This window comes from Triturus cristatus, chromosome 2_1, assembly GCF_964204655.1.
Source record: "Triturus cristatus chromosome 2_1, aTriCri1.1, whole genome shotgun sequence".
Classification (NCBI taxonomy): domain Eukaryota; kingdom Metazoa; phylum Chordata; class Amphibia; order Caudata; family Salamandridae; genus Triturus; species Triturus cristatus.
This window is the reverse complement of record NC_140581.1, coordinates 779,257,008-779,329,096: the sequence shown is the minus strand read 5'-3', so window position 1 is coordinate 779,329,096 and position 72,089 is coordinate 779,257,008.

Genomic DNA, 72,089 nt, shown 5'->3' with positions numbered 1-72,089 from the left:
AGCTTTCAGATGTATATCTCACTCTACAACAGTGATTACACCTTTTGAATTATTTAAAAAAAAGCTAACTGTGTACTATGGTGTGTGCACCATGGGTTAGAGAGGAAAAGGATAATCAGGATTGTGATTCAGTGAATATTGAGCATGTCCTAAGGAAAAAGTTAAATAAACAAAACTCTATGAAATATGATTTAAGAAAAGCAGTTAAAGCAGTTGCTGAACGGTGTATAAAAGGTGCAGATATTGTTGTGGTGAAATTCCCTTAGCAGAAACATTGGATATCCAAGGTCAGCTAATCTCTTAAAGTGGTAAAGTTGTTTAAGGGGGGTTAGTTACACTTGAGGATGGTTGTATTTGGAATTTGAACCATATTGCAATTGTTGAAACATATTAATTTCTTGTGTTAGATTTTGTTCTATGTTCTTGTGTGTGTTATCTGGTCTGTATTTGTGTACGATGTGATAGCTCCTTATTTGTTTTGTTATTTTTTAAAGGGGATAAGATGTGAGGTATCCTTAGTTAGTTACCCACATTATAGGTATCACTCTAGGTGTTCTTTTAGGAATGTGTCAAATAGTACTGAGAACATTCACAGATGAGGGGACTGGGAATTCCGGATGGGATTGTTACAGCAAGGCTGCTGGATGGAGTCCTTTTTTGTATTGAGAATCAACATATTTGCATCTCCTTTCCTATGATCTCTTTTGTGGTGGACATCTACTACATCGGTTCTAATCCTTGTAGTTTATCAAGTCCTCCAAGCAATGGTGCTCCTGGTGCCTTTATTCCTAATCCCCGGATTTTTCTAGTCCCTGTCCTGTTTTTTACGGTCTCCTGATTCTTCAGGCCACTTTCCTCTCCTCCTGGTCCTGAAATGTATAGACCTCCTCAATCTGATTCCGATACTCCTGGCCCTAGTTATCATATTCCACCTACTCCTTGTCCTCATTGATTTGCAATAACGTGTCCTTACCCACCACTGATCACTGTAGCTTTTCCTAGCTCTGCTGTCCAGGACCTCCTGTTCATGCCAGCCATATTCCTTCCTGGTCCTGGACTTTTCTTCTTCCTCACCCTAATTATGGTTCCCTGGTCCTGCTCTACTGGTTTACTTAGCCCTCCTGGTTTGCCTGTTACTAATCCTTTTTCTCCAGCTCCCCCTTGGTTCATGCAGTCGTGGCCGTCTTAGTTTTGGTAACCCTTTGTTTGGACATCCTTGATTTGGTCTTCTGATGCTGTTCCCAATGACTCTGGTTTTCCTAGCCCTCCTAGCCTCCCTGATCTTCCTATATCATCCTAGACCTACTAGTTCACTTGGTACCATGGTTTGCTTGTTTTGTTACATCTTGTTCTTAACCCTCTGACCCTCACCACTCTGTCCCAGCTCTCTTAATAATGGTCCTTCTGGGTCTGGTCTTTCTTGTCCTTGCACTCCAGGGACTGGTCCTCCCAGTTCCCTATGGCATAGGTCATCCTGGTCTATGTAGTCCATGTCATCCTGGTTTAGGGTACTCCTTGTTTCGACTCTGATGGACCTTCAAATCCTGGCCTTACCTGGCCTTGGCTTCCTGACCCTTTTTGTATTACTGGTCCTACTGATCTACGGCCTCTTGTCCCTACTAGCCCTGTTCCTTCCTAGTAGTGGTCTTCCCGGCCTGGTCCTTCTGCTCCTGGTCCTCTAATTCTCATTTTTGTAATTTCTGTGATCCTAATCCTCCTGCTTCTTTCGGTCATCTCCTTATTCCCCTGGTACTGGTCCTCTTACGTCTGTCCAACCTGGAACTGCTAGCTCTAGCCTTCAACCTCCTCATCGCCCTGGTCCTGGTCGCTGTTCACAGGCTCTCCTAGCACTCTTCATGTTGCTGGTCCAGGGCATCCTGGTCCACCTGTTTGTTCCTGGTCCCCTCTAGTCTTGATCACCCTGTTAGTAGTGGATTTTCTTCTGTGGTCCAGTTCCTTCCTATCCTGGACCTTGTAGCTCTGGTCCTCCAAGCCCTCCTAATGGTTCACGCCCTTGTTTTTATTTTGCTTTTGGTTGGTCATCAGCCTCCTCTTAACAGTCCTACTGCTTCCTTCCCTAGATGCCCTCTATAATTACTTTAGTCGTGTACACTCTCAAAGACTGTCAATTTCCAATCTCCAAGAATTTCTTTTTCTGAGACAGTGCTGTCAATAACAGAAATTAAGGCCTACTCAAGACAGTACCAAGCCCACTTAAACCCCTGCTTAGCAGGGTAAAAATGAAAAGAAAATTCCCAAGAATACACTGAGAAGGGGCCACTCATGACATAGGGCCATTAAACATATATGCTTGAAATGTCTCTTCTGGGTAAATAGTGTGAAAAGTGTAGCACTGAATGAATAGTCTGAAGTTTATTTTATTTGCAGAGTTACTTAAAACCAATGCAATACATACAAAATTAAAAACCATATGTCTAATATAATATACGACCACCGTAAAATATCATCACTCTGTTAATAAAAGCGCTTCTATTGACTTTACAAGTTAAAATACAAATTTAAACGTACAGTGGCCACCTTTACAAGTGTCCCAGATGCCTACATCAATTAGATCACCCCCAACAAAAAGCTAATGGGCCTAAGGCTGTGGTGCCCAAAGATCTTGATGTCAGTTTGTTATTTTTGCCCGGGCTGCTTCAAGAAATTTGACTAGTCTGATGTTCAATTGTGGGGATGCTGGGTCAAAGCAGGCCAATACTGCCTGCCTCCTTGACTGAATCCCCCTTTGATTAAAGGGAATTTTTAACAGTTGCCTCCTTTCTTGAAGTGTTTCCGTGCAAGAACAAATGGTATGGGTAATGTCCCCCTGTCCTTTTTTACATAAACTGCATACTGTGAAGGTCGGGTCCCTTTTCCATGGTGGGAGATGCTGTGTGCATGGCATCACTCCAAGTCATAGCATTAAAAATTTTAGTTTCAGTGCTTTTGAATAGCCCAAGTTAAAATATTGTTGCGGGGCTAAAGTCCTGTACGAATTCAAAGTCATCCATGCATGCGCTCTGGCAGAAAAGGCAGCTTTGCCCTCCACCAATGACTGTATTTTCAATGCCTTCCACACTAATTTTTTGAAAATTGAGTGGTGACTGTGTGTGTCCCATAGCGGCAGTAAACCAGTATTGGCCAGAGCCTCCTGCAAGTAACGTCTAGCTAGCTTCTCCCTCTGTTGTAATTCTTGCCACAGCAGGTGGTTTAAGGTTTTAGGGTTAGATGTTCCAACAGTTAATATATACTCTGTAACTGGCCCAAGTTTGCTTTATAAGGCCGAACTCCAATCGAATTTGTGCCAGGGAGGTATAAGTCGGGAGGCTGAACATAGATCTATAGGTTTTTACAAGCGTTTTGTCCAAAAGGTTGGTGACTCTCCCGCGCAATGCTTCACTACCATAGGTAATGATGGGAAGGATGTTTGCCCACGCTACCACCAAGAGAGGACTCAGCGTAGGGCCCAGGAGTTTGGCTGATAGGCCTTTCATGGTTAGAGCAAGAATCATCCCTTTCCTTTTAATCTCTTCCTGTTGACGCCTGAATGATCCTTCTTTGTCAAAGTAGACTCCCAAGTACTTATAAACCTCCGCTGATTCAATGTGATTGTCACCCAGGTACCATAGATCGTTCTTTTTTCGTTTACTGTTGAATGTCATGGTCCTGGTTTTGTTTAGGTTTATTGAGAGGCTGTTCTCTTCTGCGTAGACCTGCCGACCATTAAGAAGATTTTGCAAGCCAACTGCCGTATGGCTAAGTAAGACTACATCATCCGCGTAGAGTAGATTGCACAAAGCATAGCCCCCTATTCTAGGCGCATGAGAATTGCAATTGTTCAGTGTCTGTGTTAAATCTGACATGAATAAATTGAAGAAGATGGGGGCCAGCACGCAGCCCTGTTTCAGTCCTTTCGTTGTCTTGACTTTACTTGAGAGGTGGGAACCTGAGCCTAATTTAACCTGTACCCAAGTGTCGGTGTGTAAAAGCATTATCATTGATAAGAGGGTGTTTGGAATCCCCCATCTGGCTAGCTTTAACCACAATTTGGACCTCTCCACGTTGTCAAATGCGGCGCTGAAATCGATGAAACAGATGTGCAGCTTTGTTTACCTTAGTTTTATTGCATCCATTATCAGTGATAATGCCATAATGTTAGATGTTGTACCAGCATTTTTTCGGAAACCTGTCTGGTTCAGCGGAATTATTTCATTCTTTGCAGCCCAAATTGTCAGTTCCACCAACAATGTTACCGCAAAGTATTTGGCCTCATTGTCGATCAGTGCAACCAACCGATAATTGACTGGCAGGAGCTTACTGCCGCTTTTATGAATTGGAATGATCGTTTACCCTTTCCACGAGTCTGGGATTATGCCCAGTCGTCTTACTTCCAGGAAATGTGGATGGAGTATATCTGCCCAATCTTCTGGCCTTTCTTTAAACACTGCTGGTGGGATGCCATTCGGGCCTGGTGCTCCTTCCCTTCTTCCCCTCCTGATCTGTTTCCTAATTGTTAGTTGATCGGTGGCGGTTGGCCTTTCCTCCTTATCATGACTTGAATCAAGAGAATTCAGATTAACATTTGCCTTGGAGCTTCTATCGGCAGCGATGCTGACAGGGAAATGGTTGTTACCTCTTTCCCTTCTTCCTGTGTTGTTATTTTGTACAAGCGTAGCTGCTCTACTCTGCTCCTGTGTTGGCTGATGGATGCTTTGGCTATTAAAGTGGGAGTTTAGATGGCTTGCCCAAGTCTCCTCAAGTATATAGGAAGTGAGACCCCCCCGATGCGGGTGTATAATGGTGTTTACTGTTTTCCAAAAACGATTACTAGCATTGTGCTTTATATTATGGAAGAGTTTTGCCCAAAAAACCTGTTTGTTGTTGTTGTTAATGTTCTATTTCAGCCTCTTTAGTTGGGTTCTTTGTAGCCGCAGAGAGCAAAAGAGCAGCGTGTTGCCTGGTTCATGGCGTAGAGAACGTATGGAGCCATTTATCAGTCTCTTAATTACCTTTATTTGTGTTCTTTGGTCCTTAGTTAGCTTTTTCTCTTGTGTCTGCGCCGGATCGCTTCCTATTTTTGTGGCTGTTGCCTTCAAGTTACTGAGGTTGGTTGTGAAGTGTTCCCAGGTTTGTGAATAGTCATTTCCACTGTAAATTACCCAAAGCTTTGCTTACCTGTCCCCCTTCTTTCTCATCTTATGTTCCATGAAAGCCCCATTACGGTGTCTCCACCAAAGTTACCTCCTGAAAGTGTCCCAAAGCATTGTGTTCCTAGCAATAATTACCTTTTGCAAGTGCCCCTCCCACTGTCACCCAAATACCACTGGAAACTCTGCATCCCCTGTATGCTGCTTTTTTAAACTGCTACTATGTTGCCAGATTCGAAATACTAAGCAAGCACAACCCCCTTAAAAGAAGCAAAGAAGTGCAAAGCCCAAAATGACCCCTCCCCACGCCCAAAATCATCCAAAGGACAATCATGAACATATAAAGAACATTAGTGCACAAAACATGTATGTACCATGCTTAAAAACAGAAATGTTTCTTTGTAGACTTCACTTTAAAGAGTCATATTCACGCAGCTAAATGCTCACAGACATCAGCATAAAACATATGTTTGCCATAGCCCTAAGCTCCTGAAGGAAAAGCTGAATTTCTAAAATGGTTTACATTTTATACCACACTTAGCTTAATCCATGCCCTTATTGCACACACTATTTGACATGTGCATTTACTTATAAATGCTTCACACACTTTCCTGCACACCATTATAAAATGGTCACCATCCTGCCATTACTGGCAGTCTCTTTTCTTTCATGTTTGGCTAATTAAAGACCTCCTCCACACTATTGAACCGGTCACCGATCAAATAGTACATTCTCTCTGCTATAGCCCGAGTCTAGAAAAAAGTGAAGTTTCAGATAGCCAGCCAGCCAGCCAGCCATATATAGCAGAGATTAGGTGCTATTTCACATGCAGTGCAATAGATAGCCACAAAATATTCTTGACCATATCTTGCCTAGTCACTGACCATAGATCCCTAGAGTGCACTATTTGGCTAGTCTGAAAAATCTACTTATTGCCCAGCGAAGTTGAGATCAAAAATGGTATCCTACAATAGTCTCATCAGGATATCCGGGTAAACACAAGGTCAGTTTTAAACTCAAGTGTATAATCTAGCAAAATATCTGGCTTGTTATGTATGGGATACTGGCTGTATTGAGTGAATCACAATGTCTTAAAAGTTTAGAAAGCCTTAGACTAGTACATAAACTACTAATCAAATGTTGAAATCACGTTCTATTTACATCATCTTATTATATTTTATGCAGGTGGTTATGAGAGTTGAGTGTTCTGATCTCGAATGTGCGTAAAGAGAGATATAAAGGTAAGAATATGAAATTATTAAAGAATAAAGCAAGGAGAACGGGTAGACTATCGACCTGCCACTTCAAGTCTCAGAAAAAGTAAAAAAGAAAGACGGAATATTACTTATTTATGAGTGGCTGATATTGTAAACAGTAACATGGACGCAGTCTGATATTTCGAGCGATAATTGAAGGTATCCTAATTTAAGATGTTTACCAAATTTCTGCTAAGATTAAAGGTAAAGGGTTTAGAAGGGAAAGAAAGGTTTCTGCCAAAGGTAGAGTAACAAAGAGAGGTAGAAAACATACCATTGAGGAACAAAAAATGTGTGATCTACACTACTTGAAGAGTAAACGATCATGCCTTCTTGGGTGCTTAAAGTAGAGACTGATTGGCAGTTCTGTCAATTAATATACCGTTAATCGATTTCTTCACACTATTTGTTAAAAATTGTTTTCTGAGAACTAAACAGAATATTTGTGTTGGCAACAGCTTGTGGTTTCTTTTCATTGAAAGAAAAGAATCTTGATGACTATCTAGCCCTTACCTGCAGTCTACGAAGTATCCGTCAGAGGGCAGAAAAGGACTACAGTTACATGAATTTCAGTTAATTATTTCAATTCGCACTTGAGGTGCTTCAGTAATATTCACTTTGAGCTTGCTGTCTTTCTTCATGAATTTGTAATTTGTAACGTTGCACATGCTTTATTTAATTGTCAGGGCATTTCCTTTTTCTTATACATGTTACTCCCACAAAGAACAGGTATTCTCGACAATTAATTCTTGAGGGCTGATTTACCCCAGTCACGAGTTCACGGACAGAGAAATAGCTCAGAATGTCATTTTCCGTCATCCATTCTTGTCCTTGAGGCATTTGTAGAGCTGGCATAAACACTGCTGAGCCTTGAGTGGGCGGTGCGTTCTCACAGGCCGAATTGTCGACAGATCTATTCGTAGTAGATGTTAAATGTGCATATAAAGATCTCCTGTTTTAAACAGTCGTTCAACGTGGATTGGCTGGTTGCAAAATATTGCAGTTTGATAATAAAAAAGTAGATAGATCCAAATATGAAGTATAAGAATTTGGGTTAGTAATTGAGAGGGCGAAAACCCCACACAAGCAACAACCATATACCTTGTCAAGGTGAACCACTAAATTAACTATTTCAGTGGCGGCTGGTGCTTTTTAAAAGTGGTGAGCAGAAAGGTTTGAGTTGAGTATAAAGTGCATGCGACCTTCATCAAAAACTGGGGGTGGTTAAAAAAAAAAAGTTACAAATAGACTCGCAAAACCTAACTCATGCAGACACATCACTCACCCTGCACTCACACAGATACATTGCTTCACTCACCTTCAATCACAGGCGCACACTGCTTCGCTCATCCTACACTCACATAAAAAGAATCCTGCTCATCCTGTACTCACGAGGACATACCACTTATCCAGTGCATTCACACAGTCACACAACTCACTCTGCGCTCACATAAGCACACAATTCACTCATACAATCTTACTACTCACCCAATGGGCTCTCATAACTCACCCTGCGCACTGCTCACCCTGCACTCATAAACGCATGCAACACACTCTGCAATCGCACACAGTCACAGCATTCGCTATCATCATCCACCCTATACGCACACAGACCCCAGGCTGCAGCATAACTAAATGCTCCCTGCATCCACACTCTCAAGCAGACTCCTGCAGTGTGTGGGTGAGGGAGGTGGGTAGGAGGCCCAGCAGAGGAACAACAAGGCTGCAGTCATTTCAGGAGTCCGCACTGATGATGACCCCAGGGCCGGACTGGCCATAAAGGGCACCGGGAGTTTTCAAGGTACGCTGCTAGGGTGGTGTCCGGTTTTGGGCCCCTGGGGAGTCGTTTTTGTTACCGGGGGTCGGCAATATCGGCCCCCTGTAACAAAATCGGCCGAAACCGGCCCACGCAAACTGCTCAGCTTCACTCCCCCTTAAGGGGGAGTGAAGCCCCTTAAGGGGGAGTGGGGGGGTGGTGAGCAGTTTGCCAGGGCCGGTTTCTGTTCCCAGCCCTCCCTGATGACCCCCTCGGAATTCCGAACCGGTAGAAACATTGGGAAAACCTCTGAAAGCTGGTATTTTCCCCAGTACATACTTCAAATATCAAAAGAAGAGAGCACTTTAAAACCTGCTCTATAGCTGCCATAATGATTTCCTACGGGGTAATGCATGACCACAGATTACTTTACATTACAAATCCGGAAAGGGGACATGGTTGACGTAGTGAAATCGTTAGGTGGCCCAGCTTACACCTGGCAAAAGTTTGAATCCTGCAATTTTTATTTCATCCTTCCGAGGTCGATAATTTGTATTCTGTTAGTTTTAGTAATACACATCTGTTAGAAACGGGGTCCCTAGTTGGCAGGGGTATGTACCCTAGTCCAAGTAGGGACCACCGGTTCCGCATAGGTAGGTCCAAAAGCACCCTGGACCACTCTCTGGTAGCTTGGCGCAGAGCGGGGCGGCCTAACTCATGAGGCAATGTGTAAAGTATTTGTGTAACACCCACCCACCATAACCCAGTGAAACACCACAAATGGACACCACACCAGTTCTACATAAAAATATAAATATCTTTATCCAATTTGTAGGCAAGGTCAAGACAACATGGGTACCACATACAGAAGTAGTTCTCTCCTCAGGATCTGTCTCTGATAATGTTCATGGGGTAGAAAAAGGGGGATATGCTTGCGACTATTATAGAAATGGCTCCTGTCCCAGATGTGGGGAAAGTCACATAGAAAACGAGTTGTGGGATCGGAATAATTGAGCCCCTATACTAGTTGTGCTGGTCTCTAGAGCGCAGGACCCTTCATTCCGTGTAGGCTTCCAACCGGTGTCTACAGGGACGAAAGTGGATGCAATGTGCGCAGCCAAATCCATAAAGCAGTTGGACAGAAATAATGACTTGATACTCTCTGGTCATTTCGCGGTGGATCTCACGCATGAACTGCAGCTTCACCTCCTTTAATGGGCTGGGCAGGGAACCAACAGCAGCCCTGGCAAATATGTTGAAAGCAACCCTGCCCCCTTCCTCCTTGCTCTCTCGTCTCTCTTCTCTCTCTCACCTGAACCCACCTCCTGTGCTGCTGTAATTACTGGGGAAGCTGGAGAAAGTGACAGAGTTACGAGCAGACAGAGGGCACTTGTCTTAAAAACCAGCCCCCAAAGGCTCCAGCCCCCCGGGCTAATAGAAGGGCAGTCGAGGCCAGGCATCAGATGGGTTGTGAATCACAACGCAGAGGCAACCCCGGACTTATCACAACCACCGCGGTTAGTATGGAAGGTCGTACAACCCAGCGACCCCACAGAGAGCTATGGCGGGGACAATTTATAAGCTCCAAATCATACCATGTACCTACATGGGACACAGTTGCGGCCGGCAAGACGGTCGGGTGGGGGGTGTGTGTGGAAACGAGACAGTAATGAAAATTAAATAAAACTCACCGCGCGGCCTCAGCGCCTGCCCGGTCCCGACTCCCGCAGTCCTGCGTTTTCCTGCTGCTCCCGACTCTCCTCAGGAAAGCCACCCACAGGCAGCCTCCCTCCCCTCCGCCAATCACAACGCTGCAAATGGCAGCATTGTGATTGGTGCAGTGCAGGCGCACAACGCCCGAGCCGGGCGCCTAATGGGAGGCTGTTTTCTCTATATAGGCTGCTTGCAGCCTACATAGAGAAAAGGGAGAGTGCGCAAACTGTGCATGACTGCTTTGGTATGCCCCAGGCCGACCAAAGCAGTCAGGGCCCACAACAGTGGGCAAGCCACTTTACCATTTTATGTTTCTGCTTCTCACACTGCTAGAAAGCAGTGGGGCAATGCCCCCACGCCCCTATGGAGGAGCCACCACTGCTGTTCTTAACCCTCTGGTAGCTTGGCACAAAGGCATTCAGGTGTAACCTAGAGGCACTATGTAAAGTATTTATGTAGCACACAAATAGTAACAAAGTGGAAACACAATACAAGGAAAATCCCAAACCAATTTAGATAAAAATAGAGTACATTTTAATAATTGAAATGAGACCAAAAGGACAAAAACCCAATGAATGAATGAAGTGCACAGATAATTAACTAAGTGTTCTAGTGCTAAATACTACTGGTACACCCGACAACAAAGACCTGAGCAAAAATGTTCCATATAAGACAGAGGCAAGGATCCAAGTATTCAGTTTCCTATGAAAAGCTTTATCCTCAAGAAGATGCCACCATTCAAAGGGAAGGTGGTTCCAGGCCTTGGCAGCTAAGAAAGAGAATGACTTTCCTCCCCTCCTCATACATTTAGGGCCATATTTATGGCCAAGTCACGCAGTGCTGCACAGCATGTTACCTTGCTGTGCTGCACTGCATGACAGAGACACATTTGTGTCATGGTGAAAGGTTGCCTGCAGTGTAAGGAGTATTGTTTTTGTGCAGGAAGGGCCACTTTATTGCACAAAAACAATACCCTTAGGCTTTTTTCCTCTTTATGTGTGTGCAAAAGAATGCAGCACCCATGGAAAGAGAAAAAAGCAAAGAGAAATAAAGATATTTCTCCTCGTTATGCTGCACCTTGGTAGGCATGGGCTTTTGGCACATTCCCCGGTCTACCACTTCTGGTAAATCTGGGAATGTGTCAAATTCCATAGATGTTGCATGGGAATACCCACGCAACACCCATGGAAACGCCTCCATATTGCAGAGTATTGCAACGCAGCAATTGTGCTACGTTGCATTATTTATATTTATGATGCCAATTAGGACTATGCAAGGTGGCCTTGTGTTGCTTCAAAAATCTAATTTTTAAGTTGCGTCTCTCCTGCAGAACGTTGCGTGGTGCAAGAGCGACTCAAAGAGGCTCATAAATATGCCCCTTAATTGCTACCACCAAGGCTGCCAATGCAGATTGCAAAGATCTGGCAGGGCAACAGGGAGAAAATCTACCTGCACAATAGTCAGGGCTGGCCTGGAACAGTGCCCACTGAACCAAAGAGTGTGATTTAAAAGGCACTTTTGGTGATGGGCAGCCAACGGAGAGATCTTAAGAAAGGTGATATCAAAGTCCTACAAGGGAGACTCAAGACAGGGCGGGCAGCAATATTTTGCACATCCTGGAGCCCGCGTTGCAGACTTTCTGGTGCCCTCAGTAGAGAGCGTTGGCATAGTCTAACTGAGAGGCTACCAGATCATGGACAACCGTCATCTTACACTGTGGAGGTAGAAAATTCAGAAATTTCTTGAGGGACCGAAACAGGTGGCAATCACTACTGAAATCAATTGCCAAGTGGTAAGATTATCAAATTTAGCTCCCAGATTTCATTTTACCACAGATTATGGAGTGGGGTGCTGGGGGGGTTAGCAAAGCAGAACGCGAGGTTGCTCAGCATCAATTGGTGGTACGGGAGACAAACAGAAGAACTTCTATTTTATCAGACTTGCATTTCAGCTGGCTACTATGCATCCAGTAGAAAAAAAACGCCTGAATGAAATCTTTGAAAGTCTTCCCTGCCGAGAAGGTGTCCCCTTCATAGGCAAAGAGCAGCTTGGTGTCATCAGCATAAGAAATAATTTTGCATCCAAAGAATTCCACCAACGATACCAATGGGGCCATAAAGACTTTAAATAGCGTGGGGCTCAAAGAAAAACCCTGTGGCACCCCCAATTTAACAGCTGTAACAGTACAAGTAAAAGGCACCATCCAGACCGACTGCCTTCTGGAGACAAGGAACAGTTTTACCCAGTCCCACATTGCACCCCAAAACACCATGTTGGTGAGTCATAGTAAGAGAATCACATGTGGGACAGTATCATATGGTGCTGAAAGATCAAGTAAAATCAGTGCTACATTTTTAACATGATCCAGAGACAACTTAATCTGGTCAGGTATTTCTAATATCACTGCCTCCGTACTGTGGCAGAGTCCAAACCCTGATTCACTGGAATGCACAGCTTGCCTTGCACTTGCAATTCCAATAGTTGTATATTGAACAATTTCCCCAAGATTTTGGTGAAGGACTGCAGCAAGGAGATCGGCCTATGGTTACTGAAGCTCTTAGGGTCTAAAGTGAGCTTCCTGAGCAAAGGAACCACTTTGCCAACTTCCACACAGCTGGCACAGTGCCAAAAAACAAAGAGAGGTTGAATACTCTGTTAATCACTGGGCAATCACCTCAACTGCTAAAAAACGAACTTTGCATGAGGGCAAGAATCCAGGGAGAACCAGATTTGCAGTTCAAGATTGCAGCTGTGGATTGCTCAAGAGAAATTACCCTGGACCGAAAGAAATTATATACTTTGTCAGCCGGCCTGACCAAAGGGGGTTCTTCTATTGGAGAGTGGAAATTCCTTTGGATATCCGTGATCTTAGCCTCAAGGAACTCAGTAAGCCCATTACAAAAATGATGAGATAGGCCAACTACCCTCTTTCAGGCCATCGGGGAAAGGAACGTTTTTGCAATCTTAAAGATAATACAAGAGTTGCTTAATGCCGAACTGATTTTACCCTCAAAATAGAATGTCTGAGCCCATTTAATGGAAGCATGGTAAAACCTAAGCGCATTTTAATATCTGACTTTGTAATCCAGAGAATAGTTCTTACGCCACTCTCTCTCTCATTTTTTGCACGCTCTCCTCTTGAAAGCCAAGGAGGGGAACAAACAGGGGCAAAGGCCACACCCGACCGCTCCTTCTTCCACTGACACAGGGCTAAAGCCTCAGTACCCCCCTCACCCAAACAAATTGGTTACAGCCTCCACACTTGAATTTATATCATTGGGTTAAGAATGAGCCGTCCTGGTTAAAAAGTTCGACCAGTCATTAGCCTTAACTTTATTCCATGCTTGATAGACTTCCGGGCTACAAGTCTGGCTTGTTGGATAGTAACATAAAATCTCTATCTAAAAGGGATTTGGAAACGATCGGACCAGAGTACCTCCTGCGGGGGCCTAACCACTACAGGACCATTTGAAAAAAACATGGGGCATATTCTCAAGAACGTATGATAACCATCGCAAATTTAGATTAACACAACTTTGCATATCGCAGTCTATTGCAGGAAAACAAAGCCGTGTTAACGTAGTATTCTCAACCTGGTGGCACCATGCGATAGTCCCACAATAACGCGTCAAATGACCGTGTTAAAATCAACGCGACGCCGCAAAAATGCGAAACACGAACGCCAATAAAGTTCAGATGAGGCCAACCGCGATACAAAAATCATCGATAACCAGCGACAGGCCTGCAATTCCCAAGCGTCATGCGGGAAAATGCACTATAAAAGCTGAACAGGAAGAGCACACCATAAACAAAATAATCTGCGTAGCAACATGGATGCACCTGGAACGAGTGCCCAGGTAAACGCAAACCCCACAAGTCCCACAGACCACCAGCAAAGAACCTCGGGGTTGAGAAGGGCAAGCAGAAGAGGAAGAGGAAGACTGGGTACAGTCCGCATGACAACCAGATCATCGTCACGGAGGTGACAGAACACTAACAACAACTGTCCGTCACCTCCACCATGTCATTGGCAACACAGACGGAAAAATGGCATTCCATTGTGAATGCAGTTGGAGTGTCGAGGTGGCCAAAATGCGCTGGCACGATGTGAAAAGCCAAACCAAGCAGAAACCCGCTGCCAACAGGAAGGCAGCAATGGAGGTGGGAGTCCTGAGACACAGGAGGAGCTGGAGCAAATGGTGGCCACAGTCATCAGTGTGGAGACGGTGCAAGGAGTCGGGAGTCCGGACACTGCTCGACATGACCTGACACAACATCAACAGGGTGAGTAACGAACAGGGACTGGGGAGGATGGGGGGTGACGGGCACAATGGCACACATGCACAACGACGTGTAGCACACCACACACCCACAATGACCCTGGGTCATGCCCCTGATCCCCGTGGCACACTGCAGCACACATACAAACATCAAGTAGTCCCACGTCCACCATGTGCCCAAAGGGGTCACACCCCACACATCACCAATTCCACAACACACACATGCACCTGTGCGAAACACAGCAAAGATGTGTATGTGAGAGCCTTACTGGCAATGCAAGTGACACCACATGACTAGCAGCATGGCTGGAGTACAATCACCATGACAAATCTGCACGCCACAACACTGAGGTGGCTGAGTGTGGACCACATCTGGAAAGTAGCAGGTCACACTCTGACACATCCATGTGCACAAACAACCACTGACGTCAACAATACATCTGCAGACAAACAATGCACAAGAGTACAAAAACCATCCAAGAGCACAAATGACCCAAGTCACCGACATCACAGCACCTTAAAAGCACAAAAGCCAAAGGCACACCGCCTCCAAGGGATAAGGGGCAGCAAAATTACAGCTGCAGGGGTTACTCCCCCACAATGCAGCACACACACATAGCAATGACAGCAAATCCACATGGATGACAATGTGGTACACAGTGCAACACTTACACTGCAGAACAGAGGACACAACTGGGTCCGCTTGTGTGTAGAAAAGGGCCAATCACATCTGACATAGCAGGAAACTGTGAGATGAAAATGTACGTGTACTGCTGGAGTGGGGTTTTCTTAAAAATTATATACCCTCTCCATTTTGCATGTTTGGATTAATAAGATTAATTAATAGTAATTATATTAATAGTTTGCTGTGTGTATTGATCAACATTACTAATATAAGAAATACACATGGTAATTGCATCTGCATGGCCTAATTAATGACGTAAACTAATTTTCGTATGCATATTAATAATAGATAATTACAACAGCTGACCCCTGCGGGCTTGAGTAAATTCTTTGCCGTTGAGCGGGCTCATCGAGTTCCGGGCGGGCGGCCACGGCCGGGGGCCCCCCCGAGGCCTATCGTGGCCAAACTGTTTTACTACAGAGACCGGGATGCGATTCTGCAGGCCTCACGAGTCCATGGCCCGGTTCGACATGAGAACTCATCCATTAACTTTTATCCGGACTTTACTCAACTTGTCCAGAAACAGCGGATGGGATTCCAGGGGGTGAAACGTCGTCTTCGTGAGCTGGGCCTAAAGTACTCTATGCTCTACCCTGCCAAACTCCGAGTGGAACATGAGGATCGGACTGCCTTCTTTGACTCTCCTGTGGCCGTGAGTGACTGGCTGGACTCGCTACCGGACAGAGGTGGCCGTCCCGGGCCCTCTGCAGGTGCCAATGGTGACGGGTCCCCTTTGGAGTGACTCTTGGTCCTTGATTTTGCCATTTTGCACTGCTCAGCTGGGTTGTACTTCTTTGGTTCAGTGTGTTTTGCTAGGACCTGTACGGGGGGCGGGCGGGGACGGGTCCCTTTCCTCCTCCGGGGTCTTTTTGTAGACTGGGGTTAGTTGGGCGACAGGCACACTGCAAGTTGGGGGGGTTTTTTGGCCCGCAGGGGTGCAGGGTGGGGGGAGTTGGGTGTTGGGGGGGGTGGGGGGGAAGGAGGGGTTGTTTTGTCGTGTGTTTTTTGTTTGCAGGGCGAGGTATTGATTTTCTTCCACTTTTGGGACTTGTGCTACTTGCGGGGGGACCTTTGATCTATTGGAGGGGATGGGGGGGGACGGGTTGAAGCTGATGTCATGGAACGTCAATGGGTTGGGGGACCGTATCAAACGGGGTGTAGTACTGCAGTATCTGCGTCGTCTGACTCCTGATGTGGTGTTTATCCAGGAGACGCATCTGGTTGGTAATGTCTGCCATGCAATGAACAGGGGGGGATACCGCCTCGTGGCTCACTCTGGGTTCACAACTGGCTCCAGGGGGGTGGGCATTCTCCTGCGATCCTCACTTCCGTTGGAGATCACCAGGGTAGTCTCAGATGACAGAGGGCGTTATGTTTCTCTGACTGGGAGGTGGGAGGGGCATCCCCTTGCCCTGGTCTCAGTTTACGTCCCCCCGGGCCTCCAGAACTCCACCTTCGCGGACTTGGGTCGAATGCTGCTTGAACTTCCGGACAGTCTTTTGCTTATGGGCGGGGACTTTAACTCGGTGGTCTCGGGTGACCTGGATCGTCACCCACCCAGGGCCCTCCCCGCTGCCCAGGCTTGGCTAGGTGGTCTGTTGGAGACCTTCGGCCTGGTGGATAGTTGGCGATTAATGCATCCGACCCAATGTCAATACACCTTTCACTCTGGGGCACATGGGAGTCTTTCTAGGTTAGACTATTTCCTTATGCCCGCGGCGCAGACGGGTCGAATTCGAGAGGTCAGGCACCTGGCGAGGGGTATCTCTGATCATTCCCCGCTGTGGCTTCTCTTTGACACTGAGTCGCGGTCTGCAGGGCGGATCGCTCCCATTAACCCGTGGTACCTGCGAGACCCTACGACTCGCGATAGTCTGGTTAAGGCTATGGACCAATACTTTCTTGAAAACGAGGGGTCGGTGTTGTCTGCAATGTCCCTGTGGGAAGCCTTTAAAACCGTAATCCGCGGCCACGCCCTCTCCCAGATAGTGGTGGCTAAGAAGCTCAGGAGTGAGGCGGTGGTGAAGCTGGAGACTGACATCTCGGGGCTGGAGTCGGCCTTGGAGGCGGGTGTCACTCCGGACGGGCTCCACGCCCTCAGCGTGAAACAGTTTGAATACAGATCTCTTGTCACTGACGCCGCCAAAACTATGTATAGGGAGCAGCAGGGTCGATTGTATGATGCCGGGGACAAGGCGGGAAAGCTGATTGCGTGGCTGGACAAGAAGGAGAGAGTGAATCGTGTGGTCCCGGAGTTGCGTGTCTCGGATGGAGTGTGTGTGACTGAGCCTGGTGAGATTGTGGAATGTTTTGCCGACCACCTCCGGACCGTGTACTCCCCGGTGACTGATAGGGATGAGGAAGACTCTTGCCTTCTACTGAGGGACATTGCTTTGCCCGGCCTGTCCGCCGAGGACCGTGAGCGGCTGGACGCTCCCTTGTCGGTAGATGAAATAGCGACTGCGATTCGATCCCTTCGCTCGGGCAAGGCCATGGGTCCCAACGGTCTCCCTATCGAATTATATAAGTTGCGCCCGGATAAACTAGCGCCCTTCCTCCGTCGTATGTTTCAGGAGTCCCTTGAGGCCGGTTCCCTTCCGCTCGACCAGCGACTGGCCACGATAGTCGTGATCCCCAAGGAAGGTAAGCCGCGGGACCGCTGTGCCTCCTACAGGCCTATCTCACTGCTAAATGCAGAGCCTAAAATCCTGGCTAAAGTCCTTGCCAATCGTTTGTTGGGCGTCATCTGCGATCTGATTCATCCTGATCAATGCGGCTTCATCCCGCATCGCAACACCGCCCTCAACTTGCGGCGTCTCCATGGCGCCCTCGCCAGGGCAGAATACCTCTCCGAACCGGCCGTGCTGGTTTCTTTAGATGCCACGATGGCCTTCGACACCATCGAGTGGCCATTCCTCTGGGCTGCCTTGACCAAATTCGGCTTTGGGGAGGGATTTCTTGGCTGGGTGAAGCTTCTCTACACGGGACCCATGGCTCAGGTGGTGGTTAATGGGCGGGTCTCTCGGCCCTTCGCTCTCGGTAGGGGTACGAGGCAGGGGTGCCCGTTGTCCCCTCTGCTCTTTGCTCTCGCCCTGGAGCCACTCGCTGCTTGGCTCCGCTGGGAGCCCTCGATCAGGGGGATCCGGTGGGCCCCGGGCTTTGAGGATCGGGTCTCGTTATATGCTGACGATATTCTCCTGTATCTTACCCCGCCGCGGCAGTCGCTTAACGTTCTCTTCGATGTTCTGACTTCCTACGGGAGAAATTCGGGTCTCACGATTAACTGGTCTAAATCCTGTGTCTATCCTATCTCCGGTGACCCCCCTCTCCTGCCGCCTCGGCTTCCGATTCAAATATCTCTGTCCGGCTTTAAATACCTGGGGATACACGTCTCGTTGGACCCGGTGGCTCGCTATGAGCACAATCTCCTGCTTCCACTTCGGCGTTTGAGGGAAGACACGGCGCGGTGGTGTAGGCTGCCCTTGTCCCCACTGGGTCGGGCAGCATTGTTTAAAATGATGTCCCTTCCCAGATTCCTCTATGCACTTCAGAACTCCTTCGACATCATTCCAGTGGCCTACTTTCGGGAGGTGGAGAGCCTGCAGAGGAGACTGGTGTGGGACGGACGGGCGCGTATCGCCCTGGCCAAGCTTACTCTCCCCTGGTACGATGGGGGCATCGCGCTTCCCGACATTCGCAGGTATTATTGGGCCTCGCAGTTATCGGCCATTAACCATGCCACGTATGCGCCTGGCTTGAATCCGGCGTATGAGATGGATAAATTCTTGCTCCCCGGTGGGAACTATAACAGGGCGCTTTACTCCCGCTCGGCTGGACGGACCCTGACGGGCCCTACTAAGATCGCGGTACGGATCTGGAAGGCGGCCAATGTAGCCATGGGCTGGAGTGAGCGACTAACATGTGCTACTCCTTTATTTGCCTCCGACCGACTGGGAAGCCTCTGGACAACGAAGGGGTTTGACCGTTGGGACACGATTGGCATCAGTAGAGTGGGAGACTTATGGATGAAGGGCGCGGTTAAGACCTTCGCGGCGCTCCAGAGCGAATACGAACTCACGGAAAAGGAGTTTTTCCGATACGCCCAGGTTCGGCACGCCCTGCTCTCTGTCTTTGGGGAGGGGACCAAGATCCCTGCCTCTTCGCCCCTCGAGGACCGCATACTCGATGGTCATGTCCCCGACAGTACTATCTCTTTAATCTATAAAAAACTTATTAATAATCGGGCTGACCTCTTGGTGCGCCTTCGGGAGACGTGGACGGGGGACGGGGTGGAATTAGACGACGAGGACTGGCAGTCCGCACTATCGTCCCCCAAGGAAGTAGCCATTCCAGCCCGTCTCCGCCTAGTCCAGCTAAAGATTCTCCACCGGGTGTATGTGACGGGCCCCCGTCTGGTTTCGATGGGATTCTCGGAAGATGGGCTCTGTAAGCGGGGGTGTGGGCTCAGTGCCACCTTTCTCCATATCCTTTGGGAGTGCCGGGAGGTGGCGGAATACTGGCGTCGGGTTCATGGGGTCATGGGACAAGTCACCGGGGTTGCGCTGCTGCCGGAGGTGCGTCGCTGTGTCTTGAATGTGTGGGAGCCCAATGATTATAACGCGGCTCAGACTCGATGGGCGGCCCTGGGATACATGATTGCCAAGAGGGATATTGCGCAGCTTTGGGGCTCCCAGCGGCCACCCACCGTGTCAGTATGGAAGGAGAACATGGACTGGTGTATGTTCAGGGAGAAGACTGTGTATGTGGCCCGCGGTAAACCCGGGGCATGGGGTAGAATTTGGGGGCAATGGAACGCGTATCGTGGGGGTATCTGTACGCCCCCCCTAGTGGACACCGATATTGCCTTGTCCCCCTGACCCTTGATGGTTCCTTGCAACTGGTTGTCATAATCGAATATAGATGTTCCTCTCCCGCTACCCCCCCCGATCTTTCAGTACTCCCTCCTGTTGATAGCTAATTGAAGGTTTGGAGTAAAGTCCCCCGGATGTAGCCTGACCCACGCTTTTTGCCCTTATGCCTCGCCTTTTGTTTTTAGTTGTTATTTATGTTAAATGTATGTCTCCTGCTTCTTTCGAGCTATCCTGAGCCATTTACGGGGCTGGGCCCCAGGAGTCGCCTACTGCCTTAACTAATGTATGATCCTTTCTGAATCTAGCGGCCGGCCCTGGTGGTTGTAGGCCCATGCTTGTAACTGACTTATTGTTTCAATAAAAAACTTAAAATAGAAAAAAAAAAAAAAATAATAGATAATTAGAAATTGCATGATTATATGTTGCTTGCGTGATGTATTTGTGATGTGTGCTTTATTAATGTGAATATAACCTGCATTAAGTGTTGCCTCTGCTAGATAAATACATAAACATATGGGTATTAGTAAGGGGATAACAGAATAATAGTCATTTTTATGTATTAATTACATTTTTGTGTTTCTTTGCTTAAGTTGACCATTTGGTGGCCACGAAATGGCTGACGTCCCTGTTAGACGAGAACAATTCCATTGTAAGCATCTCTGGGTGAAGTGCGCATGCATCGCCAATCAGCTGCCGCAACCCTTCTACGACCCCAACTCAACTGGGCCAGCCAAGGTCGCTCTGGGCTGTCGGCCAGTAGCACTGAAAGAAACAATGAAAAGATACTATTGCGTGGATTGGAACTATATCTAAAGACACATTATCAATCAATCAATCAATTTCTTCTTTATTCGGATACAATCTGATCCATAAAAGTACAACATCACTATCGATATACATATAATACTCATTCCTCACTCGAGCAAAAACAGTAAAAAGATAAAAACATAAGATGAATTTAAAAACAATTTAAAAAATGGGAGTGGGTTAGACTGATAATTCGTGCAAAGATCGACATTCTTTAGTGTGCAAAAATACAAAATGTAAACTTTAGAGCACTGTGCAAAATTGGCAGCTAATAGACTTTTTTTACATATGGTGGCATTTTTTTTCACGGGGTAAACATGGAGGCTCGTGATTTGACAGCTGCTGATAAAAAGGAGCCAACACGATAAATCATATCCTCACTGCCCAGTTGGAGTATTTCATCGTATGCAGGGATGTGATTGATTATCCCATTTGCCTTGAAGTAGGGGATGAGATATTGTTTAGTATGCTTTACATAAAATCTGCAGGAAAACAGAAAGTGTGGTAGGGTTTGTTTACAGCCATCACCACATGGACAAACTGTCTCCTCCAGATTTTTATTAAAGCCGATGGGGAAACATAGCAAGTATTTTACACTGTTGTCCCTAAGGCGAAAGAGCAAGCGCCTATTCCATCTCCCAATGTTTTTTCTTAGGTACTCTTGTGGTTTGGAATGGTTGGTACCTACTATCCTCGGGATGGACAAGTATCTGATAATAGATGGTTTGCTAGACTCAGCCTTTGCTCTGTCTGTACGATATAAATCGTAAAGTGCATCCCTGGCTGATCTTAGGCTAATGTTTTCGGCAGCAGCGGGAAAAGAAAAGCTGTGTTCTAAATGTATACTGGCTAAACTTTTATAAACAGCATTGAGCCAAGGTATGTTTTTACCCCTATCACATCTCAGGCAATCTGTTATAATCCGTTGAGTTAAAATGGCAGCAGGATTGCGCCATATCTTCAGCCAGAATAATGCAGGGCGAGATTTAATAAAATCTTCGACATAATGTAGGTTCAATTTTTGTGGCATAAGAAAGTTGGCGATGAAATTTGTGCCCCAATTAACCTTCTGCAGAATCTGTTTTCTTCGAATTGTATCCCACTACAGTCCACGAACCCCCAAACCTCGGAACCATAGGTCGCGGTAGGCAAGCACTGGGTTCTGTAGATCTGCAGTAGTGGAGTAACTATGTCTGCCTTTTTAGGTTGTCGCAGACTGATTATAGAATTAATTGTCATGCCTAGTTTATTTCTGCCTCTTGTAACGTGTGATTTCCATGAACCTGTGTCGGAGAAGACTAGGCCAAGGTAGGGGAAAGTGCTCGTGCTTTTTAAAAGATCAGTTCCGATCCTTATGTTCTTTGTGTTGTATTTTTTGGGTCCACATGACATTATAAATGATTTGCTAAAATTAGTGCGTAGTCCCAACTCTTCCATAAAAGAGACGAAACCACATATATGTATAGGAAAGAAGTCGAACTTTCCCCAACGGACCAATCAAAATTGTTCAAAATATAAATTGTTACACTTTGGAATGTAAATTCCCTATAAAAATGGTAGACTAGAGAGGATAGATCAGATCTCATCTCCCTATGCTCGAGTGCGAGACCCTTCAGAAGATTTGCGATTTCCTGACGTTATGCTGACGGAGAGGACGGTGACACTGCAGGACAGCTGTTTCCAAAGACTCTGACAGTATGAACCGATGACCAAGATTCTGACTTAGAGGGCGACTTTTAGACAGAATAGGTAAATATGATGATCTATTTTGCTTGATTAAACCCAGAGACTCGAATTTTCAATTATTTAGATAAAATTTATTGATCATTACAAGAATTGTGTTGGGTCATTATTATTGAGCAAATGTGTTTATGTAAATAATGTTATAGTTTTCGTTATCATTTCAAACCAGCAGCTAAGTAGATCCATGGCCTATACATGGGAGGAGAACTAAAAGTGAAGCTTGTTATGTTATGTTATGTTAAAATGGGACTTTTATAGCGCAACGGCTACTCCAAAGGAGTGTCCCGGCGCTTTGTACTCCAGACCTAAAGAAAGAACTGGAAAACATAACAGTAAAAAGACAGGAGCCTAAAAGAGAAAGCGGACTAACCAGAGAACAGCCAAGTTTTTAAGTCCTTCCTGAAGGCAAGCAAGTCCGAGGTAGTCCGCAAGGACACCGGTAGAGAATTCCATAGCTGGGGGGCAAGGAATCTAAAGGACCGGCCGCCTAAACGAGCCCTTTTGATACGTGGTACCCGAGCCAAAGCTAATGTTTCCGACCTGAGGGATCGTGTAGTTCGGTAGAAGTCCAGCCTCTTCTGGAGATATTTTGCACCATTACCATGCAGGTCCTTATGGGCTAGGGTCATGGCCTTGAACAGTATCCTCTTCCGTACAGGAAGATTAGAGGCACTAGTGCGACGATGCAGACCAAAAATCGCTCGCGCAGCAGCGTTCTGGGTCACCTGTAGACGCTGAAGGAGATATTCTGGCAGACCCAGATATAGAACATTAGCATAGTCCAATCTGGATCCTATAAGTGCCTGGACAGTTATCCTCCGATGTTCCTCAGATAGAAGGGGAAGGAACTTACGCAACATTCTGAGGATCCCGAAACATGTTCCCGTAAGAGTAGAAACCTGGGATTTGAGCGAAAGCTCATTGTCAATTTTTACTCCCAGGTTCTTAGCCCACTTAGATGACTGAGTTGGAGGGAACATGTCAGCAGGCCACCACCCATGCCAATCTGGTTCCGATGGGCATCCGAAGAATAGTATTTCGGATTTATCCGAGTTGCACTTGAGGCTGTGGAGTTGGAACCAATTAAAAACAGCCCCAAGGCACTCACGGATCCTTACTCCATCGAACTCTTCGCTCTTACGGCAGGTAAACAGAAGCTGGGTGTCGTCAGCATAAGAGACGATCCGGGCCCCATAGGACACTGCCAATGTCGCCAGAGGGGTCATAAGGATGTTAAATAGAGTGGGGCTCAATACAGAGCCCTGGGGCACTCCGACTCCCAATGGCGGCATTTCGGCAGATCCAGGTGGGACCCAGACCGTCTGCCGGCGGTTGGCAAGCTTATGAATAGGGTTATGTGAGTACTCTCTTCCATTACAGCGAGTGGAACAATCACCTCTTTGAAACAGGTTATTAGATGAGTGTATGTTGGTGTAATGGGCCCCACCAGCGAATGTAGTGAATGAGTGTGATCTATGATCGGTGACGAAAGGAGGGAATATGCATTCCGCGCTGCATCAGTACAACCTCACCTACGTCATGTAGTCCAAATGTCCACTGTCCCGCATCAAACAGTCCGCTCCTTCCAAACAGTCACAATGTACATTGTCATGCAGTCTGTATGTAAACTTGAACAATGCGTCAACATACATGCCAACACAATGTCAACCAGACTCTCCCCTTCACATTGCAGAGGGACAAATAACACCTCCAGCTGAGCAGACCAGACAGTGATGTTGAAGCGGACCTCCACACTTTCGACACCGACGCCCTACGTTCATGGACATCTTAGGCAATCGACCTCCAGGAGCAGGGCAGCCCAGCTGCATCGAGGATACCCCACCCCCTGCACAGACAACACAGCTGGACGCACCCACCACACCGGCTGGCTCCCAGCAGCCCACCAAAGCACGCATCGCATTACAAGGCCAGGTGTCAGACTGCCAGAAGGGTGAGGCCGAACAGGTGTGGGTGGGGTACTACCTCATGGAAGCCGAACTAGACCACATACATGGATGTCTAAGTCCCATCAGGGACCACCTACACTCTCCAACGGATACCCACACTGCGACAGAGACACATGCCTTTTCACATTTCTAGTACTGAACCACACCCAGAGCCACGGGATAATCATCCACACCCCCATGCTGGACTGGCGCACGCCGGCCCAGTTCACTCCTCTTACGTATTGAGTGGGGGACGACAAAGCTACATGTGCAAGGTCTCACCCGCTGCCGGCGGTGACATGGCTGCATCCGCTGTACACAGCACAATGTAATGTAGTAGGGCCCGGGGCCCTAATGCATACATAATGAGCACACAGACACACTCCGATAGTTTGTTGAACTGCCTACGGGCACGTGCGCCTGACACCTTTATTGCCATGGTCACATGTACAGTGATGCATGTGCTGGATGCGTGTGGGGTGAGTGTAAGCCAGCCCTCATGGAGTCGTTGGTGCTGGCAACAACTTGTACAGTGATCACAATTAAAGCGGAAACAGAAAACACCAGCATAACATAAACAACTATGAAGCGTCATGGTGGTAGCCGGAGAAAGTACAGTGTTCACCCAACATGCAAGCAGAATGGTCCATGATTTGTGGTGCACTGAGTTAGTGGCACCTGAAGAGCTGAGCAGGGTATCAAGCTGATGATGGCACCCACGACAGGTGTGAGCAACTCTGATAGTCTGGCAATAAGACACTTCCGACTCTGGCACCTGTTGTTTGGAGTTGGTCCTGGCAGTGGTGGGGTGTGCATCCTGCGGTGATGTGACGTCCGGGCAGGACTCAATTCGATGTGTGAGCCCAGGTGGACCGCAGTTGAGGCTGGAGGCAGCAGACAGTGCAGGGCCACAGACACATGGCCTTGAAGACCCCCAGTCCATCGACCCAGAGGCCATCCAATATGCTACCAGACAGGGCCCATGACTTGAGCTGCACAGAGTTAGTGGCCCCGGATGCACTGCGGCTGGCACAGGCATACCGCCACGGGATGGTGACTTGCGGTGCAGTGAGATAGGGCCAACACCAGTTGAGTGGTCCTCGTCGATGTCGAAGGTGAATGTACCAGAGGGTTGCGGGGGACAGTGAAAGGTGTCCTCCAGGGCATGATGCAGAGGGCAGAAGCCGGCCTGAAGCAGCAAATGGAGGAGTGGAATGCTACAGCCTCATTTTTGCCACAAAGTCCGTATCACCGACATGATGATGAAGACAACCCCCAGTCCATAGACTCAGTCGCCACCAAAGTTCTACCAGAAAGTGTCCATGGATGTCGGGGAACAGACTTAGTGGCACCGGAACTGAAAGGGTATGCAGTCTGCGATGAGGCCAGTACAATGATATCAAATCTGCCAATAAATAAATCAAAATTGAGTTCCCAATGTGTGACCTACTTGACCACAGTGTAGGCCCGAGGCAGTAGTCAGCAAGGGATCACAGACGGGTGTTGTTCGAATGCTATTCACAGAGTTGCTGGCACCAGATCGAAGGGAGTGCAGTGAAATAAAGGCTGCCATAAATATATGGCCTCGGACATCATGAAATCAAGACTCAATTCCCTATGTGTAACTACTCGACCACAGTGTAGGCCGGAGGCAATGGTCAGCCAGGGCCCACACCCAATTGTTGTTGGCCCATGATGCACAGAGTTAGTGACACCAGAGCAGTTGTTGGCAGTGTTCGATCACCTCCGTAACGATGATCCATTTCTCTTCCAGACTGAACCGCGTCTTCCTCTTACTCGTCTCCTTGCATACAATGATGTGAACTCCGCCATGCTAAAATCAAGACTCAGTTCCAAATGTGTGACCTACTTGACTGCAGTGTAGGCCAGAGGCAGCGGTAGAGTACGTCAACGAGAAAGGAGTAAAGCGGGCCTGTGTCGCGGAGGCTGTGATCGTCTGAGTAGGCTACCAAGGTCACGGGCCTCTGGCTTGGAGCTAGCGCCGGCATGAGGTGGACCCTCTTTGACACACGCCGGTGTCGGCAGGTGAGCAGTGAGGCCTGGCTGTCCAGGGGCGGCCATGACAGGTTCGGGGACCAGTGACCAGGGATGCAGCAGGCGCACAGGATCGAAGGCCACACCGCTCACGGCAACAGCGACGGCGTTGGCCTCATAGCGGGGTGGGAGGCACCGCCCTGGCAGACACGTTGGGCATTCCGGAAGAGAACCACGTCCAGATCTACATGCTTTTTATTCACACCCCTACGCTGCCCTGGCATACGCCGGGACAGCCCACTCTGCACACGCTTACAGGGGAGGATGTCACAAGCTACATTTCAGCCATCTTCCCCACTGGCTGGGGTGACATGGTTGCATCCACTGTCCACTACACTCCAAACACCCGCAGTGCATGTAGACATGGATATGTCTGTGGTCTGCATACTGCAGTCTGTCCAGCACATCTCCGCCACACTTAGCATTGTGTACATTCTCATTCATGGGTCACTTGCCTCCTTCACACATGTCTGGTTCCCGCCTCTCCCCACATTCCGCTATTGTGTGGCAGAGGTGCCATGCCATTGATGGCTCATGTACATGGCTAACAAAGGTTACCACAGTAAGTTGTGCTGTCGTGTCTATTGGGTGGGCATGTTGTTTGGCATGTTGTATGTGATTTTGTGACGTGTGCATTGCCAGAGTTGTGAGTTGCATGATTGTGGAGTTGAGGTGTGTGGTGTGTTCATTTGGTACTTGCCTACGAGCAGTGCATTCCCATAGGTGCCATCCTGGAAGCACTGGTTGATGTTGGACTGTCGGAAGATGAAGGTATCATGCACACTGCCTGGGTAGTTGGCTACGACATTGGTAAAGAGTCCCCGGTGGTCCACTATTGCCTGCACATTGATGGAATGCATGCACTTTCTATTGCGGTTATTGTGTGCAGTGTTGGCAGGGGGCACAAGTAGGACATGTGTGCAGTCGATTGCCCGCAACACGTGCGGGAATCCATCTATAGCGTATAGTCCTTGCTTGGTCTCCAGCTGTTTCTGCGCATTGTGGGGGACGTTAGGTACAGGGGTACACAGCTGATGATGGCATCCAGGACAGCTGTGAGGAATTTGGATGGGGCTGGCTGTGTGCCTCCTCCGACTCTGGCGGTTGTTGGTTGGGAGGTGCCAGAGGCAAACAGGTGCAGCACAGCCAGTAGCTTTGTCTGAGGTTGGATCTTGGTTGTCTGCTCTGTTGGTACCATCAGCCTGTGGTCAATGATGGTCAGGCTGCAGAAGATGGTTGTCCTTTTGAGCCTGTAGTGGGCATTGTCATTGTCTGGTGTTAGGTCTGCGAGGCTGGTGCATTTCCTGAAGGGCCGCTGTCTTTGTCTGCGCTGCCTCTGTGGTGGTCCGGGGGAGGGGGATCCGGGGGGGGTGGCGGTCCTGGGGGTGGTGGCGGTGGGTGTTGTTGCCCTCTCGAGGCGCTGGGATGCATGGTCAGTGGCTCCTTGGCATCTGTTGTTCTTCATGTGTGGCTCTGGGCTGGGCTCCATTTGATGGTGCAGGTTGTCGTCTGATTTTACACCAGGTCAGAGCCAGGTGTTAATTTCCTGCTGCTAACTTGCCTTATCGCCTGTTTTGGTGTCTTATCGCCAATCTGCCTGGTCGTTGAGAATGTTGAGGTGTGGTGTTGTCGCGGATTTTTGCTGGGGAATGCCTACTCTGCATCTCATTAGCGAAAGTTGCCGGGGTCATCTGTGGCGATGTTTTTTGCAGATGCTTTCACAGGTAAACTGGTTGTATCGGCTGTTAGCACCAGCTTGTGAATGGGGCGATACATTTATAGCGACTTTGGCTGCGATAAAGTGCCCATAACTCAGCGATAGATCCTTGAGAATATGCCCCCATGTCAATAATGTGTCCTGCTGAGTGAGTGGGACCAACTGAGATAAGTCAAATGAAGCCATCATATTGGCTAAAGCAGTTACCAACAGATCGTTGGGGTTGTCAAAATGAACATTAAAATCCCCTAACAGGGTAAAATTGGTTAAGTGCAGAGCAAGATGGGCCAGCATAGAAATTTAATGAAGTCACCAGCATAGCCTGGAGGGCGATAATTCAAAGCACCTGTGAGAGACAGTTGTGCCGAAACAAGAAGGCGAAACCCTAGACTCAGCATCCAGATGGGCATTGTAGTGACTGCTTAAAGGCAATCGCCACCCCCCACCCTTCTTGTGAGTTCTATCCAGATGTACCAGCAAGTAGCTTTCCTGACTCACTAAGGTAATATTAGAGCAGACTAGCCAAGTATTGGTCATGAGAATCAAATCCTATTCTGAACTGTTCAGAATGTCAAAAATATTCAATGCATGTTTATATAAGGAGCGGACATTGATTAACATAGCAGATTTCTCTCTTCCCTGAGCAAGCCTCACTCTGATTAGGACAACCCTCACCTTCGTACTAGACAGATTTCTCAAAAGGGAGGACGGAATATAAATGAGAAAAAACAACCTCACCCAAGCAACCCCCAATTCCACCTTCACGCTCATTGAAGAAGCGACCGGAATGCTTCCAGATCCTGCACCATATACCTCATACAATCTGACCCAGTCCTGCTCTCACTTGCAGGATGGCTGGCGCTGGCTGCAGGATGGATCTGGACAGGCGCAGACGGGCTTACCTTTGGTGCACCAGTGGCACGTTTTTCACCACAGTGCTCCTTAAATAAGAAGTAATCATCAGGTATCACAGATGACTATAGTGTAGCTTGCCTAAAATGGCACCTCTAGTTGGCCACAGCGAGGAAAAATGGCTGCAATTTGGGGAAATCACCAAAGGAACAACTTCTCTCAAAGATTTTCCCAGAGTCCACAAAGACAACAAAACTAAAATTAAAAAGCCCCTACCTCCCGACACCAGTAAACAATACAAGTTCAATCCAAATTCATTAAAATCATGCAACAGATCACTTTGTAACAAGAGTGTACCACTAGACTGTGCGTCCGTGCCACAATGCTCCTTAAATAATGAGTAATCATCAGGTATCCTTGGTGACAAGAGTACAGCCTGCCCCAAATGGTTCCTCTAATCCTTTAGTTGGCTGCAGCTATGAAAAAGGGCTGCTGTGCGGGGGAATCACCAAAATATTGCCCCCGAGTCGACAAACACAGTACAACTAAAATTAAAAAAGACTGTCTGCCTACCGTCACTAGTAAACAACACAAATTCAATCCAAATTCATTTAAAATGATGCAACAGATCACTTTCAAACAAGCGCACACCACTAGACAGTAGAACAGGAGGTATGTAATTTTAAAGTTTGGGGTAAATATAGTACCTACAAGCACTAAGAGCCACTCTCATTCACCTGGCCGTGCTAAACCAGGGGAAAGTCACAAGTTCAGGCAGACCAAGAGGGAGCATGGGCCGGATACAGGGACCATGTTAGTCCCACTGAAAAAATTACCTTCTTAAAGTCTGTCACAAGGAGTCCGTAATTTCAGGGTTTTTCCTTTTATTGTAGCAGAGTACACTCTGATGCCAGCCAAGTGTCCAGGACCTGAGAAGGCACCTCTTGGGGATGAGGGACTCATTCTAGTAGAGGCCAGCAGGGCTCTTGCAACTCCATTTGCAGGACCAGTGAGTTGCAGCATGTCATCTGAGAAGTTGCAGAGAGCCCTCTGGAGCTCTTTGCGTCCCTGTAGCTCAGAACAGGAGGTTAGCCAACTGACCCTTAGAGTCACTCAGGTAAGAAGGGAGCAGGTCCAGTCTTCCTTCTCAAAGAGCAGGGCAGGGCTCAATCACCAGGGTAGTCCTATGGGGGGAAAAGGCAGGCCTCAAGCAGCAGGGCAGTGCTCTGGGGAACAAGTCAACCCTCAAGCAGCAGGGTGGTCCTCTGGTAGCAGCAGGGCAGGCCTCTGAGAAACAAGGCAGGGATCAAGCAGCAGGGCTGTCCTTCTTCTGTAATGTCCACAGGTCCAAAAGTGTACTGGGTGGGTTATGAGGTCCAATATTTATACTTCGTGCCATCCTTTGAAGCGAGGGAATTTTCTAGGCTATGCTCACATCTGGTTTTGGAAAGTTCTTCCCTTGTCCTGCCAAGGCTCCAAGAGGTCTTGGGTGACAAATGACTAGTGTCAGGTTTCTTTGTGTTTGCTGGAGGCAAGCCTTTTGAAATGTAAGTGCGGCAGAGAACAGCTCCGCCACAACCATCCTGGCAAGATGACCCTTCCTGCCCACACATCTGGTCCCGCATTGTTCACTGCATGAGCCTAATACTCATTCTTAAATTGGGAGACATTAACAGGCCTCTGCAGCTAGAAACTTCTTCAAGACCTTAGAAGCTTTTGGGCAGGAAAATGACAACTTTCTAAAAGTTTCAAAATTGTAAGATTCTACTTCACCATTAAAGAGTATTTAAAATTACAACTCATTTGAGTCCAAACTTTACATTCGTATCCGTTCCCAATCAAAAATTAGTATTCATTAAATGTTATCCAATGGGAGAGATAGGCCTTGCAGTACTGAATTACGAATGTAGGAGTTTGACACTGCCAGGACATGAAAAACTTAAAACACATGTCCGACTTTTTCAATGCAATGCACCTTCTCCTGTGGGCTATGTAGGGCTTACCTTAAGGGTGATGTAAATGTTTTAAAAAAAGAAGATTTAGGCCTGACAAAATGTTTTTTTGCCAGGTTGGAATGACCTTTGTAAACTGCAGTGCAGGCTGCAATGGCAAGCCTGAGACTTGTTTTCAACGGCTACTGTAGTTGGTGGCACAATAAGTACTGCTGGCCCAATAGTAGCATTTAATTTACAGGCCCCGGATACATGTAGCACTATATAATACAGGTTAGATTTATCATTCTTTCACACCGTGCAACACAGCAAGTCACCTTGTTCTGCTAAGTGGAAGAGAAAGGGCAGGAATGCTCCACATTTACTATCATGTGGCCCATTTCTGTCCTTTCCTAATGCACATTTGGCTGCATAGCACCAGTGCAGGCAAGCTAGCGTCATGGTGCAAGGGAGCCCGCATAGAAGGCAGGATTCTTTTTGTGCTGGAAGGGGCACCTTCTTGCACAAAAAACAATCCTGAGAGGCATTTTCCCCTTTTTATGTGTGCTGCAATATGCAGCACACATAGAAAGAAGAAGAAACAAGGAGCAATACAAATGTTTCTCCTCGTTGTGCCTAACCTGAGGAGGCGTAGCATTTTGATTTCTTCCCAGGTGTACCACTAATGGTAAATCTGGGACTGAGCCTAAATCTATGGGTGGATGCGTAGGCACACACATGCTCCACCGATCGAATGCCTCCCTGCCACATAGTAACGCAAATCAGTGGTTTGCGCTGCCTTGCGTTACTCTACATTTGTCAAGCCATGCAGGGCCACACAAGGTGATGAATATCTTCTATTTATTAATATTTATTTAATTGAGATTTTATTATGTTAATTGTGTTTTTAATTTTGTTCGGTAAATGTAATGTTCATGTTGTGGGGTTTATAGGGGTAAAGGGTGGAAAGTGATTTATTTCTAATTAATTAATAATTAGATGTTAATTAATATTAATTAATTCATTGACAATTAATTCTGGTAATTGTGTAATTAATTTTAGGTGCATGGTTTGGGGTTTAGAGGGGTAAAGGGTGGGAAGTAATTGATTTTTAATTAAATAATAATTAGTTAATTATTATCAAATATTGAATTGACAATTACATATGGAAATTGTGTAATTCATTTTAGTTGTAATTAATAATTAGTTGATAATCAAAATTAATTATTTAATTGATAATTAATTAGGGTAATTGTTGTCTTATTTTTTTTGTTTGGGCTTTGGGTTTTTAGGGGTGAAGGGTGGGGAGTAAATTAATTTTACTTACTTTATAAGTTGTTAAATACTATTAGTTATTTAATTGATTTTTTTTAAATTGTGTAATTAATTTTTTTACAGTTTAATTTTAGTTGTGGGGATTATAGGTATAAAGAGTGGGAAGTTAGTTAAATATTATGTGTTTTAATTCGTTTTTCAATCAATATTTGTTTAGTTGATAGTTAATAATGTTAAATATGCAAATATATATATATATTTTCGTTTTATGTGGGTTGTGAGTTATGTGGTGTTAAAGGCTAGGAGGTAAATAGACTAAATTTATGTAATAATTAATGTTTTTGTTAATACATAATTTCTAAATAAAAATATTTATTTGTTTCAAAATTATTCTTTATTTTATTTAATATCATATTTGTAGGTATTTGTGATATGTAGTCAACATTATAATATGTTTTAATTTTTTTCATCTTTAATTTTAAATATAGTTTTATTTTTATTTTTAACATATTTATATTTTTACTGTTGATATTTTGTTTGTTTTTAATTTAGAACTGACTGGAGTGAGAATAGTAAATTTTACCCTTCCGCAATCCAACACTTTCCCATCTGATGCACTGACTGGACTGGGAATAGTAAATTTTATCTCTCCGCTATCCAACACTTTCCCTACTGTTGCACTCGCTGGAGTAGGAATAGTAAATTGTATCCCTCCGCTATCCAACACTTTCCCTACTATTGCACTCACTGGAGTGGTAATAGTAATTTTCACACTCTCCGCTATCCAACACTTTCCCTACTGTTGCACTCATTGGAGTGGGAATAGTATTTTTTACCCCTCCACTATCCAACACTTTCCCTACTGTTGCACTGACTGGAGTGGGAAATTTAAGTTCAAAGATGTTTAAATAGTTTAATGTTTCAATTTATAATAGAGTGTTTTTTTTAAATACAGTGTATGTTATTGGTATATGTACTCTGCATACTTTCGATGGATATATATATACAATTTTTTATTGATTGATTTTGCATGCTGGAGTTGGTCGTGGATATATATATATATATATATATATATATATATATATATATATATATATATATATATATATATTCACTTAAAAAACCATAGGTTTCACACATGTTATAGTTAGGTGGACATTTCACTCGTAAAAAACCAATGAAATTCCCCCGTTATAGTTAGGTCAGATAACTATAACTCGCGCGCCCGCAATCCAGTGCTCATGACGTCACATATTTCATCACTCATGACATGGTCAGTGGCATCACTCATGACATCACTGATGACATCATCCTTGTGATAGAGTGGCGGTCGCGCGAGTTATAGTTATCTGACCTAACTATAACGGGGGAATTTCATTGGTTTTTTACGAGTGAAATGTCCACCTAACTATAACATGTGTGAAACCTATGGTTTTTTAGGTGAATTTGCAAGGTTTTTTAAATGCTAATTCCTAACTATAACGTGCGTGAAACCTATGGTTTTTTAAGTGAATTTGTACGTTTTTTTAAACGCTAATTTTTAAAAAAAAAATTTTTTATGGTTTTTCACCGTGTGCGCACCCCGCGATTTAAAAAAAAAAATAATAATAATGTTTTTTCACCCTTCGGGGTCCTTTAGGGACCCCCCGACAAAGGCTAGGGGGTCAGGAACTCTCTACCCTGCCCCCTTTTCACGTTCGCTACCTCTCTTTTTCACTCTCGCACCCACAACAAACAAAATGGCGGCCGACACTTCCTGATTTCGACCGATTCGAACGTTGACTGACATGTAACCACCAATCAGAATTACGCTCGCGCACGTTAGGGTGAGCGCACGGTGCGCGCACGGTGCGCGGCTATAGATATGTATGTGCTTTTAAATGCAATTTTCTCAGGAACTACTAAACAGATTGACTCCATATATGCAAAAGGCACTTCCCTGACCTGAGGACTCCCTCTCTGCCAAATTTCAAGTAATTCTGTTCAGCTGTTCGGGCTGTACCTTCGACTAAAGGTCCTATGGGAAAATGCATGGGGAAAACGCGTTTTGGGACCCCCCTTTTTTCTCGGCCCCCGCTTGACGAATCACCCCAAGACTTTCAGGGTAGGAGCTGAGCGGAGCGCCCCATTAGTTTTGAAAACTTCGCGAGGATTCGTCAACCGGTGCCAAAGTTATTCAAAATAGAATTTCCTATGGTCCTAACTATAACTATCTACTGGCGACCGCCAGTATATAATATATATATATATATATATATATATATATATTCACTGAAAAACCCATAGGTTTCAGGGACGTTATATTTAGCTGGACTTTTCACTCGTACAAAACCATTGAAATTCCCCGTTATAGTTAGTTCAGCTAACTATAACTCGCGCGCCTGCAATGCACTGCTGATGACGTCACATATTACATCACTCATGACATGGTCAGTGACATCACTCATGACATCACTGATGACATCTCAAATGATATCACTGATGACATCACTGATGACATCATCCAGTGAATGTGTGTTTTTCTGAAAATTACATATGTTTTATATATGTATATCTCAAGGTCGATGGAAGAATACATGGATATATAAGTGTCTAAATGGATGATTTGTTTTGGAAAAATTGATTGTATAACTGACTGATTAAGTGTATCTTAGTGAATACATGCCTTAGTGAGTAATGTTTAAATATGTAAATATCTATCAGTCTCTCACTTTGTGTATAAGTGGCTGCATGGGTTCGTGAGTAGCTACATGAGTGTCTATATAGGTTATTAGTTGGTTTTTTGAGTATCAGTATGAGTGTCTGAGTGTCTGTATGGTTCGGTGGGGGGTATTACATAGTGCATAGGTGCATGAGTGACTCACTGTTTGTATGTGTTGAAGACAGCATGTGTGCAGGACTGTATGGGTGGATGAGTGTGTGCATGGGTGTGTTAGTGAGTGAATGACTGTCTCAATAGTGTCTTTATGAGTAACTACATATGTTTTAAACTAGTATATGTGACTATTGGTGTATATAAGTGAGTATATGTGAGACTGAGAGATTGGAAGAGTTCCTGTATGAATAAGTGTGTGTTTCTATAAGTGATTGGACATCTTCTTTGGGGGCACCTATCTGCCTGCAGACGGGCCGATCTCCGCTGAGGCGCAGGAGCGTTGTTCGTTCAGGCTCCAGCGCCGGCCGGGCTCCGCCTCCTGACCGGGACTACAACGTCCATCAGCCCCACACCTTCCAGCCAGGTGACGCTGCCGCCCCAGAAATCTTAGCGCGCCAGGAGGCGCTACAAAGCACAGCCCAGGGCCGAGTTCCTGGTGGGACATCTTCTTTGGGGCCACCTACCTGCCTGCAGATGGGCCGAGCTCCGCTGAGGCGCAGGAGCGTTGTTCGTTCAGGCTCCAGTGCTGGCCGGGCTCCGCCCCCTGACCGGGACTACAATGTCCAGCAGCCCGCACCTTCCAGCCTGGCGACGGTGCCGCCCCAGAAATCTTAGCACGCCAGGAGACGCTACAAAGCACAGCTCGGTCCCTCGTCCCGCGAGGACGCACGCGGGACGCGCCGGGAGCAGCCCGGGACAAGGGCGGGACCGTCTGAGGCCGTCGTGGGCTGGCAGAGGCTGGGCTGGGCCCTGTCTCTGTATCCTGTTCTACTATATCTTGCTTCTTTTGTAGTCATCATTTTCTACGGCTAGAGTCCCTCAAGGCACCAACTTTGTGAGTATCCTTCGGACTATGTTTTGCCTGTTCTAAAAGGTTTGGCTATATCTCCTTGACTACACTTCATTACAACTTCAGTATAAACTCATGCACTTAACTATGGAGAAGCGTATATGTTGCGTGGGGACTCTGGATGCATACCTCCTAAGGGCTGACTCAATAATAAATAAAGAGATTCATCTTATAGAGCGCAGACTCTCAATAGACCCTATTCAATTGTTCCCTACCAAGAGTAACTGTGCAAAGTACCCTTTCTTCCCTGAGTAAAACTCCGTCACTTAGTCCCCCCATTTCATCTGTGACTCTGACTAACCAAATCCATCCTGTCACCACTGTTAATCTTACCTCCCCTGCTTCAACTAGTGTCAAGGGCCCGCAAACTCGGGGGAATGCTAAGCTCTCATTAGATCTGGATTCAGGGATCACTCAGAAGAGTAGCAGGTCAAAGAAACAGAGTAAAAATGTCGGAAAACCGAAAATGCGTACTTTAGGCACTCAAACAGACCAAGGACAACTTCTTCTTACCCCCATGCCTACTCCCAACTTAATTATACCCGATACCATTTCACAAACTCATGTTAATTATCCAATAGAAGAAATAACAAATATCCTTGATCAAAAACTTGAGGCAATGGCTCTCACCCTCTCTACCAAGTTCAATGAATCACTTAGGTCTTTAGACCTTAAAATGAACCAAATTCTAGAAGCTAACGCTCTACTTAGAACCCGAGCATTAAGAGCTGACACTCTTTTGACTCCTGGCACTCATACTATATCCTTAACTGACCCTTCTTGCCATTCTGAGGAACGTACTCGTTCCCCCACAAATTGATATTTTAAAACACTCAAATAAACTTCCCCTTGACAGGATTACGAATGAGAAGAATTCAACCACGACATATGCTCAAGAAAAGAAAGCGCACTCAAAAAGTCTCTCCAACATCCCTACTACAAGCTCTTATCCAAACCTGGATTGCCCAAATCTGCCGCCAGCTACCTTCCCTTATATTATAGTTTTAACAGGTGTTCCCCCTTTACCCCGTGGAACGACAGAATCCTGGTCCTCACTGCGAAACAAAGCAGTGGATTGGCTTGCCAAACATAGACAGTTTAACGTGCAAAACTCCAATCAAATAATCATGGTACGGAGAGTCAGATGGATCGGCCCCTCACAAAAAACTATCCAGCGTGATTATATTATCATCAACTTTAATTCCCCACGAGTTGCCCGCTTCCTTTTAGCACAAAAGGAAGAGTCTTCTCTTCATCCAACAGCAATCCTCCCTGTCCCACTTGGTTTCTTCTACCGTCCGCTCACTTATCCAGTTAAAAAAATAAATGGCTCTATCATAACGCAAAACAGATATGACTCATTGTCACAAATAGAGGAGATAGATTGACTATCCACGTCCTCAAAGTTTCCCAACATTCCAAAATCTGAGTTAGTAATCAACAAAAAACAATCTCATTTAACCACCACTTCTGAAACTGAGTCCTCTTCATTGAGTAATTTTTTACCCTCACTCCCTCATCAACTCCTGTCATCCCCTATACAATCAGAGGTTATTTCACATACACTCCCTAACCTTACAGCAATATCAACAAACTTATTAACCACAACTCAATCAGATTCAAAACCGATTCTTACTCCTGAGAATTTTTCTTTTGATCATAATAATCAATAACTTATCCCATCAAAGAGATTAGTAAAATCCCCTGCTGGCCATCCAGTCAGTGTAATATTCTGGAACATCGCAGGCCTTCATCCAAAAATTAATCATGAAGGATGGCTAGCATTCGCAAGGTGCCACGATATCCTCTGCCTGCAGGAAACCTGGGCACTCTCCCCCATCCACTTAAATGGCTATAAAACCTTTTTCTCTCCCGCGCTCCCTTCAATATCAGGGCGGGCTAAGGGAGGTTTAGTGATATATATCTCCAATTTAACCCCAGGACAAACTGTTAGCGTACTAAAAAATGAGTCCAACTATCAGATTTTATTCATAAAATTTATCAAACTTACTTCTGTACTGATAGTAAACTTCTATAATAACCTGCAAGATCATCAACTGACAGGTACGCTGAAAGAAATCCGCCATTTTCTCCTTGAATATTACAATCAACCCCAAGTAAAAAATTCAATCCTAATTTGGGAAGGAGACTTCAATCTTTCACTATGTGAGAAAAACAACATCACTTGCGGCCTTATGGACCACAAAGAAAACATCTCCGCCCATTTTTCTCATTCTTTAAAAGGTTCTCTCATGAACTAAACTATGTCTTTGCTCCAACTGACCTTTTCCAACAAGCTATTATCACCTATTGTCAACCTAAGCCCCACATACCATGGCAGAGGAGCCTCGACCTATATAGATTTCATACTCATGGCTCTTTGCGCTGCCAATTTAATTACTAACTATACTACCCATGATTGCCTATAGCGACCACTTCCCCATTTCCATCACGTTGGAACTAACTGGCTTTACCAATTACGTAAAAAATTCCCTACAGCAAGATAATTTGATTATGAACAGACCAAATGGCTACGCCCTAAAATGGTCACGTATTGACCCAGAAAAAAACCTGGAAACGATCATAAAAGGGAACCCGGTAGCATTTTCAACCTGCCTGGCGGAGTCCTCATCACCTCACGAGATTGTAGCAAATTTAAAATCATCACTAGTGAGATAAACAAGGCCCTGACGATCTTCCCTAAATTGAAAAGGAATACGATAGATAGCTGGTTCAACTCTTCTTGTTCTAAGGCGCACCAAGCACTTAAACTAGCTTTAAAGAAAGTCCCTAGAGATAAAACAGAGGTCATTCAATGCAGAAAATGTTATAATATGACTCTAACAAACCGCAGGAAAGAACTAAAAGAAGAGCACTGGATTGCTCTCCACAAGAGCTGTAAATTAAAAGACTCCTCAGCTTCCTGGGAGGTTATAAATTCTTCATTCCTCGCAGGTCCAAAAGAACGCGGCACCATAGAAGTCACTATAACCGAGACTGAATGGACTAACTATTTTTCGCACGTGTTCAGTTTAATAGATCCATCCTTGTCACCCCCAGGTCCCATCGAACAGACCATACTACCCGCCAGTGATGCCACCAATTCTCTCCCTCTAAATTTCACCTTGGCAGAGATAAAATCAGCTCTCAAAGCTAGCCGGGGAGGGAAGGCCCCAGGCCCGGACGGGGTCCCTCTGGACTTATATAAATCCAATATCGATCTATGGGGCTCCCTCCTACATAGAGTGCTGTATGTCACCGGCGAGATTGGACTGATGGACTCCTGGTCGGAGTCCATTTTGGTCCCAATATTCAAAAAGGGGGACCGTAACAATCCGACCTGTTATCAACCCATCTCATTACTTGATTCATTAGGTAAGGTGGTGGGTCGCATCCTACTCGAACGGTTGCAATGTTGGACGGAGGAAAATAACATCATTTCTGACCTCCAATATGGTTTCAGGGAGGGCCTGGGCACCATAGAGCAGGTTCTAAATTTGGTCCTAATAAGAGGCAAATTCGTAAACGCAAAGGGAGGTAGACTTTACATGGCTTATGTCGACCTCTCGGCAGCGTCTGATTGCGTTTCACACGCTAGACTATGGACCATCTTGTTAGACATAGGGGTGGACAATACCTTAGTCAATTATATAAGAGAACTTTACTCAAATGCAACTGCTAGAGTCAGGTTCGGCATAGAGGGCCAGTTATCTACATCGTTTAGGGTGGAGCGGGGAGTTAGACAGGGCTGTGTCCTGGCTCCCTTCCTATTCACCATATATAACAATGGCCTAGAGGTTGCTATGCTGGAGGGGAGCCAGGACTTACCACAGATTAACAACCGCTCAATTCCCACACTATTATACGCGGACGACGCGGTAATCCTTGCACGTACTCCACTAGAACTACAACGCTCCCTGACCCGCTACTATAACTTCATGTCTAATTTAGATTAAGAAATTAACACAAACAAAACCTTCATAATGACCTTCGGTAATAAGCCACTAAAGGGACATGGCACCTATATCACAAATATAAAGATCGATCACACAACAACTTATCCATATCTAGGAGTGGTGATAGACAAAAAGGGGACCTGGAAAAGGGCAATCGAGGCCAGAAAACTTCAGTTCTTGAAAGCAACGATGGCTCTAGTCTCTTTCACCCAGAGACTCGGAAAGAGACCCCCCAAAGAGATTCTTAAAGTCTACCACCCAAAGTACATTACCACTGCCACCTATGGTGCGGGTATATGGGGATATGCTCAAGTGGATTCCATCCAAAAAATCGAAAATAGCTTTCTGAGATATCTACTAGCAGTCCCCCAATCTTCATCTACTTATTGCTGTCACCAAGAACTGGGCTTGCCATTTATCTCTGATACCATCCGGATGCAACCGATTCTGTTGTGGCATCACATCTGGACTTCAGATAAGCTGCTTTTTACTCAAGAAATTATTAAGGACTGTCAAAAATTAGAACATTCCCATAAAATCCCTTGGTTGCACTATGTACAGAAATTTTTCATTGACCTGGGCCATCCAAATTTTTATACAGCTCCTCTGGACTTGGCAACGATTCCACACAAGCTACTAAAGGCCGAGTGCCTAAAACATCTAGACGATCTTCGTCTGGCTGTTGAAGCCAACAAACTAGCCGTTCAGCATTCTCTACAAATCCAAACCTCATACACCATTGAGCCTTACTTAACTTTTAACTTGTCAACATATGACGTCCTTCTACTCACCAGATTCAGATTCAATAACTTTCACCGTTTCATCACTTTTCCCAACATTAATGACTGGTCAAAGGAGCTTTCCTGTTTTCCTTGTGATGACACTTCTACACAGTCCCTCCTACAAGTTACTTTTTTCTGCAAATTCTATCTTGAACCAAGAAAAAACTGGTTGAAACCTCTTTTGCTACAAATGGCCTTACGTGAATGTCGCCCGGCATTGCTGGCACTACAAATGCTGGACTCCCCTCTGATATCTTTTAACATTACTAAGTTTTTTTAATTTTGCATCAGGCATCGAACAAACTTACAACCATAAATCACGACTCTACGACTCTTAGTTGTATTTTAATTAATTCTATGAAAATTTGTTTTTATAATCATCTACTCAATTCAAACTTTAAACAAATCATGTGTTCAAGTTTTGCTATTTTGCACTCGATAAGCTTTGTTATCTTTTCACTTATCCACTCCTATATGGAACCAACAAGCTCTTGTAAGAATGTTGGTTTCTCTATAAAAAAATCTGAGTGTTATGTCTACATTGTGTAAATTTTGACTAATTTTATGTGTATTTGTGATGTGCTTTTGTGGTTTTGCCGTGCATTCCGAATAAAGCTTTTATTGAATTGAATTGAATTGATATAAGTGATTGTTTAAAAGACTAAGTATGTATAAGTTTCTGTAGAAGTAAGTGTGCTGGTGTGTGTATAACTGTATATGCAAGTAAATGGATGTTTGATTCTTTATTAGCATGAGTGACTATGTGTGTGAGTAACTCTATGGATGAGTGGCATTGTGTAACAGGATGTATAGGTGTATGAGTACATATGATGAGTGAGTACATGTATGAGTGACTGTATAGGACTGTTGGTGAATGAGTGGATGTATATGTGGATTTTAGAATTACTGAATAGGTTGTTGTAACTGGTATTCGTATGTCCATTGTTTTGAAAATTTTTGTTTCTATTTTTGAATGTGTGTATCAAAGGTTATATTAGGGGGAGAGGAGGTCTGCCACTCTATCACAAGGATGATGTCATCAGTGATGTCATCAGTGGTGTCATTTGAGATGTCATCAGTGATGTCATGAGTGATGTCACTGACCATTTCATGAGTGATGTAATATGTGACGTCATCAGCAGTGCATTGCGGGCGCGCGAGTTATAGTTAGCTGAACTAACTATAACGGGGGAATTTCAATGGTTTTGTACGAGTGAAAAGTCCAGCTAACTATAACGCCCCTGAAACCTATGGTTTTTTCAGTGAATTTCTAAGGTTTTTTAAATGCTAATTCCTAACTATAACGTGCCTGAAACCTATGGTTTTTTCAGTGAATTTCAAAGGTTTTTTAAATGCTAATTTCTAACTATGCCTACAGAGATAGGACATGTGAAGAAAGAAGAAAAAACGCACAGAAAGAAAAAAAAGAAATGCAGAAAGAAGCAACAGAAGTCCTCAAAGACGAAGAAAAGTGCAGGAAGAAGGATAACGTGCAGAAAGAACAACAGAAGTGCAGAAAGAAGCCTTGTTGCAAAATCATCCTGTACCCTCAACTTTTTCAGACGGATACTGGTGGTAACTGAGTCTGACTAACCAGTCCTAGAGCCAGTGCTATATTAAAAGACACTCAGAATACAGTGAAAACACCTACATACACTAGGAAACACTATGCGTTGGGGTGGTCCCCCTGTGATTAGCATGACCTCCTCTGTAAGCCCCTAGTATATAATAGGGCAGGGGATTAAAACTACCTCTTAAAACGTGCCACAGGTTGTGTTTGCACACGTCACCTCAGGCCCTGTCCCCTCCCTTCCCCACTGTGTAAACACACCCTGTGGCCGTTTTAAGTTGGGAGATTAAGTCCCCTTGAATCCTGAGGGTCCCTAGGGTCCAACTAGCCCACTAGGTACCTCCAGTTAGCGCCACAGAGCTGCGTTGCAGAGAGGTGTAAAAAGTGGCACGGCCTGGACCACCTCTCTGCAACGCAGCTCAGTGGCGCTTACTGGAAGCACCTGGTGGGCTAGTTAGCCCCCAGGGGCCGTCCGGATTGAAGGGGAATTATTTCCCCAACTTAAAACGCGCCATAGAGCGTGTTTGCACACATCACCTCAGGCCCCGTCCCCTCCCTTCCCCACTGTGTAAACACGCCCTCTGGCCGTTTTAAGTTGGGAGATTAAGTCCCCTTGAATCCTAAGGGTCCCAAGGGGCAAAATAGCCCACTAGGTACATCCAGTAAGTGCCATTGCAGAGAGGTGTAAAAAGGGGCATGGCCTGCACCACCTCTCTGCAACGCAGAGCAGTGGCGCTTACTGGAAGCACCTGGTGGGCTAGTTGGCCCCCAAGGTCCCTCAGGACTGAAAGGGAATTATTTCCCCAACTTAAAACGTGCCACAGGGCGTGTTTGCACACGTCACCTCAGGCCCCGTCCCCTCCCTTCACCACTGTGTAAATGCACCCTGTCGCCGTTCTAAGTTGAGAGATTAAGTTCTCTTGAATCCTAAGGGTCCCTAGGGTCAAACTAGCCCACTAGGTATCTCCAGTAAGCGCCACAGAGCTGCGTTGCATAGAGGTGTAAAAAGGGGCATGGCCTCAGAACACCTGTCTGCAACGCAGCTCCCTGGCGCATACTGGAGATACCTGTTGGGCTAGTTGGCCCTTGGGGATCCTCAGAATTGAAGGGGAATTAATTCCCCAACTTACAACCGTGTCAGGGGGCGCGTTTGCAGAGTGCTTCAAGGAGGGGGCGTGGCCTCCGGCACGATGCCGGTCTTTTATCTATTTTATTTTTTTAAGAAGGAGGGCTGTGTGGCCCCCCTTCTTTTTCTAATTTATTGGCCCTGGGGACCCCATTCCCCAGGACCTGCACCCTAATTTTTTTTGTTAAAAAATAAATTTGGAAGGGGGCCGCGTGGCCCCCCTCCCAAGGCCTTAATCGGCCCCGGGGACCCCAACCCCCAGGTCATGGCCTTTTTTTTTTTTTATTCTTTAGGAGGGGGGCTGTATTGCCCCCCTCCTCAGGCCACTTATGGCCCCGGGGACCCCATCCCCTGGGGCCGGCCTTTGTTTTTTATTATTTAAAAAAATATATATATTTATAGAAACACCTAGGACATGCTGGACAAACCGTATGTACCTATCACCATGACGATTTGCGTGATATTCATTATAAGGCGACTATGCATACAATGAATCCACGTGGAATGTATTTACACCGGTAGTGAAGCTCTGATGTGTCTGACGCCCTACCGTGCCTAATCCCGGTGCCCCCGCCGGTGGGTACTCTCCAAGTAGACACCCTTGTCGTTTACTTATACAAACATGGGTAGCTATTGACGGGCACATTTAATCACACGCACACCAAGCCATTCAAAAGGGATTCGGCAAAAATTCGACCAAACTATGCAAGAAACCCCCCTCACGGTTAATAAAACACAAATCCACCGCCGAATGTGTAATACTTTTTATTTTACTCTCTGGAAAGGAGACAAACCTCCCTTGAGAGTCACAGCGTGGTCCTGGCTGAGCCCAATGCTGTGTTACACCCACCAGTGCCCGCCGAGTGCCACACACCTCTGTGTTGTATTCCACCAGCTAGTGCGTATGCTATGACACTCTCTAGCCCATGTGCACTGTAACACCACCCCGTGAATATGTCATGCCACACTTGCCTTCGCACGGGTTATATTGCCCCATCTAACATGCCTTCCTCGATGCACAGCGCTATGCCATACATATTACAATCTGGGATCTATATCTTTGTCACAGTGCATATGCAACGTTACACTCCCCAGCACATATTTTATATTACAACTTTAGAGACTAGTTAGGTTACACAGCACTGCCCTGTGCATATTACACTCCAAGGCGCATATCGCATAGCACGCGCTAGTGCCTGTGCTATCTCGCGCTCTCCAATGAATCTGTCATTGCACACAATGTATTGCATATTATATTTCACGCCCCGGTTCATCTTATATCACACTTTTTGGTGCATAGTTTATACCATATACTATATCTAGATTTAATTTTCAATCATGCTCTCAGGACTATGTTCTATATAACACTGCGTCCACCTACCCTTTTCACGGGCATTACATTTTGCGATGGGGGGTGGAGGGTCAGGGGGTGTTTCTGCCAAATGAGCCCGAAGTCACAGTCACAAACGTCCTCTTCTTCCTGAATAAAAGTGAGATTATGCTGCATACTTGTTCATATTTTAAGTAGTTTGCACAGACACACATTTTAAAAACAATAAAGTTCCTAATACCCACCTTCTCTGAACAGTTAGCTTGCTGCCCCATCCACCTCCTCCCTATCCTCTGTTGTCTGAATCCACGGACTAGCCTCCTCCCTCCTACCATGCATGGTCTGATGTGCTGCCACTGCCCTCCATTTAGCATGATGTACCAGTCCACTCCTCCTGCCCTCCATTGCCCAATTCTATGGCCCATCATTGACCTCCTGCTTAGCCTCTGTGCTTAGTTTGCTGCCCCTATTCTCCTTCCCCCTGCCCTCCGATGTCTTTGTGCATGCCCCTGCTCCATCCTTTTTGCCCACCATGTTCCATGGACCTGCCACTCCTATCTACTCTGAGTGTTCTGTTGAGCTGCCACTCCTCTCCCACCTGCCTAGCATTGTCAGATTGCTGTAACCTGTCCCTGCCACCTCCACCCTGCCTGTCCACATGCCATGCCCCTATCCCCTTCCTCCTGTCCTCCATGGTCCATTTTACTGCCACACCCTTCTGCCCTCCCTGGTCTGTTGTGCTGCAACTGCTCCTCCTGCCTGCCCCGCGTGGTCTGTTGTGAGGCCCCTTCCCCTGAACTCTCTTGTCTGTGCCCAGGTCCTGATCCTCCCTTCTATCCTCCATGGTCCTTTGTGCATGCCCCTGCACCCTCCTTCTTGCCCATCATAGCCATTGTGCTGCAACTAACCCTCCCGCTTGCCATGCATGGTCTTCTGTGCTGCCATGGCCCTTCCCACCTTCCCTGTGTGGTCAGCTAGCTGGCCCTGACCCCCTCCCACCTTCCCTCCATGGTCTGTGTGTATGCCATCATAGTCTCACTGTTGCTCTCCATGGTGTGTCTTGTTTCTAGTGCCCATCCTGCCTGACCTCCATGGTCATCTTGCTGCTCCTGCCCTGCCCCCAGCCCTCTGTTTCCATGTGCAGATCCCTATTCCCTCCCTCCTGGCTTGTCTGTTCCATTGTAATGCCCCTGATCCGTCCCTCCTGCCCTTTATGGTCTGTTATGCTGCAGCTTTCTCTCCTGTCTGTCCATTATGGTCAGCTAGCTACCATTGCCTCTTTCCCCTCTGTTCTCTGTTGTCCATGTGCATGGTCCTGTCCCCTCCCTATTGCTTTCTATGGATTGTTGTGCTGCACTCCCGTCCCGCATGCCCTGTGTGGTGTATTGTGCTGCTGCAAAACCTGATGCCTGCCCTGTAGGGTCAGTTTGGTGCACCTCTCTATGTCCCTCCTGTCCTCTGTTATCCGAGTCCATGTCCCTACCCCAATTCCTCCTGCCTACCATAATCCAATGTACCATACTTGCGAACATTTTGAACTTGGTAAGAGGGAGATTTTGAAAAAAAACTGGGGTATTGATTTTCCCCTTTGAGTTACATTGAAAAAGAGGAGATTGTAGACAGGAGACAGATCAAATAAAGCCTATTTGAGCTTAAAAACATTGGACGTTTCCTGGCTGAAACGGGTCTGTTGGCATGTCTGGTTGTACTACCACTGCCTCTTCCTTCTGCCCACAATGGTCTATTATATTGCCACAGCCTCTCTTGCCAGTCCTGCATTGTTGGTTTGTTGCCCCTTCCCCCCTTTCCACTGCCCTCCATAGTCTGTTGTGCTGCCACTGCCCTTCCTGCCTGCCCAGTGTGGTCAAATTGTTGCCTCTGCACTCTCCTACCTGCAATTCAATTTTCAGAGTCCGTGCCCCTGGCCTCTGCCTCTCAACAGTATCCCAATGAACAACTAGATTGCAAACATTCTATATTTATTACAAAAGTGTGGAACGCCTGACGTCTTCTTGATGTAATCAAAACTGTAATACCTAGAGCATGAGAGGGTCTTATTTGCATCAAAATTATGGTTAGTGCTCTAAAAAACTAAAATGAGGACATATTTTCTGAGTTTTCAAATAGCGACAAAGAACTTTTAAATTATTTGTAATGTTTATGTTTTTTATCCAGTTGACTACTTGATTAAATGTTGCACTTAGGGGAGAGGTTGTGGTGTTACTTTCAGAGCTGCAGACTGCAACTGGGGAACCAGGTTGGAGTTTCTGCTTCAGCTCAACATTCTGTGAGTCTGGTCAAATAACTTAATCTCCCCATGTCTGCAACCAAAATGAATTTGATCTTGTGTGATGTAACCAATGCTCATGTAAAGCACTCCAATACCTGACAAGTCTGCACTATATAAAACTGCAAATACACACAAAATAAGTGTTTTGCACACTTCTGTCATTGGGCTACATGTGGGCTACATCTGGGTGATATTTGTGCTGCAATTGGGCTCTTTTGTCTCTGGTGGCCATCTTGGGAGATTTATTTGTTATGAAGTTTCCTAATTTCCTCATTTACTGCAGTCTCCTCAGTAGGAAATACTTTCAGTTTTTTACTTTGGTTCCATCAAGAAGGCATTCAGATGTGTCACACATTTGCCATAAATTCTGAATGTTAGCACGCTAGTTGCTCATTAGATCACTGTAGTAAAGCTACTGCTCACCAGGGAAGTCTGCTGCTGGTATTCAAAGTGCATGTTTCAGTCTGCATGTCAGAATTCTTTAATGAACTAGAAGACGATTTGAGAAGTCACTCAAAATGTGCCCTAATTTTTCTTTCTGCAGCACTAATCATACTTTCTATGGCAAAATGAACCCCCTCATTTTGTTCCTATTTAAATTAAATGTTTTAAGAGCTACCACTTTATTCCAATCAAGATGGCTTGAAGTGTGCAATACGTTTGTCATAAGTAGGACTGTTAGCGCTCTAGTTGTTCTTTAGAACACTCTGGGAAGCTGCAGTAGAACACAAAGGAATCAACTGACAGTCTCTGCCCTTGTTGGATGTACATGTTTTACTGAGAATGTCAGACTTCATTCTCACATGACTGAGAAAGATAATGTGAATTTACAGAAAATATGCTCTCAGTTTAGTTTATAGATCACCTTCCAAACCTCTGTGGGAAAAGCATGAGAAAATAGTTTTCTCTCAAACATGATTCATGATATCACAGCAGAAGGCTTTTTCACATGGTAAAATCACCTTAGAACACACCACAATTCCTAAAATGAGTATAGTACCATCAACAAATGATTTATAATTTAACTAAAGTCTTAAAACCTTCTATTAACTGCAATGCTTTTTAATGAGGTGCTATCATGTATATTGGTCCCAAGATGGCTGGCAACACTTCTTGGATGAAGTACTGACAGCCAATCAGATCTCACGATGAGATGTGTGGTTAGGCTCCGCCCAGACATATCTATCTTTTTAACTCTAATTTTCTCAGGAACTACTGAACAGATTTGCACCCTTTAAGCAAAAGGCACGAGTCTGAACTGAGGACTACCTCTTTGCCAAATTTGGTGTAATTCCGTTCAGCAGTTCGGGCTGTAGCTGCGTCAACAGGTCCTACGGGAAAATGCATGGGGAAAACGTGTTTTGGGACCCCCCTTTTTTCTCGGCCCCCGCTTGACGAATCACCGTGAAATTTTCAGGATAGGAGCAGACCGGAACTGGCCAAAAGTTTGGAAAATTTCGCGAAGATTCATCAATCAGCGTCAGTTATTCCAAATATAATGTTGCAGATATCCAATGGAAAATAGGTCCTAACTATAACTACCTACTGGCGACTATATATATATATATATATATGTATATATATGTATATATATGAGTACTCTTCGCTCACAAGTTTCTCCACGGAAAAAGAACGAACGTAGACCTCTTTGAATAGATTCAGAGTAATTTATTCCTCCTCGCCTGCCATACGCGTTTCAGCCGTCAAAGCGGCCTTGATCACATGACACTGCTCAGATTTTTTTGCTCATTATTTAAAGTGCTAGTGCATAAAAAAAACCCACACACATGATCCTGGATTTATGGACATGGAAAACTGACTTTTTTGTTTCATACTGATGTCGGTAAAATTATACATTGAATATGTTCGACATTTAAGCACAGCTAAATACATTTTGGTAAAATACCCTGTTTTAGCAAGTCCTGTGGCATAATAAATTCAAATATCCACAATTCTAAACATAGAAAATATTTACCAATGACTGTATAGTACCTGGAAAAATGAAACTTTATAAAAGTATTCAGTTCGTCCATTTCTGAAAAATGTGTGTGTGTGTGAAAAATAAATGTGCTTGCCCAATACCTGTGTGAAATACCACATAAATGCACCCCAGGATGATACAATAAAATATCAGCATAAACATAGGGCATATCCAAAGAAAAAAAAATTTCTATAGGAAATACTTCTAAGATTAGGTTTCTTACATTATAATAATGCATATGTATGATCGGTGTCCATTAACGGTAGAATGAGAAAATCTCACTATCTATGGCAATAAGGTACAGTTAAAAGATCCCCTGATCTATAGTTATTATAGTAGGCCCTTATGTTAAAAGATGTAAAAACAATATTAATTATATATATAAAATCCGAAGGTGCAAAAAAGTGCAAATAGTGCTGTGTTGGTCCATATAGACACCTAGTGCAAAATATAGGAAGGGGGATATGTGCAAAAGATTGCTTTCAAATATGCATAAGAGTTAATGCCCTGGGGGACGAAAAAAAGGCTGCTGAATTCCCTGTGTGGTTCATAAGAGGAACTAGATAACCTAAATTATGTTTATATTCTAATAGAGTATCCTAAGACTCAATACCATCAGAACAAACGAAAGACACACAATAAAAACTATATGTCTAAAATTTCATTCTAAAAAGTCTAAGCAAGAATAAATATTTAAGTAAGAACAGTATAAATACTAAAACAATAAGTTATCTTTAAAAAGACATGACCAATATAAATAAATTACATTTCATGATTTCACTTTCTAGATGGGAAATAACAGATCAAAGTCAGGAGGGAGATTAGCAAGGTTTACAAATATGTGTAAAGGTCTTCAGTTGAGTTAAGCCCTCCAGGATATTTAGAATCAAATTCCAGTATATAGTTGGTTTCCAGACGTCTTAGCTTAGCTTCCCTATCACCTCCCCTCTTGGTAATTGGGATAGCCTTGATAACATAGTATTTGAGATGACTGGGGTCACTATCGTGAATAGCTTGAAAGTGTCTGGCAACTGGATAATTTTGATCTTTATTTATGATTGCTCGTATATGCTGTAGTATTCTCTTATGGGCAGCCAGCTTGGTGCTCCCTATGTACTTAAGTTGACAACTACATTCTAGAACATACACAACGTACTCTGTTCTACATGTTAAGTGTTGCTTGATCTCCCGGATCTTGGACGAGAAAGCTGTTGTGTATGTTTTGACATTGTTGACAAATTTACAAGCTTTACAAGTGGAACACTTAAAAAAACCTTTTCTGGCAGTAAGCCACATATCTTTACGGCAATCATCTTGTCTGTTGTTAGCTAGTTTATTTCCCATGCTTCTAGTTTTTCTGAAAGTGATCGAAGGGTTGCAAGCATGTGACTTCCTATTACTGGGTCATCTTGAATAAAATGCCAATTCCGCTTAACTATACTCCTGATTTGTTTTTCATGTTTGGAATACGAAAGAATCAATCTCACAGGTTGGGCGGCGGCAGTGACCCCTTGTTGTAATAAATTGGCCTTGTATACTAAAAGTTCCTCCCTCGCCTTGGAACGTGACCTTCTGATGGCTGCATCCACTATTCCTGTATTGTACCCTCTGGCTGAGAACCTAGCACAACTCTCTGCCTGCTTGATTTTCATGTCCTCCTCACTACTACATATTCTGCGTATACGGAGCATCTCCCCATATGGTATACTTTTGATTAAATGGGGAGGATGGGCACATGATGCATGTAGAACAGTGTTCCCTGCAGTTGGCTTTCTAAATAGAGTAGTAGTTAAACTATTATTCTCCACTATATCCTGCACATCCAAGAAAGTCACTGTTTGCTTGCTAATAGTAGAGATGAACCTTAAGTTAATGTCATTATGATTAATCTGATCAATGAATTCAATAGCTTCATTCTCAGTCCCCTTCCACACAATAAATAAATCGTCAATGAAATGAAACCAAGAAATCACATTGTTATTGTAAATCTGTTCAAATTGGCGCATGAGGACCAGTTCCTCCCACCAGCCCATGAAGATGCAGGCATAGCTGGGAGAAAAACTGGCCCCCATAGCCACCCCCTGCGTCTGCTGATACATTTGGCCATTAAAGAGAAAGAGATTGTTTTCTAGACAGAATAATAACATATCCAATAGCATTCTAGTGTGCTGGGCATATATGATAGATCTGCTGCATAGAAAATGTTCGACCGCCCTCAAGCCATCTTTGTTACGGATACATGTGTATAATGAGCACACATCCAACGTAATTAAAAGATAATCTGAGCTCCATTTCAAATTGTTGATTTTGTTCAAAAAGTCACATGTATCTTGAATATATGATTTTAAGTTCTTCATATATGGCTGCAGGAAGTAGTCGATATATCTGGATAGGTTTTCCAGTGGCCCATCACAGGCCACAATGATAGGTCTGCCGGGGTTTTTTTCAATGTTTTTGTGTACCTTAGGTATAAAATAAATTACAAGGACCGAAGGGTGTTCTCTTTTGAGGAATTTATATTCATCCCCGCTAAGGAGTCCCCGGCTTTTCCATGCCAAAAGGTATTTGAAAAGTGCTTCCTGTGTGTTCTTATATTTGGTAGGAGTACTTTTTTTGTAACATTCTACATCACTGAGCTGGGTATGAGCTTCCTTCATGTATTCCTCCATAGGCCAGAAAACGATATTCCCACCCTTGTCAGAGTTCCTGATAACAACATTTTCTTTTTGTAGTTTAAAAATCAATTGGTTGTATTTTCTTTCTTATGTATATATGTGTATATATATATATATATATATATATATATATATACATTATACGTATATATATATTCACTGAAAAAACCATAGGTTTCACACACGTTATAGTTAGGAATTAGCATTTCGAAAAACCTTGCGAATTCACTAAAAAAACCATAGGTTTCACACACATTATAGTTAGCTGGACATTTCACTCGAAAAAAAACATTGAAATTCCCCCGTTATAGTTAGTTCAGCTAACTATAACTCGCGCGCCCGCAATCCACTGCTGATGACGTCACATATTACATCACTCATGACATGGTCAGTGACATCACTGTAGAATGGAGCACGCACTAAAAGAGGAAAAAACGAGGAGAAATAAAAACATTTCTCCTCGTTGTGCCTCGCTACACCACCTCTAGGGTGGCGTAGCATTCACACGCATCTTCAGAGTCACGATTTCTCGTAAATCTGGAGATGTGTCTAGTTCTATGGGTGTTGCGTGTGAACACCAACAACACCACCCATGGAACGCCCCTTCAACGCACAGTGCTGCATGTAAAGTGGCCGTATTTACGAGGAGAGGAAAAGTCACACAGAGTGGCTTTTCCTCTCCTTGTAAATATGGAGGAGCCCCCTGCGCCACCAATATGTCATGAAAAGTCACGTAGTGATGGCGCAGGGGGCTTATAAATCTGCCCCAGAGATGTAAAGGAAAATAAGGGTAAGATAGACAAAGGGAGAGAGACAGAAACAGAGACAGAGAGCAAGGAACTGAGAAGGAGTAAGGCAGTTAGAATGACTGAGACATATGGAGACAGGGAGAGAAACATGGTTGAAAAAATTGTGATGGAGGCAGTAAACCTAGGGGAGTAGTAGAGAAGGAGTGAAGGAGTTACGAAAGAGCAGAAAAAGAAGAAGAGAGAGGGAAGGGGAATGAGAAAAGCAGAGTGAGGAGAAGTGAAGAAAGGGGATCATGAAAGTGAAGGGGTGAGAAATACACATATTTAAAACTTACCTGACCAACACAATAACTTAATTAGAAATTAATGATTTTTTTAATTGCAAGAAAAATGGATTCAATTTCCTAAATTTTCTTTCTAGATCTGAAAAAAAAGAAAAAAAGTATTAATATTCAACAATACATTTTTGCAAAAAGTGCATATATTTTCATTTTTTACAAAGTAATTTTTGCCCTTTTTTTGCTGTTTTCAGAATATATTGAACTTCACTGAAAATAGTGATATCAATTGTATTCATCACTTAACAGCGGGCAAAAAAATAAACAATCTGAAAGATTATCTAAAAAAGCCCTGAATGTATCCTCAGTAAAACATACCTTGATAGAAATGTAACATATATATTAAAAATATCTTCTAAGAACAATAACTATTTGCAATATATAACGTCTGTAAATCTTGTTGCTTAAGCACATACACCAAAATAATATCTGTCAAAGAAGTCCACAATACCAAGATTTACCTTTCCATGAGGCCAAATGGTAATTTTTAAATCCTTTTTAAGTGAAATATCCAATGTTAATCGTATAAAATTGAAATAATGGTTTCTTCAGATGCTGCAATTTGTATCTAAAATTTTGGTTTTAGAAAAATTAAGTAACAATTTCGTAACTCTGCAGGCAAACGTTGCTTGAAAATCAATTGAGAATCATTACACAGTGTCCAGCCTTTTTCACATTTTAGATAAACTGTGTAATGACCAGAAGTTATAGAAGGTCCATCATGAACATTTTTTGCAACTGCAACAAAAGTTTTTCCTGATATTGATAATTGACTTCCTACAAACTTCTTTATTAAAGTGTCCAATTTTGTTCCATCAGCTCTACAATGTTGTATCATTAAAATTACATACTGTCCATATTTCTCTTTAAAAATAACGTTGATAATATTTCTGATTTACATTGAGAACATTCCATGTTGTGATTTGCATCTTTACCTAATTTACTAAAAGTCACTGATTTACTCTCTGGTAATGTTAAATATATGAACCTTTCAGAATCAACATTAGTGCTGCATGTGTTCAAACAATTTTCACAACAATGTTCCCATTTATAAGAGAGACCAAACATATTTTCTATTTCTACCCCTTCATCTTCCAGTACCATAAGCATATACATTAAGAATTCCTGTGCATCTTACTGGACATTTTCTGTAAACTGTATACATCCAGAACATACATCTAATTCTAACATCAGAAGCACTTTCTATTTTAGTTTTATCATTACTCAGCTTCTCATAAAGGAAACTCAGCAGAGAACAGAATCTTTTTTCATGATTTAGTATTATCTGCTCTTTCAAACTTTCAAGATAAAATACAACATTCAGCACTACATTAGCGTAGCAGTTGACACCAGAGCTATTTTCAAAATGACAACCAACAACCTCTTCAACATTGTCCTTTTTCTTTTTGCTTGCAATCACATCAGTCTCTATTTGTTTACTCTTCTGTACATCCTCATACAGATATTCTCAATTCTCCTTTTCCGACAAACAACAAGTTTTTCAAACACAGGATACTGACCTAAATGAGGAGCATAGCTTCTTCTTAATCTATTATACTCCTTTACACAATTTGCATCAGCACTAACTTTTGACTCATCAAAGTCTATAATGAATAAACCAGATATTTGTTTCACACGTGACAAAGCCACATATGCCATACCTTCTTTAAACACACTAGATCCAATGTTTACAAAAGCACTATCTACAGTTAATCCTTGAGATTTGTGAATAGTTACAGCATATGCTAGAGAAAATGGAAACTGCTTCCTACGTACATATAAGTCTTTCACAAGCAAAAAACGAACTGAACAACGACTAATGTCTTTAACCTCTTCAATCTGATCAAATTTTATTTTTAAAAATTCAATTCCATCTTTTTCTGGTAATTAACAAAACCCACAACTTTACCCATAGCTCCATTCACTAAACCTTTTTCTACATCCAAATTACGTCTTAAAATTACTCGACAGTTCATACATACATAAAGATTCTTTTCTAAACCAGCTGTTTTCGATATGTTTTTCTCTAGAGAATCCAATTTAGTTGTCAATTTGCTTGTCAATATAATAGTTATTCCTTCATGCTGTATTTTATCCACAGCTTCCAGTTTTATAATCTCTTCATTTTCCAATTTCAAAAGTTCTTGATTGAATATAGAGCATTCATGTAGTGATGGCATTAAGCAGATTACAGTATTTTTTTCTGCAATTTTCTTGTATATTTTCTCTGGAACTATTTGTTCTGTTGGAAACAAATTACATAGTAATCGACTCTGCCACATATTGGTAATGAGTTTTTTGTACTGAAAGTATGTCCAAATATTCACATTACCTATACTTCCTAACGGCTTTTTCGTGTCTTCATGTGTAAGAGTATGAAATACTGGTTGTCCTTTAACTGGAGTGAGCTGCAGTAGATCCCCAAAAACTATAACATGTTTTCCTCCAAATAACACGTCATAGTCTGTCTTTAGAATTTGCTGCATTCTTACACAAAGGCAAGCCTTAGGTTTGATACCATGCTTACCTCATCAATAATGAGAACTTTCATTTTCTTCAATACTCTTGAAACTTCAAAACATGCTTCTCCTGTTAGCTTGTGGTATTGAATTTTGTTCTCATGCTCTACTGGTAACATTAGCAAACGATGTAAGGTAATTCATTTTATGTTATATGCTGCTAACCCAGTTGGAGAGGTAACAACACAAGACAGAGTTGAATCAGTTTTTTTCTGTAGGTAGCTTCTAATTACTTTAATTAAGAAACTTTTTCCAGTTCCAGCTTGTCCACTCACATACATTCTGATTGGTTCAAATGATGCACATGAGCACTCTTTATTTTCATGTAGTATTCCATGATCAATTTGTTTTGTGAATTCCTCATAATTTGTTGTTGTCATCATTCAGTTGTTGTTCCAAATTTGGTAAGGTTATTAAATCTTCCTGAGCTTGATTCATAGCTGTTTCCACTTCAGTCATGGCTATTGCAGCTTCATTTTCTACGATTGGTTGTCCTAGAGGATCTTGACTGAGCGTCCCAGAACTTTGACTGTCTTGAGAACTGTCTCTAGCTACTTCAGCTGCAATTGTTGCTTCTTGTTCAATTTCTTCATTTAACATTTGTACATAAGTTGTGAAAGTACTGCATTCTATGCTATCTTTGCATGCATTAAAGGAATCTTCATAGCTCTGAAAATGTCCAAGTAATTCATCCTCTGAACGCCATGGTTTAAACAACTGTAAAAGTGCTAAGTAGTAAAATTCCTTCTTGTCAGTAGTGTCGCAACTCAGCTTTCTGTGATTAATCAAACTTCCTTTTGTTTGTTTCACCAAACATCCTTCCTCACCAATGACTTGATATTTTCCATTGTTGATGTCTTCTGTGGCATTCCGTTTAAAAATGTAGTTCTGCAGCACTTCATAGAGACACATGTTCTCAAGATGATGACTTCTCTTTGGGTAATATGTGTCCAACATGTTTGTTCTTAAAATGTCTGTACTTTCTGGTTCGTACTCTGCTAAATATTCAATTTCTCGAATAGATTTCAATACCCGATTTCGCATTCCTGCAAGGCCTAAACTTACCCAAATTATTCTTCTGGATTTGGAGTACAGACTTGCAGATGATAACCTATCTGAGCATTCGTATGACCCAATTTCTCGATGCGATAACATCTTTAAACTGAAACTGTATAGCTTTTTACTGACACTCTTCTCGTGAGAAATCTCTTCCCACATTTCTTTCAATTCAGTTTTCTCAGATTTAGTGATGTAAGATGTGACATACCGAGCAACAGCAATAGAATTGTCAGCTACATACTGAATATCCATGTTAGCATTCCACATGGATAAAATGACTGGGTTGTAGTCATTTATATATTTTGACTCTTCTTTTCTTCTTAGGTTGTAGGTATTTTTAGGTGATTTTCTTGTAATAGTATGTCGCACAGCTGACATAAAACTGCTTACTATGGGTAAACTAGAATTTATCTTTACTCTTGTACTTTCGTCGACAGTATTTTCCACACCGATGACTTTGGAAACGTAAAACTTGCTCTTTTAAGTTTTTTTCTTCTGTGCTTTTAGGTATAGCACATGTTGCATATTCTTCAATGAAAGATAAAACTGCATCATCAGAATCTGTTCCAAATTTTGGGGCATCCTTGATCCACAACAGCATATGAATATGAGGAGCACCTCTTGCTTGGTACTCTTTTCTCCAAAAGAAATCCACAACTTCTCCAAGAGGTGGATTTGTTTTATTGCAGATGAACGACATCATAGCCTCAAATCTATGATTGAAATATCTGCAAACATTAACCGGATCCAATGAGCACAATTCTCCTGCTGTCTTGTATTGGATGTTTTCAATATTTGAATTTGCCTCTCGAAGAAAATCCAGTAAATCATCCCAAGCGTACTCAGCACAGCTTAGGGTAAGGAACCATGTAGGAGTTCCTAAATTCCGTAACATACATTTCAATTCTCCATGGCGTCGGTACCAATATTCATTAGTCCCACGCTGACAAGCCATCAGATTAATCAATTGTGATTCAAAATGATCATCTCGCTGTTGCACTTTGTTCAGAAAATCCTTTGCAGACACATTATGTAGATGTACTCCAGTTTTTAAAATGTGATTTACTGCATAAGATAGTGCAGACAAGTCACTTTCAAATAAAAGATGGAACAAATAAGGAATACTTTGATGAAATCTTGGATCTTCTGCATATAATCTTGTAGTCCGATACTCAGAAGCAGGAATCTGTACTGGACGTTCATCATATCGTCCACCTTTTCCTGTAGGAAACAGCTGGGGAAAACAACGAGCTTCCAAGCTCTCCTCCCATACACTCACGGGAGTTCCTTTTGCTTTTTTCATCTGAAACAAATCAATAGTGTTTCCCATAACTTCTTTAGAATGAAGAGGATGTATGCTGAAATGTTCATAAATTTCTTCTTCTTTTGACTTATGCACTTTTTCAATTTGCCCAGTTGGTATTCCTGTGTCTGCTAGTAAAACTTCTTCATCCTCATCCAAATAAATTGATTCATACCATTTATTATTTCTTTTCAAATATAAATTTGCTCTTTGTACTTTTCGTACATCTACCAGCTCCTGCCAAATGTTCTTATTCTTTGTACGTACACCATTAACCAGAATAACTAATGGTTCAGTTTCCAAACTATCTGCATCAATTGTTTCAATATTTTTTTTCAAATCTAATGGCAAATAGACAACTCTTCTTTTTAAACCTCTTTGTAAATCTGAAGGAGGTAATTTACCTGTTTTGGGCTCCATACGAACTATAGTCTGAAACAGATGGACACATTGAATGAGTATAGACTCATACGTATTTAAATCAGAAAGTTCTGCAGGAATATCAACCAATTCTAAATTATTATGTACAGCTCTAGGTTGCATTTTATTTTCTTCTAACTTGTTATAACAGTATTTACAAATACCCTGATCTTCACCCAAATCAAAACAATTTTCCAGAAATAAATATGTAGCAAAATCCTTCCACTTAGAATTATTTTCTTTTTCACTTTTTTTATAGAGATCAACATTCCTTGTTTGAGTTTTATAATGGCTCCTCCGGCAACAAATACAAGTAATATTTGGGTGCCAATTACGATCCGTTAAAAATTTTCCCCGTACGACTCGTATCGGGTCTTTTTACCGTACGAATCGTACAAGTGCCGTACAAACTGCCAATTACGATTCGCATGGGAAAAAGACCATACGAATCGCATTGGGAATAATTCCCCACACGTCCTCGGGTCAGAAAATGTGTCCGACACGTCCTCGGACGAATCTCCGTACAAATGTGAAAAGTGAAGTCCGACCGCGGAATCACGATCCATCCTGTGCGTCAGAAGTTACAACCGTATGGAAAAAACACCGTCCGCACCGAACACCCATAGCAACCATGGAGACATGTGCCCGCATACGCGCCGACCCCCCCCGCCCCCGTACGTACGCGCCGACCCCCCCCAGCCCCCATATGTACATGTCGAACCCCCTGTGTATGTACACCCGTGTACGTGTCATACCCCGTGTATGTACACCCGTGTACGTGTCGTACCCCCCATGTATGTACACCCGTGTACATTAGAGTCGTACCCCCACCCATGTATGTACACCCGTGTACGTGTCGTACCCCCCGTGTATGTACACCCCAGTACGTGTTGTACCCCCCGTGTATGTACACCCCTGTACGTGTCATACCCCCTGTGTATGTACACCCCTGTACGTGTCGTACCCCCCCATGTATGTACACCCGTGTACGTGTCGTACCCCCCGTGTATGTACACCCGTGTACATTAGAGTCATACCCCCACCCGTGTATGTACACCCGTGTACGTGTCGTACCCCCGTGTATGTACACCCCTGTACGTGTTGTACCCCCCGTGTATGTACACCCCTGTACGTGTCGTACCCCCCGTGTATGTACACCCCTGTACGTGTCGTACCCCGTGTATGTACACCCGTGTACGTGTCGTACCCCCGTGTATGTACACCCGTGTACGTGTCGTACCCCCGTGTATGTACACCCGTATACATTAGAGTCATACCCCCACCCGTGTATGTACACCCGTGTACGTGTCGTACCCCCGTGTATGTACACCCGTGTACGTGTCGTACCCCCGTGTATGTACACCCCTGTACGTGTTGTACCCCCGTGTATGTACACCCCTGTACGTGTCGTACGCCCGTGTATGTACACCCCTGTACGTGTCGTACCCCCGTGTATGTACACCCGTGTACGTGTCGTACCCCCTTGTATGTACACCCGTGTACATTAGAGTCGTACCCCCACCCGTGTATGTACACCTGTGTACGTGTCGTACCCCCGTGTATGTACACCCCTGTACGTGTTGTACCCCCGTGTATGTACACCCCTGTACGTGTCGTACCCCCCGTGTATGTACACCCCTGTACGTGTCGTACCCCCCGTGTATATACACCCGTGTACGTGTCGTACCCCCCCGTGTATGTACACCCGTCTACATTAGAGTCGTACCCCCACCCGTGTATGTACACCCGTGTACGTTTCATACCCCCGTGTATGTACACCCCTGTACGTGTTGTACCCCCCGTGTATGTACACCCCTGTACGTGTCATACCCCCGTGTATGTACACCCCTGTACGTGTCGTACCCCCCGTGTATGTACACCCGTGTACGTGTCGTACCCCCCGTGTATGTTCACCCGTGTACATTAGAGTCGTACCCCCACCCGTGTATGTACACCCGTGTACGTGTCGTACCCCCGTGTATGTACACCCCTGTACGTGTTGTACCCCCGTGTATGTACACCCCTGTACGTGTCGTACCCCCGTGTATGTACACCCGTGTACGTGTCGTACCCCCCGTGTATGTACACCCGTGTACATTAGAGTCGTACCCCCACCCGTGTATGTACATCCGTGTACGTGTCGTACCCCCGTGTATGTACACCCGTGTACATTAGAGTCGTACCCCCACCCGTGTATGTACACACGTGTACGTGTCGTACCCCCCGTGTATGTACACCCCTGTACGTGTTGTACCCCCGTGTATGTACACCCGTGTACGTGTCGTACCCCCGTGTATGTACACCCCTGTATGTTAGAGTCGTACCCCCACCACAACATTCTAAGTACAGAGCGCACCCCAGGCCCCAACATCACAACCGCATGTACGAGTCGTACCAAGCCACACACAAGGACAGCACTGTACAACAAAATGGCCCATGTACACACCGTACACATGCTAAAAACGCACGTACACAACCAAGACAAACCAAAACAACACAAGAATACACCATTCGAATGGCACAAAGCCACTAAACATGTCCAACAACCACTAAAACAACACATTCACTGACCTGCAACTGCCAAAAACAAACAGAGGCCCAAAACACCACCACTCCTTATAACACACCCACCCAAACTTCAAACACAGCCACACCCACCAATGGACCAATAAAAAGGGCCCACACACACAAACCATGAGCCTTTGCAACAGACTCACTGCTGCCAGACCCCACAGACAACCTACAGCACCAAACTAGAACCTTTACTACACCTTACACTTGCATACCGTCACACACACACCTTCACAAACACCCCCTCATCACATTCACACACACACCTGCACAACCACACCCACACACCCACAACCATCCACACCCCCCCACCATCCACACCCACACCCCTCACCATCCACACCCACACCCCTCACCATGCCCACTAACAAGAATCCAAAGTTCAGTAACCGAGAGTTGGAGGTCCTTGTCGATGAAATCCTCAGAGTCGAGCCACACCTCTTTGGAACATTGGTCAGACAGACCAGCATTTCTGCAAAAACAGCCATGTGGCAGACCATCGTCGATGCTGTGAATGCTGTTGCGGACACCAGAAGGAACAAGCAGGAATGCCAAGCCAGGTGGTACGATCTGCGGAGGAGGGTCCGAGCCAAGATGGCGGATGAACACAACCAGGCCAACGTCACTGGAGGAGGGCCGTCCCGCAGACCCATACACTACCATCCCTGGGAGGAGAGGGTGATGGCCATACTGCCGGTGGAGGCAGTCGAAGGATTAGGAGGACTCCGAGACCCGGGTGAGTACACAAACAACGCACCTCACATGGGGGGAACGTCATCCACAACCAAACTCACAAACAGGCACGCAACCACCCCAAGCTATCGCATGACTCAACCACACTCCATGAACACGCACATGCCACTGGCGCCACCATGCCCCATGCACCCAGCTGGACAATGTCAAGTCACAGGCCACAGAAGACACCAACACATGACACGGTAACCCGGATGGCGGGAGGGTGTGCCCAAAAAATCACATAGTGCAACTCAGAAGCAGACAACAATGCCCTCTGCCCATATGGCCTAGGTCACAGCCAGACAAACAGTGTGTCCCCACACAGGAAAGACTCGCCAGCAAATGGCGGATGCCTTGCATTAACACATGGGGGTGAAGGCACTGTTTTGCACATGACAGCAGCTAATGAACAGCCAACACTGTGAAAGAGTGGCAGCACACACCACCACAGCAGCAGCGCAGACACAGATACTACACCCAATGGGTGCCTGGAGATCAGAAACAAACTCACATCAACAAGCCAAGGGCCATTCAAAGATCTGCTAACAGTGTGTGCCCAGGAAGCTAGGCTGAGGTGACAGAGGGTGACACACAGAGGGAGGGAGAGGGGGACAGAGAGGGAGGGAGACACAGGGAGACGGACAGAGGGAGGAGGCTGACACACAGAGGGAGGGAGAGGGGGACAGAGAGGGAGGGAGACACAGGAAGATGGACAGAGGGAGGAGGCTGACACACAGAGGGAGGGAGAGGGGGACAGAGAGGGAGGGAGACACAGGAAGACGGACAGAGGGAGGAGGCTGACACACAGAGGGAGGGAGAGGGGGACAGAGAGGGAGGGAGAGGGGGACAGAGAGGGAGGGAGACACAGGGAGAGCAAATCAGCCTTGTGGTGTGTGGGAATGTCTGCTCGTGAGCAGGTGGACTGCATGCATGTAGACAAGGGTGGCCAGTGCCAGCACCCCCCCTCTCCTCCATGGCAAAACACAGGGCCATGTCACAACCTGTGCACGAGCACAACGACAGCTACCTGCATCATTGAAGTGTGTGGAACAACTTCATGTGCCCACGTACAGTGCAACACGGAAGGCGCCAATGCACGGCTCGCCACACCTGCCCACTCCACTGCTGACTGCAGTCACACTTGACGCAGCAAGTAAGACTGTGCCACACATAGTTAAAGTCGCCAAAGCTGTGCCCAAGGGACACACCCATGCACAAGTGCACTGTGAGTGGAATGCAAGACAGATCCAAATTCCCAGAGGAAATGTTCCAACTTTGAAACTAATGAAACATCGATGTTGCATGGAACAAAATTAACATTGTCTCTCTCACACACAGGTCAACCTCATGGTTCACCCCCAACACTGGGGGGGAAGACTCACAGGACCCGGCTCTGCGGGAGGCCGATCCCACCGGCAGCGACGACTCTCACCACTCTGTGGACGGCCCGACCAACCTGGCCCCTCTGGTGTCCAACGACCTGCAGCACCTGCGTCAGGTACAACGGGGCCAACCACCACCCCCACTCCTGCCACATCCCAGGAGACACCCAGGATCCCTGCCCCACCACCACAAAGCAGCCAGTCTGTCCAGGAGGGACAAGGTTCTCCGGGCACCCAGGAGGAGGCAGGCAACACCGCAAATGCCATCCCTCAGGGGTCCCGGAGACCTGATGTGCCCACAACGGCAGGCCAGGCGCAAGTGGGCAGGGGTGGTGGGAGTGAAGGACGGCGGAGGCGCCAGCCTGACCAGTTGGCTGGGGAATCGGTATATTCCCATGTCCGAAACATCCTGGACACATACCGGCAGGACACCACGGGCATGGCCCAGGTTGTGTCCACCCTCAACGATATGAAGGGGACCCTCGATGAGATCAAGACCCAGCAGGCCCAGCAACATGCGGAGCAACATGCCTGTCTACTGCAACACCAACGGAGGATGGAGGACAGACAGGCTGAGCTCGTGACGGTGTTCACGGGAATTCACAGTACACTCCGTCGGATGGCCGACAACATGGGCAACCCTCCCTGTGCCAGTAGGCGTAGAACATCACCACCCACAGGGAGGGATCAGGAGGAGGAGGAGGAAACATCCGATCGAGCATCCCAAACATCGTCACGGCCTGCTTCTGAGGGTCCCCGCAGGAGGGCGGGTCGTCCACGGAAAAGACCACGAGGGTCAGCGCTACAGCACCATCTCCCAGGACACCTGGCCTGGCACCTGGCCCACTGGAGCAACAGCAGCACAGCATCAAAAGACATTCTCTGCCACATGGCATTGCTGGTCACTGTCTGACCAATGTTGACAAAGACTGTGGCATGGACTCTGAGGATTTCCAATGGCAAGGACACCAACTCCCCTACTGAACTTTGGATTCCAAACACCCGGAAAGCCCCTCATGTCATACCCCCCCCACCCCCCCACTAAAATAAAAAGTCACACCATGAAGAGAAGATGCCTGCTGGTTGCATTATTACCTTACATGTGTCTTGTAAAGTCTAAACATGCCCGAGTACTCTTTTGACTTCAACCATCCACACCCTGGGGCCTGAGTCTGGCACAGGACACACGGGTCACAGTGTATTAGGCAAGACAGACATGGAGCACCATACACACCCGTGATGGGCCCAACCAGCTGAGGGGGTGGCCGCACAACCGTGCCGACAGACATATTGAGTACATCAACAGTCATGCGCAGAGGTCAGGGATCATGTGGAGTGTCCTGGGGGGCACCCAGGTATGTGTAGAACCATGTCCTGCAAGCTTGAGTCCGGTGGATGCAGAGAATGGGGGCCTGGCCAACGTTGGATGCATGGGGATGGCACATGTCACAATACCCACACATGGACATCATGCACAATACACAGTCTAATCCCACACACACAGCTTGCATCTTGCTACTCTACACATAGACACATAGCCACTATCAGGGAAAACCAAGCCAGACATGCCGGAGGCACCGTGGCAACACACCAGCATTGACTGAGAAGAGGCACCTTGGAGGCATAGGGACACCTTTATTAGTCATGTATTCGGGATTGCAGAGGCAACTCGGAGTACACATACACAGGTCATGTGGAGTAACATGTGGGTCCAACACTGACACCCCCCTTCTGCAGCACAAATGCGTGATAGCCATGGAACTGGCACACAAGTGTCGGCTAACAGCTAAACACCCCCAGCTGCTCACAGAGAGCCTGCCATACACCATTGATCCGCTGATGTGGAAGTCCCACAGCATGTCAAGCCAATGCAAACCGTATGTGTCCGAGGGCAGTGCTACACACATTGATGCCATCATCACAATCCACTATCCCATCACAGATGACTGTCAACAAGTCTGATCATCTATTCAGGAGTACCCAGCTGCATGTAATGTGTACCATGGTGATGCTACATGTCTGCAGAGGAACCAAACATCGACAGGGGCAGTGTGCATACATCGTGAACAACTGCCACACCCAATACACCCCTGATGCATCCCTTACCCTAAGCAGACTTCCAAACGTGTCCGTGCCTGTAACGCTGAGTCAGCACACAATGACGTGTCCATGAGGAATAGCAGTGCCACAACAATGCAAGCAGCAGACGGCATGCGCAAGTACCTGGGGAAGAGAGACACACAAGAAGTCAGCCACAAAAAGCACAGCCACTTGCATGTGCATGTACTCGACACATGTATGGTTGACAACATGCTAGGTCACAATTATGACTGGGGAAATACAACCATCACTGGCACCATCACTCCAGTGGCACACCCACACACACCTCTGACTCACGTGCCATACATGCAGGTGGAGACACACATCGCAACACATGCCACACGGGGACCAATGCGTGCACACTCAGACACTGGTACTCACCACTAAGCAAAGAAGCAAAGAAGTCGCGTATGAGCCGAGTCCGGATGTCCTCTTGCGGCTCCACACACTCCACATCACTAGCCCCATTGCCAAGCACTTCGTCCTTCTTGGTGGATGGTCCTGGTCATCTTGATCCAGGATGAGTGGCACAGCTTTCTCAACTGCCATGTTGTGCAGCATGCAGCAGACCATGAAGATTTTGCAGACCTTCGCCGGGGCATATGGGAGGGCGCCGCCGGTCTTGTGTCGGCACCTGAATCGGCTCTTCAGGACGCCAATCGTCCTCTCTATCACTAGCCTTGTCCGGCCATGGGCGGTGTTGTAGCGGAGCTGGGCCGGCGTGATGGGGTTGCGGAGAGGTGTGATCAGCCATGGCATATTGGGATAGCCAGCGTCCCCTACATGGAAAGCACATGGACATAAGCAGGACAGGAGAAGCGGTCGTGCTGGAAGTCTACGCAAAATACAGGACAGACAGACTGTACCCACCAACAACGCATGCTCGTTCGTTGCGCAGCTGCGTCATCATTTCAGGCACCCTGCTACGCCTCATGATGTAGGCATCGTGTGCTGATCCTGGAAAACGAGCACAGACATGTGAAATCACCATGTTGGACAGACACACCACAAGGGCATTGATGGAGTGGTAGTGCTTGCGATTCCTGTACGCTACCTCCTGTGCCTGTGGTGGTACCAAAGCCACATGTGTCCCATCTATGGACCCAATGACATGGGGCATCCCTCCCAGGGCATAGAATCCACGCTTGACCCCAGTCAACATTTCAGGAGTAGGAAAATGGATGAAGTCATCCAGGTGAATCAACATGGCCTCTAAGAAATCATGCAGCACACGGCAGAACATTCTCTGGGACATGCCACCAACATGAGCTATGGTATTTTGAAAGGTACCCGTGGCTAGAAAATGTAGGGCTGCCATTACCTTCAGCTTGGGTGTCAGTGCCATAGGATACCTGTGCAGCGGTTGCAGGTGTGGTGCCAGTCTCGCCGTCAAATCCAGAATCAACCGTTGGGGGAAGCGGTAGCACCGGATACAGTCATTCTCCCGCATGGCAGCCAAGTCCGGAATTGCTCGGGGAAGAGGCGGCCCTCTGCAGTAATTTGGAAGTGACAAGGAAGAGTGAGTGCACCACAACAACAATTAATTTGTACTGAGCACATGTTAATCTGTCTATACACATATGCTACATACGGAGTCAGGTATGTGCCACATGCCCTGGACATGTATGGCTGCCAGGTGACACTCCTACCAAGACCCAGCTACACACAGAGATTGTGAACCTCCACATGCCATGGCATGGGATTAGCTGTGTCCCAGTGCAAGTGAACAGCCAGACGCAAGACAGGAGTGACATACATCCACACATCAGCAGAAGTAGGATGTCGATTGCAGAGACTGGTAGCGGAACACTAGAGCCACAGGTCACATGACATTACACTAGGACAGCCCACACACCTTGCCATGAAGGTGTACATGTCATGACTCACCACACATTCATAGAGAGGATGCAGACATGTCCTTGTTACGCTACTCCGTGTCCCATGCATACATACGCACCTCACATCCGATACCACATGTGGCATGGTGTGCGGAACAGTGTGCAATGTCAATCTACACACAGACACATGTTGGTTGCTGCAACAGCTGCAGCTTTTGAGGGAGCTCCAACATCAACCTAATGGGAACCCCCCACACATACATGACATAGTCACATCGTGCACCGTGGGTAGTGACATGTCAGGTGTGGTAACCCCTGTACCGGGCATCAGGGGACACTTCCGTGTGTTGGTGTCCATGCCATGCCAGTGACGCTCATCACAAGTGTGCAGTACGACATGCACACATGTCAAAGGAGTCAAGGGCATGCCTGGCACACATTGCACCGTCACTCATTACATGTGTACACATCTCATCATACATCTGGTGCCTTCTCGACTCAGGAGTAATGTGCCACATCACAGCCTGTCACACCTGTGCCCCACACATGTAGTACTGCCCAGACAATGCCTTGATGTCCATCCATGGACAAGTATGTCAGCCCTATTCCTTCCAGTGTGCTGCCTGTCACCACTGTGATGTGTGAAAACCATTACTGCTGCTAAGAGGGCCTGTGTACGTTCCCATATAACTATGGGAGTGCTGCCATATGTGTACCCATAGTGATGGTGAGCGTACAGGCATGTGTACGGTCAGTAAGTATGCATACGCAAGAACACCCATAGTGGTACGGCCCGTACACACGCCTGTACGCTCACTATTACTATGGGTGTCCTCGTGTATGCGTACTCATAGTGGTACGGCCCGTACAAGCGTGCGTATGTTCACTATCACTATGGGTGTCCTCGCGTATGCGTACTCGTAGTGGTACGGCCCGTACACGCGTGCGTACGTTCACTATCACTATGGGTGTCCTCGCGTATGCGTACTCGTAGTGGTACGGCCCGTACATGCGTGCGTACGTTCACTATCACTATGGGTGTCCTCGCGTATGCGTACTCGTAGTGGTACGTCCCGTACACACGCCTGTACGCTCACTATCACTATGGGTGTCCTCGCGTATGCGTACTCGTAGTGATAGTGAGCGTACAGGCGTGTGAACTGGCTGTACCACTACGAGTACGCATACGCGAGGACACCCATAGTGATAGTGAACGTACGCACGCGTGTACGGGCCGTACCACTACGAGTACGCATACGCGAGGACACCCATAGTGATAGTGAACGTACGCACGCGTGTACGGGCCATACCACTATGGGTGTTCTTGAGTATGCGTACTCATAGTGGTACGGCCCGTACACACGCCTGTACGGGCCGTTGCTGTGCATTTGGGGTGCCCTAGGGCCCCGGAACGCACCGTACCTGTGTGTGAAGCTCATTTTTACATAGGGGACACATGAGGGACAAGTATTATGGCCTACATGCATGCTGGTTGTCATGGAGACCAAGTTTTAAGTTTGAATTTGTTCTGGAAGGTGCACAGCAGAAGTCAGTTGGAATGAATCTACTTTGTTGCAATGTGTGTGTGGGGTTGACATCATGCTGAAGAAAAAAACACAATAAGAACCCACTGACTGTGCTAGGTTTGAAGGGATTGGAGGAAACATAGGATGCAAATGTGAGTGACCAATCACTCTGTACTCCTGTGCATGAAACAGGCCAGCAAGGCAGATATAAGGCAGCCAGGTCCCATGAGGGATCACTTGCCTGCACATATTTCGATTCTACCACACTGCTGCTGCTCCTGATTCCCTGGAACCATGTCAAGGTCTGTGGAGAGGTCACAGCCATTCACCCTGGAGGAGAACCTGGCATTGCTGGATGTGATCCTCCCACAGTACCCCCTGCTGTATGGGCGACCAGGGTATCAGGTGAGTGCAGAGGCTACTAGCACAGACTGTGTCCCTTTTTTGTGACTGTGACTTCTGCCATTGTGTCCAGGTGTGACACACATGCTATGTACTGTAGGGGGGGTCCCAGGGGGGGAATGCCTGATGTCTCCCAGCAGTGCCCAGACATAGGAGGGTTGGGTGCCTATCACTCCCAGCAGTGCCCAGAGACAGGAGGGGTGGGTGCCTATCACTCCCAGCAGTGCCCAGAGTCAGGAGGGGTGTGTGCAGAGTCCTCCCAGCAGTGCCCAGAGTCAGGCGGGTGTGTGCAGAGTCCTCCCAGCAGTGCCCAGAGACAGGAGGGGTGGGTGCCTATCACTCCCAGCAGTGCCCAGAGGCAGGAGGGGTGTGTGCCTATCACTCCCAGCAGTGCCCAGAGACAGGAGGGGTGGGTGCCTATCACTCCCAGCAGTGCCCAGAGACAGGAGGGATGGGTGCCTATCACTCCCAGCAGTGCCCAGAGTCAGGAGGGGTGTGTGCAGAGTCCTCCCAGCAGTGCCCAGACATAGGAGGGGTGTGTGCAGAGTCCTCCCAGCAGTGCCCAGAGACAGGAGGGGTGGGTGCCTATCACTCCCAGCAGTGCCCAGAGGCAGGAGGGGTGTATGCCTATCACTCCCAGCAGTGCCCAGAGACAGGAGGGGTGGGTGCCTATCACTCCCAGCAGTGCCCAGAGACAGGAGGGGTGGGTGCCTATCACTCCCAGCCGTGCCCAGAGTCAGGAGGGGTGTGTGCAGAGTCCTCCCAGCAGTGCCCAGACATAGGAGGGGTGGGTGCCTATCACTCCCAGCAGTGCCCAGACATAGGAGGGGTGGGTGCAGAGTCCTCCCAGCAGTGCCCAGAGACAGGAGGGGTGGGTGTGATGCACAGTGTGAGCCTTTATAATTGATTGTGTCTTTGCCCTCATTCCACCTGTGTACTTTCACTGGCACGTACTGCTTTTGCCCTTCCCCAGAGGAGTATGTCCCTATGGCAAAGGTGCAATGCGTTGGCTGCATGACATGCCTTGTTGTAACCAGCTAATTTGTTCTCATATGTGTCTCTGTGACATGTTGCAGGTGTATTGATGTAGTGTCACTTGTTCATCCTCACAGGTAGGCGCCTCTGCCAAGGAGCAGATCTGGCTGACCGCCGTCAGTGCCGTGAGGAGTGCGGATGGTCGGAAGCGGCACCTGTCCCAGGTGAGGAAACGCTGGCAGGATATCCGGTGCTGGACGCGGAGGATCGCACGGGTCCTGCTGGGGGACTCACCTGAGAGCCATAAGAACCGCGGGCGCCGCCGTCTCTCCCACATCCACAAGCGTGTGCTGGCAGTGGTATTTCCAGACTTGGACAGGCGCTTACAGGAGATGCAGCAGCAGGAAGGGGGTAGGTATATGTGTGTTTGTTGTGTTTCAGCAGCATTTGTAAGTGCACTGTTCCATGGATGCACTGCCAGGGTTTAATGGTGCTGTGCAGATCCTGTTACCCACAGTATTGCAGTGCTCTCCTGCCTCCCTTCCCCTCCTTGCAATGTGTTCCCTGGTCTGTGTGAAGTCACTCCGTCACAAGGTTATGTAGCCTGGCACCTTCTCCACGTGTACAATGCCTGCAGCATCATGTGTGGGGGTGGTGTGTAACAGGTTTTGGGACCTTGCCTGTGCCCTGTCCAGTTCTGGTCTTGTGGGTTCCATGTCAGTTGGCACTAATGCTGAGTCCAGACATGGGAGTTAGTCTCTCAAGTGTTATGCCTTACAGCATGCATGTCCTATGTGGTGGCCTGTGACATGATGTGCATGAGTGTGCGGTACGCATAGTGCGGGGATGGTAGCGTGTGTTGCAGTCATTCCCATTCAGGAGCATGGAGTTGTGTGGCCACTACTGTCCCCAGGGGCATATTTTCCTAGGTATCATGTGTGTAATCCGATTATGTCGACAATCTCTGTGTCTACAGCATAGGTTGTGCTCTGTGCCATTGTCCCCTGGCCAAATGTATATTGACGTGAAATGTAGTACAAGTGTCCACTGTACAGCCTGACCTGATATTCCTTGTTCATACTCACGGTGGACATTGCCTGTGTGTCTTGTTACAATCATCTGATGATGCCCATTCGTACATGATTATTTGGACAGGCGCACCTTGGGTATTTTGTGTGCAACCTTGATTTGTTGCATCCCATGTGTATTTCACCCAGACTAAGGGATGTAAGTGCTTCCTGTGTCTCCAAATAATAGTCTCATGTAGGGGGTGGGTGGTGCGGGCATGGCCTTCATGTCACAACCTGATATCTCCTTGCTAGGACTGGCCAGTGTGTGATGTTTGTCTGGACATGCACTCAAGGTGCCGTGGGCCAGTCATGGTGGGCATGTTTTCAGTATAACCTAGGCTGCATGTGCCTCTTGTTCCTGGATATGGTCCCTGCTCATCCCTATTTCCTGCCACGCTGTGTGGTGCAGATGCAGTGCTGGATTGTCCCCAGGGCCTTGCTCCTCAGTCAAAATTCCATTCCATCTCATTTGCTATTGTGTCATGCTCTCCATAGTTTTTCGGTGGCATGGTGGGTCAAACAACTGTGTCTTGCATGCCCTACATATGTACCTTGTTTTGTAGATGTAACTCTTCTTTTGTTTCAGGCTATGCACTGTGACCTATGTAGATTGGACTCATGTGACATATGTATACAGGTGTATGATTAATTTCTGTCTCTTCACCCTGCCCACAGCATCGTCGGGGGACACGGAGGGAGACATGGGCACAGACGGAGCAGAGGGACCGAGCACCAGTGCCAGCGGTGACATCGGGGCTGGCACATCAAGTGGGACTGAGGCGGAGGAGAGTGAAGCCGGGGACCTGTCGACTGGCACAACAGAGTATGAAGCTGACGGGCCCGAGGATGATCTCTCCGAGTGGGCGGCGGCTGCACCAGCAGCTGACAGCGGCACTACATCTCGCCCCGCCCTCTCCATTGCCATCAGCCGCCTCCCACTTGCTCGTGTCCCTTCCCAGCATGCCCGGTCACCACATGTCTCCTTCCTGCCAGGCACCGCACCCCCTGCCCCTGTCTCCACTGCTGCCGCCAATGCCGAGTCTGTGGACATCCAGCGGCAGTTGCAGGTTGGTCAGGCTGCGATCCTTAATGTCCTCCATGGCCACAGCCAAGTGCTGCACAACATGGAGGCATACTTGGAGGGCATTCATTCATCGCAGGCTGACCAACGCAGCTTGCTGAGGTCGATAGACTCGACACTGACTACAGCAGTGGGTCTCCTGCAGCGCTACGTCCCACCCCCTACCCCTGCCCCATCCACACTTCCCACTCCCATGCCTGTCCCACGTACACCCAGACGTCAGCATGCACCCACCACAACACACACAGGCACCACACCAGCAGGGAAGGTCCACTGCACACCTCCTGACACGCACACACAGGGTGAAGTAGGCACACCCACTGGGTCGGGGGGCAAACGTGTGACACGCAGCCAGAGTGGGAGTCCGCATTCCACCCAATCCACTCCCTCCAAATCCCCTCCCCTCAGTTCTCCTGGCCACATCTCCCCCAAAGACTCCTTCATGGCCGCCCTGTCCCTGAGCCCCACAGTGACACCACCACGCAAGCGGTCAAGGAAGTCCTCGGTCAGGGTGGTTGATTCCCCCCCCTGTCTACACCCTCCCCCAGTGGC